Source organism: Leucopleurus acutus (genome assembly GCF_964270905.1).
Source record: "Leucopleurus acutus genome assembly, chromosome: 20".
In the NCBI taxonomy this organism is placed as follows: Eukaryota; Metazoa; Chordata; class Mammalia; order Artiodactyla; family Delphinidae; genus Leucopleurus; species Leucopleurus acutus.
Genome location: NC_139162.1, coordinates 55,906,723 through 55,961,691, shown reverse-complemented (window position 1 = coordinate 55,961,691; position 54,969 = coordinate 55,906,723). Strand labels below are relative to the sequence as shown.

Sequence of the window (54,969 nt, the reverse complement as noted above, 5' to 3'; positions counted from 1 at the left end):
AGCGGGTCCATGTCTTCCAACGGAAAGGTAAAGAACATACCAGGTGCGCTGGTGGACATGTGCGAGAAGCCTTCCCTGGAGCTGAGGGCTGGCACGGCCTCCTGGTTCAGCTCCTTCCTGTTGGTTCAGCAGGCGTTTGTGGTGGGCACTCCTGAGGGGAGGCCAGGGCCGAGGACGGCGAGGGGAGGAGGGAGTCTCCCGACCTGTCCCTGGGCTCTGGTCCCCTGCCCTTCCCCCCAGCTCATGGAGGGGAGGGCATTGAAATTCCACACCCCATTCCCTTCTGACCTGCCAGGCACAGCACAGTGGGAGGGGCGTTGGCAGCCATGGCTCCCTAGGCAAGAGACGAAGCCAGGGGCAGGGGGCTGTGGAGGAGGAGAGACCCCTGGGTCCCAGTGGGCACCTTATCAGCAGGTGCCAGGCAGGGCCATCCCCAGGGTGGGGGCAGCACCTCCCTGGGCCCTGTTATCAGTCCCAGAGTCCACAGGACGCTCCTCGGGTTAACGTGTAACCACACGCCATCCCCTCCACCCCCAAAGCCACCGGTGCCCACATGCAGGCCACTTTGGGTGGGTCACACGTTGACATGGACACCCGGGAAGAGGGGCTGCCTGGAAAACCTCGCTTTTCAGCTCAAGTGAGAGCCACGGAGTGTGGGGTGGGAGCTGGGCCTGGGCTCCTGGGAACCCACATGACCTGGAAGAATTGGGGGGCTGGGTTCTGTGGGGTTGGATGTCCTGGTCCCTGTGCAGCTGCCCCCCTACCCTGGACAGCATGGCTGGCGTCCCTGGGTGGGGGTGGGATGGAAGCCCTGACTCCCAACTCCTGGCCATGTGGGGCCTGACCCCCAAAGGCTGGGAACTGGCTGAGACCAAAACCAGGAGGGTTCTGGAGCCTGGTCCCAGGGCCTGGGGGCTGGGCTGAGTTCCAGTGGCTCAGTGGCCCCTTTGTCCCCCGAAGCAGCCGCATGTGGGCAGGTGGCTGAGCCCGTTCTTCCTCACCTGTGCCATCTACTTTCTCCTCTGGAGCCCTGAGAACCAGCCGTCCTGGGTCGGTGCCCTGATCAAGTGCCTGCCCATCCTCTACCTGGTGGTGTTCCTGTGGACCGTGTACCCCGGCGGGAGCTACAGCTTGCTCCTGCAGGGGGCCCTTCTGTGCTCAGCTGTGGGGGACTCCTGCCTCGTCTGGCCTGAGGCCTTCCTCCATGGTGAGAGGGGCTGTGTTGTGTTGTCCCTTCTGGACCCCGGGTGGGGGGGTGTCCGGGGTGCAGGGGGCGACTCCCCAACAGAGCCCCTGCCAAGTGCTTGAGCCAGTTGGCGTGTAAAGGCACTGGGAAGTGGACGGCAGTGAGGGAGACATACCCAAACCTTGGGCCCCGAGGAGCTCTCCTTCCATGAGGGCGCGGGCAGCATTACCTGAGGCTGTGGGAGTGTCCAGAGGTCACAGTCCTGAGTACGCTGGTCGAGGACAGCCTCGCCGAGAAGGTAAAGTCTTGAAGCGGGTGCAGGGTACCCGCCCGGTGCCCTTCCAGGGAAGGCCCTTCCAGGCAGAGGGGCAGCAAGTGCAGAAGCCCTGGGGTGGGTGTGCCTGCTGGGTGAAGCCGACTAGGGGCTGAGCAAGATGGGGTGTCAGTGGGCAGTTCTGAGCAGGGTGAGGATGGGATGCAGCGCGTTTTTAGGTCATTCTGGCGCCAAGAGCAGGAGGAAAGAGGACCACCAAGGAGCCAGCGTTGTAATCCTGGCAGATGGGGTGGTGTGGCCAGGGTGGGAGCTGGTGCTTGGGGAAGGCCCTTTTTCTCAGGCTCTGAGGGCAACGAGGTGATGCTGGGAAGCAGGGGTCTCAGCAGGCGCACCCACCCCTGTCTCCTCCAGGCATGGCTGCCTTCGCCGTGGCCCACCTGCTCTACCTCTGGGCCTTCGGCCTCACTCCCCTGAAGCCTGGCCTCCTGCTGCCTATTCTCCTGGCTTCCATCCCATATTGTGGCCTCCTGCTTTGGCACCTCCCGCCTGACATGGTCCTGCCCCTGACGGCTTACTCCCTGGTCCTGGCCGTTATGCTGTGGCGTGGCTTGGCCAGGGGCGGGAGTACCTGCTGGGGCGCCCTGCTCTTCACGCTTTCAGATGCCGTGCTGGCCTGGAACCTCTTCGTCCATCCCCTGCCCCATGCCCACCTGGTGGTCATGGCCACTTATTATGCTGCCCAGGTCCTCATCGCCCTGTCGGCCTTCCAGAGCCCCAGGCTCAAGTCCAACTGACCAGGGGCTGAGGCAGGCAGATGTCCACCCCCCCTCCTCCCTCAAGGACCTGGGCCCCCAAGATCAGTGAGGCCAGAGAAACACCCTTGGGGGTGAGAGCCAGTCCCCCAGACTCCCATCTGCCGGTGCCAGTCTATCTGGAGACACAGAACTGTTTCTGGCCCTGATCTGTTTTTCTGTTGCCTAAGTAAAGTGAGTGTTGCAATGGTGACATCTCCATTATTTGGGGAGGGGTGGGAAGGGAGGGGTGATCACAATAACAGCAAGTGGTTCGTTTTCCTTTTTTTTTCCTCCCACAAAATTTACCATTTTAACCACTTTTAAGTGTATGACTTAGTGACGTTAAGTACATTCACAGTGTTGTGCATTGAACACTTGCTGTGAGATCTACCCTTGGAACACGTTTTCACATGTACAACGCAATGTTTTTAACTATACCCACAGCAGACTCCTGTGGACCAGTCCTGGTGCCCAGGACTTAGGGGATATGGAATAACCAACCGCCCCCCACCCCAGGCCCTTTGATGGTGGTGGGGATTCATTATGCTCATTGTACAGATGAGGATTTTACAGATTTGAGGCCAGGAGGAGACAGCTTGGTCAATGTATTAGTTTCCTGTGGCTGGTGTCACAAATTACCATAAACTGGGTGACTTAAAACAACAGATTTAATCTCTCACAGTTCTGGAGGCCAAAAGTCCAAAAACATGGTGTTGGTAGGGGTGCCCTCCCTCCAAAGCTCTAGGGGAGGGTCCTTCCTGCCTCTTCCAGCTCCTGGTGGCCCCGGCCACATTCACATGGTGTTCTCCCTCTGTGAGTCTGTCCTCTCCTGAGGACACCCGTTGTTGGATTTAGGGCCCACCCTAAATCCAGGATGATCTCATCGCAAGATCCCTAATTACATTTCCAAAGACCCTATTCCTAACTAACATCACATCCATAGGTGCTGGGGCTTAGGACTTGGGCATATCTCTTTGGGGGCCACAGTTCAACTGACGACAGTTACATACAGTACCAGGAGAGGAGAGGGTTGAGATGAGGAAACTCAAGAAGAGACTTGGAGGAAGGGGTAGGTAGCAACACGGTGGGAATAGAGTACTAAATAAGAAAGAACCTGGGTATGGCCCTCGTCCTGGCTGTGACCTTGATAGCCCACTGCTCCTCTCTGGGCCTCAGGTTCTACATGTGAGGACAGAAAGCAGTCAGAGCTGCTCTCCAAACCCTGCTCAATTTCTACAGACATGATGTGCTTTTAGGGACTCTTACAGCAGGGAGGAGACTTCTACATTCATGATGTGATTTTTTTTTAGGGACTCTCATAGCAGAGAGGAGACTTCTACATCCATGATGTGATTTTTAGGGATTCTTAGAGCAGAGAGGAGACTTCTGCATCCATGATGTACTTTTGGGGACTCTTATAGCAGAGAGGAAACATCTACATTCATGATGTGATTTTTAGGGACTCTTACAGCAGAGAGAGGACTTCTACAAACATGATATGCTTTTAGGGACTCTTATAGCAGAGAGGGAACTTATACACCCATGATGTGGTTTTTTAGGGACTCAGAGAGGAGACTTATCCATGATGTGTTTTTAGGGACCTCCAGAGCCCACTGTTGGTTTCTAGTCCCTGCCTCACCTTCAGGCCAGGATCCCCACTCACCATAGAGGAAGGCCTCAGGCCAGAGGAGGCAGGTGTTCTGGGTGGGGGTGCCCTGCTCTTCACAATCTCAGATGCCACGTTGGCCTGGGATGCCTTCCTTCAGCCCCACACCCACTTGGTGGTCATGACCACCTCTTACACTGCCAAGGTCCTCATCACTCTGTCAGCCGTTAAGGGTGGGAGACTCATGACAGACTAACTGGTGGGTAAATGAAGTGAGCACCCTCTCCTTTCCTAAAGGGCCCCCCAGAACAACCTTCCACCCCAGGGAAACGTGCTAAAGGGGCAATATTTCCAGCCTCCATCTGTCTAAAGCCCATATTCTGTTTTGTTAAATTGAGATATAGTTGATATAAAACATTGTGTACCTTTAAGGTATACTGGTGTTGATTTGATACATTGATACGTCACAGTATGATTATTACCCTGGTAATGTTAGCTAACATCTCTATGGCATCACATAACACCTATTTTTTTTGTGGTGGGACCAATTAAGATCTGGTCTTTCAGCAACTTTGAAATTTATGATACAGCATTGTTGTCTGTAATCACTATACTGTGACCATGTTCTGTTTGAAGGCATTTATATCCAATTCCTGAAAACGATGTTATGATCGCAGCTTTATTGAGATACTCTTCATATACCACCAACTGCCCACTCAAAGTGTGCATGTGGTTTTTAGTATTTTCACAGTTTTGCAGCTATCACCACAATCAGTCTTAGAGCATTTTCATCACCCCCAGAAGAGACCCCGTGCCTTTTACAAATCACCCATCCCCTCCAGCCCAAGGAAACCACTAGCATAATTCACTTTTTTTTTTTTTTTTGCTGCGCCGCGTGGCTTGCAGGATCCCCGACCAGGGATTGAAGCCGTGCCCTCGGCAGTGAAAGTGCAGGGTCCTAACCACTGGACTGCAAGAGAATTCCCCATAATTCATCTCTAAATGTTGGTGTTTCCAATCATTTGGGTTGTTTTCAGTGTTTTTTTTTCTTTTAATTTTTTTAAAATTGAAGTATAGTTGATTTACAATGTGTTAATTTCTGCTGTACAGCAAAGTGATTCAGTTATACATATACAAACATTTTTTAAATATTCTTTTTCATTATGGTTTATCCTAGGATACTGAATATAGTTTTCCAGGGACTTCCCTGGTGGTCCAGTGGTTAAGACTCCTCACTTACAATGCAGGGGGCGTGAGTTCCATCCCTGATTGGGGAACCAAGATCCCCCATGCCCTGTGATGTGGCCAAATAACAAAAACAAACAAAAAACCCGTCAAATATAGTTCTCTGTGCTGTACAATAGGACCTTGTTGTTTATCCATCTGTGTTTCATGATGATAAACAATTACTACTCTGCACTCAATTCCAGTGTGGGCCTTGCTCCCCTCACCAACAAGCCAATCTCCAACACCAGCTGGGCGTCCTACAAGTCAACTCAGTTCTGACGCTATCCCACAGGTTAAGGACTCAGTCCTACAAGACTGCCACCTTTTACCCCCCACCCCCACTTCAGATTCCGGTCACAAGCCCAGGTGGTTAACCTGTGCTTCTGACCAACTGGCTATAAATCGGAGGTTCCCAAGACCCCCCTCCTCGGGTTGGATTAATTTGCTAGAGCAGCTCACAGAACTCAGAAAAACGTTTTGCTTACTAGAACACTGGTTTATTACAGAATGTAACTCAGGAACAGCCAGATGGAAGCACAGGCACAGGGCAAGGTGTGGGGAGAGGGCACGGAGCTTCCATGCCCTATCCAGAAAATGTTCCTCTCCCCAATCTCCACGTGTTCACCAACCCCGCAGGCTAACTATAGATTGAGACTAGGCTGGGACCAGGTGGCCTGACCCCTACTTCAAGGTCACTCCCTCCAGTCCCATTTCCACCTGGCGCTCTGGCCACACAGAAATCCCCCCAGATTATCCCCAGCCCTCTCCTCCCTCTTAGCCCTGACATGGGCTCTCCCCTCTGCCTGTGATGACTTCCCAATGCAGTTCTTCACTTGACCAAACCCTGCTCTTGTACGAAGACTCAGCCCCAATGTCACCTCCCACTAAGGGACAGATGCTTCCTCGGTGCTCTCACCATTGTAGCCCACTTCATGTCACTCTGCGGTTACCTTCCCAGTCTGCCTCCTCACCACAGTGTAAGCTTGGCCGGAGCTGGAAGAGGCTGTTTGCCCTTGGAGTCCCCGGTGTTGGTTGAGCCTGTAGTCCTGCCTGTAGGAAGCCATAGGTGTTGGGAAAACACCTGCAGGCAGGCAGGGAATTGCTTCAAGATGGTGAATGAACACGGCTTCAGTTCTTGAACCACACAAGGAGAGGAAAGCGTGGAGCAGAGAGACTGATGTCCACTGAGCAGCAAAAACAGTGAGCAACTCCTGGGAAGATTGAAGGGGATTGTGAGCTGGTGGTGGAGGGGTGGACAGGGTTGGCAGCTGGAGCGGGCTAGAAAGAGGATAGCCACGGAGTCTGTAAAAAGAGAGTTTGGCCCCTCCTGGGGGCAGGCCCCACAGAACTGAAAACATACAATGTTTTCGTACATACAACTGAAAACATACAATTCAAGCAACATTATTTTTAACAGCCAAATAGGTGGAAACCCAAATGTCCATCAGCTGGTGAATGGAGAAACAAATTGTCATCTATCCATAGAGTGGAATATTATTCAGCCACGAAAAGGAATGGAATATGGACTTTGGATGATTATCATTGTGTTCATCAATGGTAACGTGTACATTTTGGGGATGTTGACAGTGGGGGAGGTTATGCATGATGGGGGCAGAGGGTGTATGGGAAATCCCTGTACCTTCTACTCAGTTTTGCTGTGAACCTAAAAGTTGTGGTGAAAATAACTATGTCATGGGCCAGCAAACGTTTCCTGTAAAGGTCCAGGTAGTAACTTAGATCAGACCTGGGAGCAATGAAGGTGAGTGGACTCCAAATCCCATCAGGCCATGGGGTCATGACTTCATGAGCTGCAGTGACACAGAGAGTCCAAGTGCTCATGGGAGTTGTAGTTTAAGGGGGCATGTCTATTTGGGGACAACAGATAATGAGGGACGAAGAGGTATTTTGATTTAGGGGAAGGAAGGGATAAGCTATTTCTCAGAGAACTGGCCCGACTGGTGAGGAGTGGAGAGTTGGAAAGCCCCCCTGGATGGAGCCTACTGATTCCTCTTGTCCCCTCCACCCAGCCCCGGACCCCGTCACCATCACCTCCTGTATCAGCACCTCGGGGGGGGCCACGGAGTCACCCTCACCTAGTCCTGCCCCCTGGGAGGCTATGAGGCCTTTGAGTTGGAGGTGGGTGGGCAGCGGGACTCCAGGACAGCTCCTCTTGTGGGAGAGACGTGTGGGTGTCGGGACTTAGGCCGGCTCAGTCCTACTCAGCCGCCATCACGACCGTCTGGGATGGAATGAGGGCCCAGTCTGCCTCCGTGACCTGCCACACCGAGAGCACAGGTGAGCAGAGCCCCACGGGGACAGAGAGCTATTGATACAATGACATTCTCTCCAGACCCCTTCACACCCTGTTGTGAGACAGTCTCACCAACCCATGGAGTCCTTTTTGTTTGTGTTTTATTTCCTGCTTTCTTTTAAACAGCTCTGTTGAGTTGTAATTCCTATAACATACAACAGTTCACCCATTGAACGTGTACAGCTCACTGACTTCTAGTATATTTGCAGTATTTGCAACCATTATTACCATCAATTTTAGAATATTTTCATTAACCCATAGAGAAAAGTCATCTCCTTAAGCCATCACCCCCTAATTTCCCCAATCCCCCACCAACCAGCCATTGGCAATCTCTAATCTGCTTCTATCTCCATAGATGTGCCTCTTTTAGAGCTTTCCTAAAAATACAATCACACAGTATGTGGTCCTCTTTGACTGGCTTCTCTCACTTAGTATAATGTTTTTAAGGTTCATCCACTGTTCTAGTGTGTATCAGTGCTTCATTACTTTTTATTGCCAAAATAAGATTTCATTGTGTGGATAGACCACATTTTGTTTATCCATCTGTTTGATGGATCTGTTGGGCCATTTCTACTTTTTGGCTATTCTGAGTAATGCTCTGAACATTCGTGTGCAAGTTTCCATGTGGACGTATGTCTTCATTTCTCTTGGGTGTATACCCAGGAGTGGAATTGTTAGATCATATGGTAAGTCCGTGTTTAATCTTTTGAAGAACTGCCAAATTTTTTTCCAACACTGCCGCACCATTTTTCACCCACCAGTGGGGTATTTGAAGAAGTTTGAACCTCACACTCAGGAGATCTTTGATCATGTACCATTGACCGTGGTCATGGGCCTCCCTGGGCCCTGTCAACCATTTCCTAGGAATGAAAGCCTCTTATGAGATGGGGTCTCTGCTCTGGAGACACTGGAGTTCGGTGTACTGATAAATGGATGCTCTTCCAAACTGGGCTCAGTGGGTCCCACGGTCCAGGATTCTCTGGTTTAGCAAGAAGGGTCTCTGAGAAGACAGGTCCTCTTGGATCCTGGACTGGATCACTCTTTCTGATGGGGAGGGGGAGGCTGCCCTGGGCATTGTAACATGCTGTTAGCAGCATCCCCGGCCTCCAGCCACTAGATGCCAGTGGCACCACCATCGCAGGTCTAACAACCAGAAGTGTCTCCAGACATTGCCCGATGTCACCTGGAGGGCAAAATCGCCCTCTCTGAGAACGACTAGTCTAGGCCAAATTGGGGGAGAGTCACTCTCTAACAACCAGGTCACTTGAGAAAGTGATGCCTTTGGATCAGGCTCCTCGGGAAGTGAGGACCTAAGGGGAAGAGGTTGGGTGGGAGGTAGGGCTCTATCCAGAAGCTTCCTCCTTTCCCTTCTCTGCCCTCGAATCTACCCTCTAGACCCTCTGATCACAGTCTGGGTGAGGACAGAGGTAGGGGAGATGGGACAGCAGGAGAGCAGACCTAGGCTCTCACAGCCCACCACGCCTCCTTCCCCCAGGGGCCATCGTGGGAGCCATAGTCAGTCCCCTTCTGTTTCTCATCCTGGTGGGCCTGCTGGTTTTCTTCCTGAAGAGGAGGTGAGACTTGGCGCAGGGCTTATCGGGCGCCAGGAGGGAGGGGGCCTGGGGAAAGATGGGGATCCGTGGTTCTGGCCTCACTCCCCATGTCCTTTTCCCAGGCATAAGAAGAGTGAGAAGAAACCAGCACCCGGGCATCTGGTGTTCAGGTGAGTGGGTTTGGGGAGCATTCAAAAGGCTCACTGTCAGGTCAAATCCAGCTGGTCACTGTATAGGTCAGAGGGCAGGGCCAAGGAACCCACCCACACCAGCCTCAGATCCCCACTGCGACAGGGATCGCAGTGCCTTCACTGCTGCCCACTCCCTAAGCAGCCTGGGCCGGTGGCTGTGGAATCTCTTTCAGTCTCAGTTCTGGGACTTCCATTCATTTATCCAAAAAGACATTCACTGAACCCCTGTTAAGTGTCAGGCACTGTTCTAGGTGCCGAGGAAACTGGCTGAAACAAAGATTCCTGCCCTTGTGGAGCGTACATTCTAGCACAAGCAGCCATTAATAAACAAGATGATTAGGAATTCCCTGGCGGTCCACTTGTTAGGACTCCACGCTTCCACTGCAGGGGGCATGGGTTCAATCCCTGGTCGGGGAACTAAGATCCTGCAAGCCGTGCAGCGCGGCCAAAACAAACAAATACACAAAAAACAAAACCAAGATGATAAAGAACGTGATGCTTACTTGGAGACAAATAAAGCAAGAGGTGGAGGCAGGAAGGGCGGAGGAATATTTTAAATAGAGTGTCCAGGAGAGGCCTTACTAAGAAGATGACTGAGACGAAGTCATTTGAGGACAGACCTGAAGCAAGTGAGGGCAAGAGTCCTGTGCCCATCTGGGGAAAAGGCATTCCAGGCAGGGGGATCAGCAAGTGCGATGGCCCCGAGGCAGGCACAGGCTTGGCGTGTTTGGAGAACGTGGTGTGTCTCTGAGACTGAGCAGAGTGGATGAGGCGGGGTGGGGGTGGGGGTGGGGTAGGAAATGAGGTCGGAGAGCTACCAGGTGGGATCAGATCAGGTTGGGCCTTGTAGATGATAGTGGGGACTTTGGTTTTATCCTGAGTTGGGAGTTTTTGGAGGTTTTCAATAGACCTGTGATACAGTCTCACATTTTTATGAAGCAAAGGCAAAATAGGGAAGCAAAGGAAGACGTCTGTGTATAATCCAGATGTCTGTTATGTCTTGGAGCAGGAAACAGTTAGAGGGAATCAGATTCAAGATGCCGTTTGAGTGTTTGAAGAGCAGACCTCGTTAAAGAATGGATGTATGGTGTGGGATTCAGAGAGGGCTCAAGAGTGAACCCAAGGAATTCAGCCTGAGCCCCAGGGAGGCTGGAATGGCCATTACTTGAGACAGAATGACTATGCGGGGTGCAGGTTTGGGGGAAAGTATCAGGAGCTCAGTGGTGGACACACTGATTTTTGGGATGCTTGTCAGACATGTGAGTGAAAACGCTGAATGGGCTGTTGGATACAGAGTTCCGTGGTTCAGAAAAACGTTTGTGCAGATGTCTTCATCACTCTGAGTCCCCTTTAGGTTGGGTCAATCATCATCAAATCTCTATGTCAGAATGATCCCCAGGGATCAGTAGAGGAGAGATAGACCAGGGAGTTAAGGGATGTTGCGGAACCAGGTGAGACGGCCTGGGTGTAAAAGAAAGAGGCATAAACGGAGGGCGTGGCCATCAGAGGCAGGGGCTTGAGGGAGAGTAAATACGATGATGTCCAGTTTCTCCTTCGCCATAGAAGCTGTCCTGGCCAGCGTCCCGCCCCACTCACCCTGTGACCTCTCCCCTCCTTACCCTGTGTCCATTATATGGCATCTGCAACAAATCACTGCACCCATTGGATTCCAAGTCTGGCCCCATCTGTATGCTGAGCATCTTGCCCTCCTCAACCTCAACGTGCGTGTTTGGATGTCCCAGCGATGACCCTCGAGGACACAGAGGTGGAGATTCCAGGAGGCAGGTGGGAAAACAGCTCTGAAGCTCGGGAGGGGGAGAAGTAGGGACTGGCAATGGAGATTCAAAAATCACAGATGAATGGATGGAAAGCAAAGCTAAGGAAATGGACAAACCCCATAAGTGTGTGTCCAGTGAGAAAGGGGGGTTGAGGATGGGCTTCTGGGGATACCCACCTTTTAGGATGGGCAGAGGACAGGGGCCCACCAAGGAGATGGAGAAGCAGCAGTCAGAGAGACGGTGATGGTGCAAACCAGGAGAGGGTGTTCAGGAAGAGGGTGGATCCGGAAGAAAGGAAGGCGCGGTCAAAGGTGCGAAGTGCTGCTGAGCACTGAGAGGTGGCCTTTGGAATTGGTGATAAGGAGGCAAATAAGATAGGGGACTTTGAAAAAAGTCCTTGTTCCCCTGTAGTCGTGGTAGAGACACCAGTCCATGGTGAAGGGTGGGAAGGAAGCAGAGAAAACCGGTCAATGTGAGAAGTTTGAATGTGAAGGTGTGTTTTCATAGGTCGTCTTATTGTTTAGGTGTGATAAGGCCAATGGATCCAGAGACAGACACCACTGAAAGATAGTTCATTACAATCACAGATCCCAGGAGAGGGATTACACGTTACACCAAGCAAGGCCATGCAGAGAAGCACCAGGGTCAGCTGGGAGGTCGGGGAACACCTGAGGAAGAGGCTTTACTGTGGTTTCTGCAGCAAGAAGTGGGCAATCCAAGGCAAACGGGTTTAGTTTGAATCATTTCAGTGGACTCTGATGCACAGGGCCTGTCCCCTGTTCCTGGCAGGGATTCCAGCAGATGGATCCCCAAAGGGGAGGTGGTGAGGGTGTGGATTTAATCAGCTTCTCAAGAAGGAGAACTGGGGAAATGCCTGGCGGTCCAGTGGTCAAGATTCCAGGCTTTCACTGCTAGGCCCGGGTTCAATCGCTGGTCGGGTATCTCCCACAAGCCACGCAGCGTGGCCAAATAAATAAACAAAACTGTAAAAAAAAAACCAAAAAAAAAAAAATACCAGTCACGCAAAAAAGAAGAAGGTAAACCGACGAACCTCCAACCAGGGTCTCAAAACTGAGTCAAGACTGTATATATAACATTGTATATATAACACTATACTACAAGGGGAAGAGAGACAAAGAGCTGGAGCTGGAGCCACAGGAGGTCAAAGGATTCTTTTTTTAATACAGAAGTAAGATTAGCATGTTTACACACAAAAGGGAAAGAGGAGAGGGGAGAGATACAGCAGAGAGGGAAGAACCATGGCTAGAGAGGGCCACAGGGAATTGGGGCCCAGAGAAGGGCAGTGATCCTAAGTGGGAGAAGAAATACCCTTTCCTTTTTTTTGAGTCAAAACAAATTTTGATTGTGGTTAAAAAAAAAAACAAATAACCTCCAAATAACAAATTTACCACCTCAACCATGTTTAAGTGTGCAGTTCAGTGGCATGAAGTCCATTCACGTTGTTGTGCAACCATCACCACCATCCATCCATAGAACTCATTTTTTAAAAAACTTTATTTATTTATTTTGGTCACGCCACATGGCTTGTGGGACCTTAGTTCCCCGACCAGAGATTGAACCCACACCCTCAGCAGTGAAATCGCAGAGTCCTAACCACTGGACCGCCAGGGGATTCCCCGTAGAACTCTTTTCATCCTGCAAAACTGAAACTCTGTACACATCAAACACTGACTCCCCATTTCCCCCATCTCCCAGCCCCTGGAAACCACCCTTCTACTTTCTGGTTGTATGAATTTGATGACTGCCTCATATAGGTGGAATTGTATTTGTCCTTTTTGTTTGTTTGTTTGTTTGTTTTTGCGGTACGCGGGCCTCTTACTCTTGTGGCCTCTCCCGTTGCAGAGCACAGGCTCCGGACGCGCAGGCTCAGCGGCCATGGCTCACGGGCCCAGCCACTCCGCGGCATGTGGGATCCTCCCGGACCGGGGCACGAACCCGTGTCTCCTGCATCGGCAGGTGGACTCTCAACCACTGCGCCACCAGGGAAGCCCGTATTTGTCCTTTTACTTGTCCTCTTGTGACTGGCTCATTTCACTCAGCATAATGCCCTCCAGGTTCATCCATGTTGTTGTATGTGTCAGAATTTCTTTCCTTCCTTAGGAAGAATAATATTCCATTGTATGGTTAGACCAAATCTTCTTTATCCATTCATCTATCAATGGACACTTGGTTTGCTTCCTCTTTTTAGCTACTGTGAATAATGCTGCTATGAACATGGGTGTACAAATATCTGAGACCTTGCTTTCAATTCTTTTGGATAGGTACCTACAAATGGAATTGATGAATCAGAAACAACATCACTAACTTGAAAAGATATCTGCACTCCCATGTTCATAGTAGCATTACCCACAATGGCCAAGATATGGAAACAACCTAAGTGTCTATCAATGGATGACTGAATAAAGAAGGTGTAATATAGGGCTTCCCTGGTGGTGCAGTGGTTAAGAATCCACCTGCCAATGCAGGGGACACGGGTTCGAGCCCTGGTCCAGGAAGATCCTACATACCATGGAGCAACTAAGCCCGTGCGCCACAACTACTGAAGCCCGTGTGCCTAGAGCCTGTGCTCCGCAACAAGAGAAGCCATTGCAATGAGGAGCCCTCGCACCGCAATGAAGAGTAGCCTCCGCTCACTGCAGCTAGAGAAAGCCCATTCACAGCGACAAAAGACCCAACGCAGCCGAAATAAATAAATTAATTTTTAAAGGTGTAATATACATACAGAATGGAATATTATTCAGCCGTAAAAAAGAATGAAGTAATGCCATTTGTGGCAACATGGATGGACCTTGAGGGCATTATGCTAAGTGAGATAAGTCAAACAGAGAAAGACAAATACTGTATGAGATAACACTTACACAGTAAGTCCCTTACACACAAATGAGTTCCGTTCCAAGACTGTGTTCATAAGTCCAACAAAGTTAGCCTAGGTACCCAACTAACACAATTGGCTATATAGTACTGTACTGTAATAGGTTTATGATACTTTTCACACAAATAATACATAAAAACAAGCAAACACAAAAAATAAAACATTTTTAATCTTACAGAACAGTACCTTGAAAAGTACAGTAGTGCAGTGTAACAGCTGGCATACAGGGGCTGGCACTGAGTGAACGGGAGAGAAGAGTTACTGACTGGAGGAGGGAGAGGAGGTGGGAGATGGCAGAGCTGAAGGATCCTCAGCCATAGGAGACGGAGGGCAAGCTGCAATGTCACTCACGCCTTATGTGATTGGACATGCGAACGCACATTCGCGTCTTTGAAAGTTCACAACTTGAAGTTTCGTATGCAGGGGACTTCCTGTGTGTGGACTCTAAAAAAAACACTCGAGAGAATTCCCTGGGGATCCAGTGGTTAGGATTCAGTGCTTTCACTTCCAGGGTCCCGGATTCGATCCCTGGTCGGGGAACTAAGATCCCACAAACTGTGCGGCGTGGCCAAAATTTAAAAATTAAAAAAACCTCGAACTCGTAGATACACAGAACAGACTGGTGGTTACCAGAGGCAGAGGGTGAAATGGGTGAAGGTGATCAAAGGTACAAACTTCCAGTTATAAGATAAATAAGTCCTGGGGAGGTAAAAAAAAGAAAACAAAACACAAAATCCTTTTCTTTTATCCCAAGCGCACAAGGTTAAAGGAAGTTATGTGCCCCTCTTCCCCCACAGCTTCCCAGGGGACGTCCTGGCTGAAGACTTTGCCGACCACGTCAGGGAACACGAGGACAGCGGCTGTGGCTTTGCTGAGGAGTACCAGGTCGGGTGAGAACAGAGGGAGCCGAGCTGAGCCCCACGTGTCCACGGAGACCTTTCCACCCCTTTGGGATTGAACAGAAGCAGGGATACATACTTGGTTGGCTCATACAGAAATTCTCAGCCATGATTATCCACCTTCCTGACTCACTGAACTCTTACTGTAGTGTTGGTTGGATGGGTTAATCCTGAAGCAACACCTTGGTTTTCCCCTGACCCCTCCTCTCTCACCTACCTCTCCAGTCCCCATCCTCCTGCCCTTCCTCCAAAATGCCCCCCCGGGGACGGTGCACACACTCGTCCTATTGCTTTCTTTCTTTTTTTAAAAATAAATTTATTTATTTATTTATTTTTGGCTGCGTTCGGTCTTCGTTGCTGTGCGCAGGCTTTTTCTAGTTGTGGCGCACGGGCTTAGTTGCTCCACGGCACATGGGATCTTCCCAAAGCAGGGCTCGAATCCGTGTCCGCTGCCTTGGCAGGCAGATTCTTAACCACCGCGCCACCAGGGAAGTCCTACTTGTCCTATTTCTGTAGGTGCTACAGAATTCCAGGGTGTAAGGGGTGAGTGGGGTGGCACTTAGGAAGGCGGAGGGAGCAACGCGGGTATCCCTGGGGGAGGGCAGAGAAAATCCAGCATCTGTGCACCCTCCCCTCACTTCGCCCCAAGCAGCCGGCCCTGGAGGACCACAGCCAGTCCCAGACGGTGGCCTCAGCTCCGGAGAACAGCGCCAAGAACCGTTACAGAAACGTGCTGCCCTGTGAGTCACGAGCCTCTGCTGACTTTGTTCTCAGCCGTGACTTTGTCAACATCCCAGGCCTGACCCTTGCCCCTTATTACCCGTGAGGGACAAAGCTCTTGCCCCCGTGAGCTGAGAAACCCCAGGCCGGCTCCTCCCGCCCGAGGTCCCTCAGACCCTCTCCCAGCTCCCCTTGTCTGTGTGCAGCGTGACGTGTCGGCGTGACCTCTATCCCCGGGTCTCCCACCCTGCCCCCTGCATTGCTAATGCCGGCCTCTTCCCCTAGATGACTGGTCCCATGTGCCCCTGACGCCCCTCCCTGGGGAGCCGGGCTCTGAGTACATCAACGCCAGCTGCATCCCTGTAAGGCTGCGGTTGGGAGCCAGGAGGATGCTGAATGAGCCTCGGAAGACGAGGGCCAGATGAGGCGGGATGTGACCTACCTGTTTTCCTCAACCAGGGTCTCTGGAGCCTCCGGGAGTTCATTGCAGTCCAGGACCCCCTTCCCCACACTGTGGGCGACTTCTGGCGCCTGGTGTAGGGACAGCGGAGCCCCACACTGCTCATGCTGACCAACTGCGTGGAGTCTGCCCAGGTGAGAGGACACCTGGGTCCTGGGTGCTGACCCCTGAGCTCCAGCCCGTGACCCTGCCCCAGACACTGATCCCAGGGTAGACCTTGACTTAGACCTCACTGATTCCCTCCACCACAGCCCCAACCTTCCTGTCTCCCCCAGTCCACCCATTTGTCCACTTACAGGGTGAAGCTGATCTCAAGGACCTTGTGAAAGAAGAGCCCTCCCGGCTGGGATGAATCTACACCTGGCTGCCTGTGGTTCCTGCCTTGTCACCAGAGCAGGGGGGATTCCCCAGCACTGAATACAAGAGCCACCCTGCGGAGGGGCACCAGGGAAGGTGCTCTGGGGCCTCCTGTACTCTGACCCGCCCCAGTCTTCCCCCAGGTGAAGTGTGAGCATTACTGGCCTCTAGACGCCCAGCCCTGCACCCATGTGACCCTGGTGGGTGAGGAGGTGATGGAGAACTGGACAGTATGAAATCTGAAGCTCTGGGATGTAAGCTCCCATCCCACCCCTTCAGCCCCACCTTGACCCTCAGTTCCTCCCCCGTGATATTCCAGGCAGTCCCCTCCCCAGAGCTCCCCATGAAGTCTAAGCTTCCGCCACTCCCGCAAGGGACCACAATGTGCCCCAGGGATGTCCCCACCGGTCAGAAACCAGCCCCCGGGTCCTGAGCTCCCCCCAACTCCCCTCCGTCTAGATGCAAGAGCAGAAGACTTTATCTGTGCGTCAGTTCCACTATGTGACCTGGCCAGACCATGGCGTCCCCCACTCCCCAGACCCCTTGCTGGCCTTCTGGAAGATGCTCCGGCAGTGGCTGGACCAGACCGTGGGGGGAGGCCCCCCATTGTACACTGCCCGTGAGGACCAGCCAGAGCCCTCTGTGAGGAAACCGCCCCCTTGGGGCTCAGAAACCAGGGTTCTCTGGGTCCTTAGGAACTTCTAGAGGAGGTGGAGGAGATGGGGAGGGCAGAAGGTGAAGGGGCGGTGATGCAGGTCAAGAATGATGATAAAAGTGAAGAGATGGGAAAGAAAGAAAAAGAGGTAAAGGAGGAGGCATGCATGGGGAGAAGGAGGGAGGAGGGGTGAAGAGCAGGAGGGAGAGGCAGCCAAAGGTTTTAAGAAACATTTAAAACAGCTCCTTGGGGGCTTCCCTGGTGGTCCAGTGGCTAGGACACAGCACTTTCACTGTCGAGGGCCCAGATCCCACAAGCTTCACAGCGCGGCCAAAAAAAAAATTTTTTTAATGAAAAATAAAATAAAACGGTCATTTTCATGTTTAAAATTTTTTTTTTTTTTTTTTTTGCGATACGCAGGCCTCTCACTGCCGTGGCCTTTTCCGCTGCAGAGCACAGCCTTCGGCCGCGCAGGCTCAGCGGCCATGGCTCACGGGCCCAGCCGCTCCGCGGCATGTGGCATCTTCCTGGACCGGGGCACGAACCCATGTCCCCTGCATCGGTAGGCGGACTCTCAACCACTGCGTCACCAGGGAAGCCCTAAAATTTTTTTTTTAATGACAAGCTTGGGAGCTCATCTTCCCGTGTATGAACCCTAGCTCTGTCACTTACTGGCTGAGTGGCCTGGGACAATCAACTTCACCTCACTCAGCCTCCATTGCCCCGTATGTAAAATGGGCACGCTCAACTAATGGTTCCTACCTTTTAGGAGTGGGAGGAGTGAAAAAAGCACGTAAGGCACCTGGAACAGGGCCTAGCAGGTCGATAGAACACAGAGCATAGTCATTTGTTATTACTTCCTACTTAATGAAGTAACCCCCACTTAACACTGTAGCCTCCAGAATAGTCTCACTGAATACCCTGACCCCTGGGTGCTCCGAACACAGATCCCTCCAGTCAGCTGAGACTCCCCCTCCCGTGGTCTGACCCTTCTTGTCCCCGCCTAGCGCTGGCGTGGGCCGCGCGGGCACCCTCATTGCCCTGGATGTCCTGCTGCGGCAGCTGGAGAGTGAGGGTCTCATGGGGCCCTTCAGCTACATGATGGAGATGTGAGAGAGCCGGCCACATACGGTGCAGACTGAGGTGATGGGGATCCTCGGGCACCGGGTGGGTGGGGTGGGCTGGGGCCCCAGAGGAAAGCAGGCCGAGGCTCAGTAGCGCACCCTCACCTGCCCGTGCTCTGTCCCCAGGCCCAGTATGTGTTCCTGCACCAGTGCATCCTTAGGTTTCTGCAACAGTCATCCCCAGTGCCCGCTGAGAAGGGGCCCACCTATGAGAACCTGCTTTTCGAGAATGTAGCTCCTACAGAGGCCTAAGCTGCGGGAGGGCTGAGACCCCAGCCCTTCTAGACTCAAATTCTGCATCCCTACTTCACCCCAGATACCTGGACCCCTGGGACAGCAGAGGGCTGGGGTCCCACACCCCTGGGCCCTGCAGGAAGAGGGGGCTGGCAGCCTAAATTCCTGCTTTCCGGAGGGGGAGAGAGGTCAGGTGGGAGCCCAGATCCTGGATTTCCAGTTCCTTGAAGAAGGAGAGGGATGGGATCTAGGATTTCCTTGTTGCTTTTTGAGGGAGGAAGAGGCTGCAGGGTCTCAAGGAAACAAGCTGATTTCTGAGGAAGAAAGGAAGTAACGAGGGTCCAGAATTGTGGCCACCCAAGGCACGAGGGCAGGCCAGGCAGGATCCTGCCCGTATTTTACTCCAGAAGCTGAATCATCAACCTTCGAGGATCTGAGGTTTCCCTGCACCCCACTGCCTGTACATATTTTTTCTTTTATCCCATAATTTATTAAGTCACTATGCTCCCCGGAGACACTTGCCCCATTGGATTTCTGGGTCTGGAAATAATATTGGGGTGGGTTCCTGACGTTTAGGTACTGAGGCCAATGTCCTAGGGAGGAAACTAGAGGGACTCACAATTTGCACCTGAAAAATGTAGGTTTGGACAGTTGAGTCTCTCCGAGAAGGCTGTAGGTCTAGGGTCTGGGCAGTGTGGACTCGCTTCCCTGGAGCTGGGAGCACGGGGGCTTGCCTTCTGGGCACGGCCTTAGGGGAACTTAGAGGGTGGAGTGAAGTCTGTATCGGATTTGCTGGAGAATTTCACGCTTAGTCTCCTGTCTGGATATCTGAATAGCTGGGTCTCCGGAGAGGGTCTTCTGGGTCCTAGAACCCGATATCCCGGAGCCTGGTTCTATGGACAGTCCCGGGGTCTGGGGTGGGGAGAAGGGGTCTGTATGCCCGGTGGCTGGACTAGAAGGCAGAAAATCCTCGGGACCAGGATAAATATCCGTGGGCGCCCTGGTGGTTCCAGGCTGGGGCGGGACGAGGGCCGGGGCGGGGTTCTCCACCTTCCAAACACGCACGCGCACACACACATACACACTCTCAGGCTTTCTCTCACACACATATACACGCTGACACACACGCACACGGGCACATACACACCCCGGGCCGGCTCCGTTCGGCTGAGCCCCCGCCCCACAGCGCTCCGCGATCAGCACCCAGGACAGCGCCAGCCACACGCGTGCCGGGGCGGGGTCCGGGCGGGACCGGCGCCTCGGTATCTCTCGGGAGGGTCCTGTCTAGCCACCGAGCAGGTAGGGGCCACTGGAACCCCCTCCCTAAGCCCCATCCTCATTTCCATCCCTAGAGAGATGGTGTGTGTATGTGCGCGCGCGTGTGTGTGTGTGTGTGTGCGCGCGCGCGCGCGTGTGTGTGGTGGCGGGGACACTGGGAGAGACCAGCAGATGGGGTGGGAGGGCTGGAGCCTGAAATGGGGAGAATGGGATTTAGAGACAGGTGTGGAGACAAAGAGCCAGAGGGAAGGGAGGAGCAGGCAGTGGAAGAGGGTGCGAGATCCCGGTAGACTGAGATCAGACAACAGGCAGAGGCCAGACAACCCAGACGGAGGAGCGGCGAGAAGCCGACGGGGAGACGGACCTCGATGTGGGGTCGAGAGAGGAATGGAGGCCGAGGCGGTCACGAGGACAGGTGTGAAGACAGAGCTCAGGGTGCGCGGAAGAGACAAACAGGCTGAAAAGGATGTGGTGGCCCAGCCAAGGCAGCAGGGCAGCCGCCCGCCCCTCACATTCCCCGCAAGAGTGGGAGAGGGAGGGCAGCCTGAGTCTTCACTCCCAGGGCCAGATGTGGAGGGAGGAGCCAGCCTTGGGCGCGTGGACAGACGCACGGGCAAGGCCGCGTCCTCCCCATCTTCGCTTGTCAGGGGTATCCGGGTCTGAGGTCCCAGGTGGGACGGGGAACCGAACCGGCTTGCGCCTCTGGGACTCGGCTTCTGTGCGTCAGCCCCGTCCGTTGTCCTGGCAACAGGCCGTTGCCGGGGCAACCAGCGCTACCTTCACCCCGCCCTCGTGGAGCCAGCCGTTGCTCTGGGCAACCCGGTGCGCTGGTTCCCACGCCCGCCCTCGCCCACTTCCGGTTCAGGCCCCGGGGAAGGGCAAGGAAGGGACAGAAGTCAGCGGGATTGGATTCCTAGAGGCCTTGGAGGGAGGGGGCGTCCCTTGGGATGAGACTTGGCCCTGGAATCCACCCCCAGCCCTCGCCCTCCGTCGCAGGAAGGCTGAAACAACAACCCCCAGCATGCCTCGCGGCGGTTGGCAGGTTCCCATACGGGACCATACGGCCCAGGGTGCCGATGGGAGTTGGAGTTCTTTGTTGTTCGGATGGCTCGACGGATGCACGGGGTGGGTGTGGGGGGACTAGAGCATTTGGGTGCCTCCGCAGAAAGAACAGTAAGACCCCGCCGCCATGTTCCCGGAGCCCCCAACACCGGGGCCTCCAGCGACCGACACGCCTCCTGACTCGAGTCGCATCAGCCACGGCCCTGGTGAGCGAAACCCGGGGTGGAGCGGAGGGAAAGCCAGGCTAGGATTCCCAGGGGCGGGGTTCGAACGGGTGTATTCAGGCTGGCGGGCTGGAAAATACGGGTGAGATTATAGTCGGCATCCTGGATTGGAATCTAAATGAAATGAAAAAGGAACAGGTTTGTGAGAAAATCAGGAACCAAATCAAGGGGTGTGGAATGGAATGGAACCGTGGATTGGTGAATTGGAAGGTCCACCTCTCCCTTCTTTTAAAGAGGGAGACTGAGGCCCAGAGAAGGGTTAAGCCTTCTAAAACACAGCGGTTGAGCAAAAAGATTAGAATGGGAGTAGAAGAGGAGGTGGAACTAATCCTAATAGGCAAGAAAATCTAGATGGTGTCAGCCTGCCTTAGGTCTTCAAATAGTTTTATATGTGAGACCAGTTGGAAGGAAAACATGGGAATAAAATGGAATGGAAATGGCTGGAGAGAAAACAAGGCCAGGATTTCAGCTGACACGTGTCATACAGAATGAATCAGCCTGCTTGTCTCTCAGGGCCTCAATGTTTGCTGTTTCCATGTCCTCTGCAGTGCCCCCCTGGGCTCTGGCCACCATCGTGCTGGTCTCAGGCCTCCTCGTCTTCAGCTGCTGTTTCTGTCTCTACCGGAAGCGTTGTCAGAGGCGGATGGGCAAGAAGAGCCAGGCTCAAGCCCAGGTCCACCTTCAGGAAGTGAAGGAGCTGGGCCGGAGTTACATAGACAAGGTGTGGCCTGGCCCAGCCCCTCAGCCCTGCTCCTTCCTTCACCCTTACTCCTCTCAATGGCCCAGCAGCCTCAGTCCCTGCTCCTTCCCTCTTACACCCGCTGTGTTTGCTCATCTCCCTTGTGTGTCTAGCCCTAACCTGGACCTGGGGACCTGGAGATAGACCAGACATTCACAAGAACCTCCAGCCTGATGGGGAAGTCAGATGCTCATATAGACATTCAAAATACAGGGTGGTATGTGCCACATTAGAGGCAGTACAGGGTATATGGGAGCACAGAGAAACCACCTGACAGCCTAGGCGGTCTGAGAAGGCTTCCTGGAGGAGGTGACTTCTGTGTTGAGACCCAGAGGAACTCAGAATTAACTGAGAGCAGAGAGAAGGACATTCTACCTCAAAGGAGGAGCATGTGTTGAGGCCTGGAATCCTGATTCAGAGGGATATTTGGAGAACAAAGAGTCATTCTTCACAATAGCTGGGGTATAGCATACAGATATCCTGTGCTCTAGGGTGAGGTTTCTGGAGAGCTCAGCAGTACCCATGTAATGAAGGTGATTGGGAGCCACAGAAGTTTTGAGTGGGAGAGGCACAATGTCACATGGGCTTTAGGATGAATCCCCTGGAACCCTTGTGGAGGACAGGTCTGGGGCAAGGAGACAAGGGAGGAGGCTGTATGGCAGCCTTGAGAGGTTGAAGCAAACGCGAGTTGGAAGACGTCGTTGGCGTGGAAAGCTACAGGTGCAAGTATCTGAGCACTGGGCCTCTGAATGCAGAGTGGAATGAGGCTCTCCTGGGAGCCAGAGTCCTAGGTTTCCAACCCAGAGCAACTGGCTCTGTGACCTTGGGAAATTCACTGTTTGTCTCTGAGCCTCAAGTTTGTGGACCATAACTAGTATTTCCTTACCTCCCTTTTCAACAAATAGCTGTTAAAATTATTACCCTTAAGGGGTGTCCTTTAGGGCCCTGGTATCCAGTGTTCATCCCTCTCCCCTAAGCCAGTGACTCCAAAGACCATCAGCATCAGAATCAGTTCAGGTACTTGTTGAAATGCAAATTCTGGATCTTGTGCCAGACCTACTGAATCAGAATCTCTGAAGTGAAGGCATTTTGCCACACTACTCAGGGGAATTCTGATTCACATTGCATTTTGAAAATCGGTGGCTTAGGTTAAGAAGTTTTCTGACTTTGTTGTTCTAGTTTAGAATGGCAAATACATGCTAAATATTGCCATTTTTCCTCCATATTTTCTGTCCAAGATCACTGATCAATGTGGCAATTTGGACAATCATCCCAATACGTCCATTAATGTGTGAACTAAAATCTGCATCCATCCTGTAGGCAATGAGACACTGTCAGTGCTTGTTTTTCTAGTCTAGTCATGACAAGCACACCGCATGTGTGTCATCACGTCTATGCCCCACCGGTAGCAGGCATCACTAATAAAACACTGACAAACGTACCACACTGTGTTGCCATGGCTAGTCCCACCTGTGGCAGACATCACTAATCAAACACCGACTCTGCTTAGCTTGCAAGTGTTCAGGTATAGCTGGGGGGATCTGTGAGTCTCCTTTGGCTTCTGCGCCTGGGTGGATATCACTATCAGGGGAAGAGTTCACCTGCCCTTGCCCCTGGCTCTCTAAGGTGCAGCCAGAAGTGGAGGAGCTGGAGCCGACACCATCTGGGCCAGGGCAGCAGGTGGCAGAGAAGCATGAACTAGGACGACTACAGTACTCACTGGATTATGATTTCCAGAGTGGCCAGGTGGGTGTGGAGGAGGGGAGATGCTTTGGAGGGGAGGGTCCCAGGGGTTCTAGCCCCTTCTTGGAGGAAGCTCTGGAAGGGAAGCTAAGACTAGGGTCCCCTTATCACTGTACAGCTGCTGGTGGGCATCGTGCAAGCTGAGGGATTGGCAGCCTTGGACCTAGGTGGCTCCTCTGACCCCTACGTGCGGGTTTACCTGCTGCCAGACAAACGGAGGCGGCACGAGACCAGGGTGCATCGGCAGACGCTGAACCCACACTTTGGGGAGAACTTTGCCTTCAAGGTGAGCTCGTGGCCTCAGTGCTTTATGCCCGGCAGCCTGTCCCCAGTCTCTGAAACGCTTGGGACCGATATCTTCAGCTTTTACTGGTGGCAGCTACCAGCTCTGGGGATTATTCCACTGGACCCTGCGTTGTCCCTTTGGGGGGCACTACTGGCCCCTGGACTGCTTCGTTGGTCCTTGGGCTGTCCCATTTGGGGTCCATAGGCACCCCCCTAACTGTTCCTTGGGACCCTCGCTGCCCCCACTCATCGCCTTCCACCTGGATGTGCTGTGTCCCACGTCCTACTCTCACCGTGTGCTTTCTTTGCGTCCCCCTTCCCCCAGGTCCCCTACGTGGAGCTGGGGGGCAGGGTACTGGTCATGGCAGTATACGACTTCGACCGCTTCTCCCGCAACGACTCCATTGGGGAGGTGCGGGTCCCCATGAGCTCCGTGGACTTGGGGCGGCCAGTGCTGGCCTGGCGGGAGCTGCAGGCGGCTCCTCGGGAGGAGGTGAGCACGCGTGGCCACGCCCCCACATCTGGCCCCGCCCACCTCAACCCCGGGCCAATCAGATCACAGGCCTCCGCGATCCTCTGGGCTCCAGCACTTCCACCTGCTGCAGAAGAGTAGCTCCCAGGTCTATCCTGGTGGATCAACGCCTCCCCTCGGCAGTCCGCCTCGGATTGTACCACCCGGGTCTTAACTCTGGAACATACCATTTCAACACGAGGGGGAGGGAAGAAAAATCGCAGAGGAGTTGGATGCGGAGCCCCGGTTCCGGTGATGAGTCCCTCTCCATCTTTTAGCAGGAGAAACTAGGTGACATCTGCTTCTCCCTCCGCTATGTCCCCACGGCCGGGAAGCTCACCGTCATCGTCCTGGAGGCTAAAAACCTGAAGAAGATGGATGTAGCAGGGCTGTCAGGTGTGGGGGAAGCAAGCAAATGGTGATGATGGGCGGGGGAGGTCCTCTGGCTAAGGTTCTGGCAGTGTCTGGGCCCCGAGGGTCTCATAGGGGAGAGGGGGATCCCGACTGTCATGGAGGATTTAGATTCTATTTGGGCACAGAGAAAGGGAGACCTGAGGGGTCCATGGGCTGTCTCTGTGTTGTTCCAAAGAAGAGTCTCATGCACTCCCCTCAATCTGATCCCTTTGGACTCACCAGAGTGGTGGGGTTATAAGATTCCTCCTCCCTCTCCCCAGATCCGTATGTCAAGGTCCACCTGCTGCAGGGTGGCAAAAAGGTGCGGAAGAAGAAAACGACCATCAAGAAGAATACTCTGAACCCCTATTACAACGAGGCCTTCAGCTTCGAGGTGCCCTGTGACCAGGTCCAGGTGAGCTCAGACCTGCCCATAGCCCCTGCCAGAGCAGCCCTTACCCCGGAGTCCCAGGCCCTTAGAAACCCCCGTTGCTGAGGGAAGGGAGACTCCTTAGCAACCCTGAGAAGCCAGGTCTCTCAATCTCAGTTTCTCCCATGAGGACCAGGAAGCCCCACCCCCAAGCAAGACCAGGGTGCCCGTTGCCCTCAGGAGCTCTGGTTACTGAGAAAAAGAGACTTCCCCACAACCCTAAGGCCCGGCCCCTCCACCCATTTCAAAGTCTTGAAGATTTGCCCCCCTTAGGAGGCTGACCCTAAGGGGCCTCCTAACAACCCCTGAGCAACGGGGTCCTGAGAGTTTATCTCCGCCCCCTCCCCCGGTCCAAGCTCCGGATGAAGCCTTAGCCCAGGGGCCTAGGAAGACCCCTCAGAATGAGGGTTGTGAGGGAGAGGGTCTCCTTAGCAATGGAATCTGAGTCCCTCACATTACCTCCTTACCCCACTCTCTGTCTCTTCTTCCTCCCCTGCCCACCTCAGAAGGTTCAGGTGGAGCTGACTGTGCTGGACTATGACAAGCTGGGCAAGAACGAGGCCATCGGGAGGGTGGCCGTAGGGGCAGCGGCCGGGGGCGCTGGGCTGCGGCACTGGGCAGACATGCTGGCCAACCCCCGGCGGCCCATCGCCCAGTGGCACTCGCTGCGGCCCCCTGACCGAGTGAGGCCACCGCCAGCACCCTGATCCCCACCCTCAAGCCCCTGACCCCAGACTCCTGTCCAAAGCCACGTCCATGCCCACCTTTAAGCCTTCTCTGAACGCTGACACCCCCCCACTCTACCCATTCCTGCCTTCTCCCCATCCCCATCATGCCAATCATGATGACCTGCCAACTCCCCGAATATGGCACATGCCCCAAAGCCCCAGGGACCCCTGGGGGAGGAGGGGAGCAGTCTGGTCTCCCGCTATCCCAGGGTCTCGCCCTCTGCTTTGACAATCAGTGATCCCAGCCTACTATCCCCTTGGCTCCCAGTATCCCTTTTCCTGCACAGTATCACCCACTCCTGTCCCCGGTCTGATTCCTGCACCGCTCCTGGGACCAAATAAATACTCAGCAACTTTGCTGGCCTGGACCGGTGCTCCTTGATGGAGGTGGGTAGGGGTGAAGACTGGGAACCCAGGAGGGACCCTCCAGGGGTGGGACCACACAAGGGCAGGGATAGGGCTGCCTATCCTGGAAACACACACGGAAACTCACCCACCCACTCATCCATCCATCCTTTCACCCACTCACTCTCCCATTCACTCCATCACTTATTCATTCACTCACCCCTCCAAGCTTCAGCTTCCTCATCTGAAAAAAATCATAATACTAACACCTACTGTACATTTGCTGTGAGGAGTCAATGAGAATTCACTTAGTTATTCATGAATTTATCTGCTCCCTCACCCATGATTTACATAGATTTTCATACCCATATTTCCCTCCCTCCCTTTCTTTCTTCCTTGCATCATCCATCCTTTCTATATTCCCTGAGGCCCTCTGTGTGCCAGCTTCTGTTGGATGCTGGGGACCCCCAAATAGATGCAAATCCAGACTTCACTTCCAAGCAACTTATTGTCATCAAGGAAACAAAGTAGATATGCAGCGTCTAGGAATAAAATCCCCAGAGAATGAGAGAAAGGGCAAGATTTCCTCAGGGAGACACAGTAGTTCCAGCTACACCTCATTCTTTTTGCAACAAATTCTTTCTCTCAGTCTGTGTCTAGGAAAGTTGATCATGTTATTGGCTTCTCCCCCATCTCATCCCAGACAGGATTTCAGGTGACGGACAAAGGTCCATGACATTTGGCAAGAGAGCTCTCTGAGCATCAGGTAAAGTGGAAAATGAGCCAACAAGTACTGCCATGTGCTAAGGAAAGGGGCAGAACTTACCCCTGAGCTTCCTGGTAGCCAATGGGAAAAGGGAAATCTGATCAGTTACCTAGGTTGTGAGGTCCATGAAATTTAAAAAGTTCCTCCAAAGGAATGCAATAATTTCTCATGTGTGAGTGAGTGGGGGGCATCTTTATAAAGACAGTACTATGTATATATTATTACTATTACTGCTACTACTTTTGATAATAATCCTCACAGCAACCTCATTAAATAGACACGATTATTATTCCCAGTTGACAAATGAGGAAACTGTGCTTCAGGGAATTAACATGACCTGCTCGGGATCATACATCCAGGAAGTCCTTCTCTAAATCCTGGGGTTGAATCTGTTCTGAGTTAGATGATGACATTGGGATCCCTGGGTCTATGTCTCCACAAGTAAGCAGACAAATGAGAAGTATAAAACCATTACAAGTGGCGACCAAACTGGGAAGGAAACCAGTAAGGGCTCAGATCATTTAAAAAGGGTTGTCAGGGACAGCTTCTCTGAAGAAGTAGTGTTTAGGCTGTGATATGAATGACAAGAAGGCATGAGGCTTCCAAAGATGAAGGGGAAATACAATGGAATATGATCCAGTCACAAAAAGGAATGAAGTAACTGATTCATGCTATAGCATAGATGAACCTTGAAAACACGATTTTAACCAGACATAAAAGGCCACATATTGTATGATTCCAACTATATGAAGTATCTAGAAGAGGCAAATCCACAGAGAAAAAAAAAGTAGACTAGTGGTTTTCAGGGACTAGGGAGAGGGATAAATGAGGAGTGACTGATTAATGAGTGTGGGGTCTCCTTACGGCATGATGAGCAATTTCTGGAACTAGATAGTGGTGATGGTTGCACAATACTGTGAATGTACTAAACACCATTAATTGTAAGCTTCGTATTGTGTGTATTTTAACACACACAAAGATGAGGGGGAAGAGAATTCCATACAGAAGGAACCCCAAGTTCCTTGCAAAGGCCCTGGCGGCAAGAACAGGCTTGATGTATTCTCAAAAGAGCCAGGAGGCCAGTGTGGCTGGAGAGGAGCATCAGGGTGGATGTATGAGGGTTGAGGTGGGGACATGACGTAAGAGACACAGCCAAGAGCCAGATCACACAGGAACTAGGAGGTGAAGCTAAGGAACTGGGATTGTATCTACCTGCAGTGAGAAACCTCAGTAGGGTTTTAGAGGGAAGTGGCATGGCTTGGTTCACATTTCAGATTACTCTGGCTCCTCCGTGGAGGAAACGTTGTGGAGAGTGGCAGTGATGAAGATAAAAGACATTAAGCCTCACTGGAGAAAGTCAGGATCTGGGGCTCTAGTGGGCTGAAGGCTGACTCAGGAGGGGCCCAGGTTGGCTGGGCTGAAACTCAGCCTTCATTTCCTTCCCACTAACCAGAACTGTCCTCAGCAGGCAGGTGGACCTTCTTTCAACCCACCACACTCCTGCTAGTTGCATGTTACCTTTCCCATTTTACAGAACATGACACTGAGGCAGAGAGGGTGGCTGACTTGGCTAAGTTCATGTAGCAGGGTGAGGAGAGGGGACAGAGAACCGAGGCTCCTTGGGTGCTGTGCCCTGGGCTGGGTGCTGGGGATGATCTGGAGATGTGTCTCGCTGGAGTCCCTGCCCTTGTGGAACTCACAGACAGGTTAGGTCACCTGGCCGAGTTCTCTCAGCCAGCACGTGACAGGACAAGGTGTAAACCCAGCCATGGCTGGCACCAAAAGCCACATTCTCAAGCGTCCTCAACCCCAGATATAAAGTACTGGGAGTCACAGGGTAGACTACAGTGGCCATCTGCTGAAAAAGCAGGAGCAGAAATCAGGAAGATCCCTGGCTAAGGTTGGAAGGATTTGGAGTTTTCCAGGGGGAGAAGGGGAGGATGTTAGAAGGAGCAACACAAGCCGTAAAGGGACTTCCCTGGTGGTTCAGTAGCTAAGACTCTGCACTCCCAATGCTCCCAATGCAGGGTGCCCAGGTTCGATCCCTGGTCAGGGAACTAGATCTCACATGCCGCAACTAAAAGATGCCATGTGCTGCAACTAAAAAAAAAAAAAACGATCCTGCGTGCCACAACTAAGACCTGGCTCAGCCAAGTAAATAAATAAATAATAAATAAACAAAAACACAAGCCATATAGACCTGGAGACAACAGAGGACTTGGTGTGGTTCCTGAGGTGTGCTGTTACCATCTCTCTGAAGCCCTGTTGTGTAGCTTGCCCCCTTCCGTGGTGTAAATACTCTCACTGTGGCTGATTTCAAGCCACCGATGTGAAGTCTGAATATAGAGTTGAGAAGAGATGCCTACTACCACACCATCCTATAGTATTTCCCAGAGTAGAACAAGGGTCCCAAAATTTAAGGCAAAGCCAAAACAAAAACAAAGTCACCAAAACCAACACACCCAGTAATCGAGATAGAAAGTATTTTAATGCAATATTTTTTAAAAAATTTAAAGACAGGATCTGACCCTTCACTTGGACCACTCTGCCTTATCCTAATCCTGGCCCTTGTTCTAATAAAACTTTATTTACAAAAATAGAGAGCCCATGGTCCTAGTTTGCCAACTTCATTTTTTAAACTATTGCATGAAAATAGCATTTCCTTCTTACAGGTACAATAGCTGTAAATAACCTTTAGACCATCAATAATTGTAAAATATAATAAAGTAGGAAGTGATGAGTTTTGAGTATGATTACTTTTATTTTAATGTATTTAATTTAATTTCTAGTAAATTTAATTTTTAGTAAAAAGTTTAATTTTTAGTAATGATTGTGTGTAAAACCAGGTCACAAAATTCCTGAAAATGTAGCAACCGGAGCCAGTGCTAGCTGGCCTCAGTACTTCGCTGTGTTTTTCTCACCTGGAGAGAAGCCCTGTGTGATAGAGCCAGGGTGTGAGGGGAAATGGGGCCACAGAGGTCTATAGTTTATGGTCTAAGCCACCTCAGTTTAATTTGGGTTGATCAAGATTCTGTTCCGTTCTAAATTTGAATCGGCCCAGGCCTCCAGCTTCCAGAAATTTGGATCGCCCCCAGCTCCACCCCAGCCTCTTCCGGCCCCGCCCCTTCCCCTTCAGCGCCGTCGTCATGACAACCGCGTCCTCTCGCCCACCGCTCCCACAAACCCTTAGCGCTCCCATTGGCTAAAAGTTTGCAACGGGCAGGTCTCCCTCGCTCTCATTGGTCAGTTGATGGTGGTGGTGCCAGCCCGCACACTCCTATTGGCCGACTGATTGAAAAGGGCGGGGACTATGGGCAGCAGTTGTGTAGGGGCCTTCGGATCCCAGCGCCGCACCGAGAGGGGAGGGAGGGGACGTCTCGGGTTATTTAGAAGGATAAAGGTGAGGGGGGTGTGAAAGTGGCGAGAAGTCAGCGGAGGTGAGAGGGGAATGGGTGGGCAATGCAGACACGATATTTGGGGATTCCCGGGTTGTTTGTCCCGCAGGGAGATGACCACACCAGCGGGCTCGGGCACTGGCTTCGGTTCTGTGTCCTGGTGGGGCCTGTCCCCGGCTGTTGACCTGCAGGCTGAGAGTGAGTCGCCCACACAGGACCACAAATCATCCGACACAGCAGCTGCTTTCACAGCCTGGCAGACACTAACGTTCTGGCGCTAACGTTCTCTGAGGCTCCAAGGGTGGGGGGGCGCCCTCCAGTGGACAGCCTAGATACCTCTGCGAACTACGAGTCCCAGAATGCTTAGAGGCACAGCTCCTTTTAAAACCAAGGCCAGGGCTTTCCTCGTGGCGCAGTGGTTGAGAGTCCGCCTGCCGATTCAGGGCACACGGGTTCGTGCCCCGGTCCGGGAGGATCCCACATGCCGCGGAGCGGCTGGTCCCGTGAGCCATGGCCGCTGAGCCTGCGCGTCCGGAGCCTGTGTTCCGCAACGGGAGAGGCCACAACAGTGAGAAGCCCGCGTACCGCAAAAAAAAAACAAAAAAACAAGGCCAGGGGTGCAAGTTCTGCTGGGAGTTGTAGTTCATCGTGCTGGGGGTGGCTGCAGGAGGCGTTCTCCAGGCCACCAACCCCAGCCCGCTGTCGTCTTGTCAGGTCCTCCTGTGGACCCAGACTCACAGGCCGATACAGAGCACGGGACCCCCGAGCTAAATGTGCTGCTGTTGGGCTCCGTGGATGGACGACACCTGCTACGGACCCTGACCCGGGCGGCTCTCTGGCCTCGAAGGAGGTTCCGTGTAAGCTGGGATTATGGGGTCCTGGAAGGAGGAGGATGAAGATAAGAGCACAGATTCCTGAGTCCTTGAGGGAGGAGGGAGCTGGGGACCCAGACTCCTAGGTCCTGAGGAGGGAAGGGGGCTGGTGTTGGGGACTCCTGGGTTGAAGTGAGAGGAAGAGCCTAAGGATCAAGTCTCCTGAGTAGTGATGGGGAGGAGGGTTCTGAGTGCCCACACTCCTGTGTTTAAAGGAGTGGGGCTGGTGTACAGGTCTCCTGGGTCCTGTGGAAGGAGGGGGCTGAGGTTTCCCACTCCAGGGTCTCCTAGGGGCCAGGAACACACAATCATTTTTCCCTGTCCATCCTTCCAGTTTTATGTGCTGGAGAATAATATGGAAGCTGTAGCCCGACACATGCTGATTTTCAGCCTAGCCCTGGAGGATCCTGAGAAGATGGGGTTGCAAGGTCAGCAAATACCCGGCAATCTGGGCCCCAGTTCCTTCCCCCTCCCTGCAGGAATTCTGGCATTTCAAGGGTGCGGTTAAACATTTTGGACATTGTTCCCTATTTCATCACTTGCTCACTTGTTTGGTAGCCTTAGAGCCTCAGCTTTTCCCACCTTTGAAATGGGGATAAAAGATAATACTTCCTAGAATCATTTAGGGAATTCCAGGAGAAAAGCCACATAAAACTCTCAGAACTGTGCATGACACAGTGTAAGCATTCAAAACCTCTTAGCGAGGGAGAAGCCCAAAAGAGATCAAAGGGCTTCCTGAGAGGTAGTGAGTCCCCCAGATGTGAGGAGGGTTTGGCTGAGCTGAGCTCAGTCCTGCCCAAAGCCTGAGTCCTGAGTCTCCCTCAGTTAGAGGTGTGCACCCCAGGGAATCTGCGTGGAGGAAGCAGCCTTGGAAGTGAGATTATAAGGAGGAGGGGGAGAAGGAGAATTTGGGTGGGAAATGATTATTTCCCAGTAACAAAAACTTCAGTTTAGTGCCTAGAGCAGAGTGTAGACTCAGGCAGGCTGTATTCAAATTCTGACTCTGTTTGCTGTGTGACCTTAGTTGCGGCAGGCGAACTCTTAGTTGCAGCATGCATGTAGGATCTAGTTCCCTGACCAGGGATCGAACCCGGGCCACCTGCACTGGGAGCGCCGGAGTCTTATCCACTGCGCCACCAGGGAAGTCCCTTTTATAAGATTCTTAACTAAAATGAAAATATTCAACACTTTAACACACATAAATCTTCATCTCCATCTATATCTATATAAAACTTTTCCATTTTTAAGGCAAGGGAAACAAACATGAAATTCAGGATTGGGGTTACCTGCAGGGGGTGGGAAGGAATAGGCGAGGAGACCTAGGTGGGGTGTAAGTTATTCTTCGTGTTCTAGCTATTCGGGTGGGTAGGGAGTTTGCCTGGGTCCGTTGTGCTGATTACACGACTATGGAATAAGAAGATCACTATAAAGTGGGTATGCGTCATCCTCACGGATCTCATTTCTGGGCTCACTCCTCTGCCCCCTCCTCTAATTTTCTCCCCCCTCCCCGCAGAGAGGAGCGAGACCTTCCTGGAGGTGTGGGGGAACGCGCTGCTGCGCCCCTCTGTGGCCGCCTTCGTGCGCACCCAGGCCGGCCGCCTGGCTCGCCTCGTCCCGGAGCCCGATCGCCTGGCGGAGCAGCTGCCCTGGCTCAGCCTGGGCGCCCTCAAGGTGCCGCCGCCCGGCCTGCGACCGTCACCGGCGTGGATCCGGGTGGCGGTGGGAAGAATGGGGATAAGCAGTCCAAAAGGGTTTGCGTTGATGGATAGAGCTGAGGGCTCCCCGGCTCCCACAGTGGGATATGGCCCTGGGGGTGGCTTCTACTCTTGGAGCCTCAGTTTCTTCATCTGAGAAAAAAGAGAATCGTTCCCACGCCCTGGGAGGGAAGGGAGGATCAGGTAAGAGAAGCCGCGGTTCCTGCAGCCGCCTCTCTCTCGTTCTCTCTCCACGCGGGCCTGGTTGTGCAGTTCCGCGAGCGCGACGCCCTGGAGGCCGTGTTTCGTTTCTGGGCCGGAGGGGAGAAGGGGCCCGAGGCTTTCCCCATGAGCCGCCTGTGGGACTCGAGGCTGCGCCACTACCTGGGCTCCCGGTACGACGCCCGGCGCGGTGTCAGCGACTGGGACCTGCACATGAAGCTGCACGATCGCGGGGTAAGGGCTGGGAGGAGGGGCCTGGGGTCTCCAGTCCTGGGTGTGTAGGAGGAGGGGCTGCGGCTTGAGGAAGCAGCGGTTGGGGGCCCCGAATCCTGGGTCTGAAGGAAAAGGGTGCCAGAGGCCCTCAGTGCTGGGTCTTTGGGAGGAGATCCTGAGATCCATATACCAGATTCACTGAGGCCTCTTTTCTTGCATCCCCCCACTCCAGGCCCGAGTCATCCACACCAGTGAGTTCCGGCGCTGGAGGGACACAGGAGTCGCCTTTGAACTCAGAGACTCCAGCGCTTATCACGTGCCCAACCGGACCCTGGCGTCCGGTCGCCTCCTGAGCCACGTGCGAGTCCACTCCCTGCCCTGGCTGCTGCTTCTTTTCGGGGGCCCAGGAGTCGGAGTCCCCAACATCGACCTCACCCGTCTCCTCTCTCCCTGATTTCCCAGCGCGGGGAGCGTGTAGCAGCGCGCGGGTACTGGGGGGACATCGTCACAGGGCCCTTCGTGGCCTTCGGCATCGAAGCGGACGACGAGACCCTCCTGAAGACCAGCAACGGTCAGCCTATCAAGGTTTGAGGCTGGAGGTGCTGGGGCTGGAGGCGAGTTCGCGAGGCCCCGCCCCCTATGCGCCCCCTCTCTACTTCCTAGGGCCAGTATGGAAGTGTAAGCTTGCCCGCCAGACGCTAGCTCTGGGTGTGGGGGAGTGTGGGGATGGCGTACTCTAAGCCTCTCCCCTGCCATTCCGGCCCCGCGGTCCTAGCTCCGCATCCCGCCACGCCCTTTCTCCCCCAAAGACCGCGGGCGAAATCACGCAGCACAACGTGACGGAGCTGTTCCGAGAGATGGCCGCCTGGGGCCGCCCGAGAGCCACCCAGGGAGACCCCGCGCAGGTGCAAGGCGACGCGGATGGAAGCCCGGAGCCTGGTAAGCGACGGACTCAGCCTTCTTCCTCGAGATGGGAATTGGGGCTCGGGTGATCATGTCTGGGAGAGAATGGGACCCGGACCCCCGTCCCGGGCTTCAGGCTCCTGGTGTTTCAAGTCCAAGCATGAACTGGTATGGTATCTAATGCCTGGACAAGCGACCTCCCCTTCCCGACATCCGGTCTATTTTTCTCTCTTCTCTTTGAGCTTCTCTCCCTTTGCTAAATCCTGACACCATCCTTAGCATTCTGAATTCCAGTAGTAGAATTCTCATCCTACCTGCAGAAGTCCAAGAGGCTGAGAACATTTTAACAAGGTTAAGCTGGGTCCCAGCTTAACGCTGGAGAGCCCTCCCCCCCAAATCTGGTCGTGCCTCCTTCCACCCATCCCCTAACTTGGCCCTCCCGGGTGAATGGATGTCTTGTGTGGCCATGGGCCAACCACTCTCTTTTCTTCTCTTGAATCTCAGTTGCCTGGTCTGTAAAATGGGTCTCTGTGTGCCAGGCCAATCCTCCCAGAATTTTCCAGGAATCTGCCTAAGAGGAAGGATGAGAAAGGGCTTGAAGACGGACAAGGCGAGTCATCTCCAAGTTTTGTCTGTTTGCCTAACCCTGCCAGTCTTCCCTTCCCCAGCAGCCCCTGTCCCGGAATCCTTCACTGTCCACTTCCTGTCCCTCGGTTCTGCCCAGACCCTCCACCACAAGAGCTGCTACAAGGGACGGTTCCAGCTTCTCTACGTGGCTTGTGGGTAAGAGGGCCTGGGAGGTTCCCAGATTTTCCTCCCCCAACCCCTCCTCCCTCAGACCCAGGAATCCAAGTCTCCAGACCCTTCTTAATCAGTGTCTAGGTCCCCAGCCCGCCTCTTCCCTCAGGACCTAAAAGTCTGAGCCTCAGCCCTCCCCTTTTTCTCTCTGCAGGATGGTCCATCTTCTCAGCCCTGAGCTCGGTGCCTGCGTGGCCCCCGGCGGACGCCTCATTGTAGAATTAGCCCAGTGAGCCAGCGGAGAGCAGGGCGGGGAACTTCCAGGCTGGGGGCGGAAAGCCAGGTCCCCTAACACGCTGCTTCCTGGTTCCAGGTTCCTAGTGGACCTGCGGCAGGAGCAGCTGCAGGGGTTCTCCACCCGGGTCGGGGAGCTAGCACAGGCGGCTGGATTCGCCCCACAGCCGGGGGCCAGGAGCTCGCAGACCTTCGCGCGCTTCTACAAGGCCGGAGACTCTGCTCCCAGCCACAAGGACCCAGCTGTGGGATCTGGGACTCCGCCCCCTGAAGTCCTGGCCCCGCCCCTTGAGGCAACCAACCCTTCCCCCGAGGACCTGACCCAGCCCCTTGAAGGCGGGATCCCACCCTCTGAACCCCTCAAACGGCCCTCAGAGTCTCAGGCTTCACTGTTGGAGGCTTTGGTTCCACCCACAGGGAGTCAGACCCCCAAACCAGAGAGTCTGACTGTACCTCCAGAGACCAACTCCCCAATCCCTAACTTCTAAAGTCGGGCCCTAGAATCAGAACGCGCCTCTAGAATACTCAATTATACTCCCAGCATTCTCAGCGCCAGAGGTGTCGCTAGAATTTCAGATTCCATTCCTGGGATTCTATATTTTATTCCTAGAATTCTAGATTGTTCTCTTGAGTTCTACATTCCACTCCCAAGACTCTAAAACCAGCCTGGAGATCCGGCCCTGGGGCTCAGGCCCTCTGCGTGGTCCCCTCATCCCCAGGCATCCCATTCCTAACTAGGGGCTGGGGGTGTCTCCTCTCACAGGCTGGTCAACACTAGGGTGGTCCAAGTAAAGAGAGCCAGATCCTCTTCTCCGTGTGTCCGTGTGTCTTTCCTGCCCTCAGTCTGTCTCCAAGGGCTGGGAGAGGGGAGGGGCAGGAGTGTTCAAGAGAAGAGACTCGAGACCAGATTTCTGGGTTCCCAAGAGGGCTAGGGGTGAATTTCTCCGTGCTGCCTGCTGAGAGCCTGGGCACCCCACACCTGGATTCTCAAATAAATCATCAAAATTTATGGATTGGCTAACAGGTTTGGGGCACTGAAACTGACCATAACATGGTAAAAAAAAGTTCTAGCCCTCAAGGAGAATTACAATTTAGTGAGGGGGCGGGGCCTAGACTCCTGGGTCTGAGGGAGGAGGACGTTGGGGTCCGAACTCTTGTGTCAGAGGGAAGAGGGGCTGGGGGCCTGGATTCCTGTGTCAGAAGGAGGAGGGTTTTGGGGGCCTGGACACCCATCGGGGTCTGAGGATGGAGAGGTTGGGGGTCTGGACTCCTAGGTGGGAGGAGGGAGGGGCTGGATTCCCAGGCCGCCAAGATGGAGAGGTGATCCAGCTGGAGCATGGCCCGCCCCAGCCCTCACGCGCCCCGTTATCTCGAATCCTGGGCAGGGAGGGGAGGGGGCAGCAATATATTTAGTCTCTGTCCTCGCCCTTTATCTCAGTGTCCTCAGTGAGGCTTGAGCAGACCGGACGAGACAGAAGCCCCAGGGGCCTTCAAGGTCACTCCGGACGCCCCCTCACTGACCTTCCAAGAGCCCCTTGTCCCCTGCTCTGCCTTCCGCAACCCCTGGCTTGAGACTCAGCATGGCGGACCGGTGAGTAATTGGTAACCGGGACTCCTGAGAACCGAGGCAGTGGCGGATAGGGGGGTGATCCCTCGGGTTCCTGTGAGGGGTGAGAGCTGCGAGGTTGGACTCCAGGCCTGAGAAGGGAGGTAGGGACAGGACTCCTGGGCATGGGAATGAGGTAAGAGTCTGGGAATCCGACCCAGAGGAGCCGAGAAGCGGCAGCTGGCGGGCCGGACCTGCCGGTCAGAGGGGCTTCTGGGGTCCCTTAGGACACGGCGTGGACAGGACCCAGGGCTACCATTAATCCCCTTTTCCTGGTTTCTCTCCCTCCAGGAGCGGCGATGCGGTGAGAGTCGGCGTGGGCTGGACCCGCCTGGCCGGGGAGGGCGCTGCCGGGAGGGCTCTGGGGCGAGAGGCTGCAGCCCTGGAAGACTGCATGGAGAGGGACTGGGGAGGGGGGGTCCCTGTGATAACTCAGCTCCGTTCCCCAAATCCCAGGCGGAGGACCCGCCTCCCGCGCCACCCCCTGTACGACGCCGCTCCTCAGCCAACTACCGCGCCTACGCCACGGAGCCGCACGCCAAGGTGAGGGCGGGGCCAGCGCGGTGGGCGGAGCCGGGCGGGACTTCGCAGGATCTGGATTCGGATTCTTAGGTTACCCGCGGCTGGGGGAGGAGAGGCGGAGCCAGGGCCTTTACCGGACTTTGGTCGAGGGCGGAGCCCTAGCGGATGAGGCGCTTCAGGGGCGGAGTTTATCAGAGGGCTGGGCTCTGTTTGGTGAGAGCTTGCCTATGGGCGGAGTCCCGCTGCCCGTGGGAACTGAGATTGCTTAGAGATGGTGGGGGGAGGTGCGTAGCCAGAGACAGCACATTGGTGGATGGGAATGAGGGGCGTGGCTTCCCGTAGACTGAAGGCTGGAGTTGGAGGCGGGACTAAATCTGGACCCGGCTTGAGGGGGCGGGTTCTGAAGCTCCTCCCGGCGTCCTCCTTCGGATCCTCCTCGCTCATCCTTCCTTACTCTGTCTCACCCCGGCAGAAAAAGTCTAAGATCTCCGCCTCGAGAAAACTGCAGCTGAAGGTGCGATGCGCCTGGGGAGAGCGCCTAGGTGTCTTCAGGGGGCGGGGCTTGGAAGTTGGGTGGGGCTTCGGAAGAGCAGGTGGGCGGGAGGCCCTGAAAGGGAGGGGCGGGGCCTTGGAATGATGGACATTCCAATGAACCTTGGGGGGGTTCAGGTCTCTGGAAGCAGGCCTGGGATTAGAGGACGGGGCCCGGCGGGGGTGGCTATCCCGCTCTGTCCTCATCCCCATACCTGTGCTGCCATACCCGTCGTGCTCTCCCCAGACCCTGATGCTGCAGATTGCGAAACAGGAGCTGGAGCGTGAAGCAGAGGAGCGGCGAGGAGAGAAGGGGCGTGTTCTGAGCACGCGGTGCCAGCCTCTGGAGCTGGCCGGGCTGGGCTTCGCGGATCTGCAGGTACCGGCTCCAATCAGGGACTCCTGCCTAGCCCGGCATCTGAGTTTCCTACTGTCCGGTCTTGCATCCCTTAGGACTCAGGGGTACAGTTACTATGCCCCCTTTCTGCTCAGGACCTTCGGGTCCAGTCTCCCAATTCTTACCCTCAGGAGTTCAGAAATGTGGCCTGCAGCTGCCTACAATCTCAAAACCCAGAGGTCGGTTCCTCCAACCCACTCCAGTCCAGATTCTCAGAACACCTGGCTCTGGAGTTCTGCTTTGTTCACAGTCCCCCAGGGTCTGGCTTCAATCTACTCCTCCAGGACCAGATGTCCAGGTCCCCAGCTCCTCCTCCCTCAGACCCCAGGAGTCCAGAACCCCAGCCTTCCCCCCACCACGCACACTGCATTCCTCCACCAGGACTTGTGCCGACAGCTCCACGCCCGCGTGGACAAGGTGGATGAGGAGAGATACGACGTGGAGGTGAAAGTCACTAAGAACATCACAGAGGTGGGAGACACTGCGCCGTCTGGGTCGCTTCAGGATGGGAGGTGATGCCTGGGGCTCTGGTCTCAGCCTGGACCCTTGCAGCTGCTTAGACACCAGGAGACCCAGGACAACTCTGTGAGCCTGGCAGGGAGGGGGCAGAAGGATGAGTACAATACGGTCAGGGAATGCTGTTCTAGGCAGAGGGAACAGCACATGCAAAACCCAAGAGGTGGGAAAGCGGAAAATATGTTTGTGAAAATGTGTGGCTGGAGCCTCAAGTGGTGGTAAGTGAGTTCAGGTGTGGGCCAGGGAACTGTGAGATGCATGTAGCTGGACTGGGATGTGTCAGTAGTTTTCAGAGATGAGGGTGGGGCAGATCAGGTTCCAATTTCGGGATGGGGAGCTTGGATTTTGTCTCGAAGGTGGTAGGAGCCTAAGCTAGGTAGAACCTGGATCGGGATAGGAGGGAAGTGCAGGGTGGAAGAGTGAGGCAAGGAGGAAGTGGAAGGAGGGGTCTCCACCTCTCTTTATGGCTGCTACCAGATCGCAGATCTGACCCAGAAGATCTTTGACCTTCGGGGCAAGTTTAAGCGGCCCACTCTGCGTAGAGTGCGGATCTCTGCAGATGCCATGATGCAGGCACTGCTGGGGACCAGGGCTAAGGAGTCCTTAGACCTGCGGGCCCACCTCAAGCAGGTGAAGAAGGAGGACACGGAGAAGGTGAGTGTGGCTACAGGTCCAGGAAAGGGGGTGCTTAGGGGAGAAGGTGTGTGTGTGTGAGCAATTCTAGGGACTAGCCTGAGGGCAGGTGGCAGTTGGAGTTGTGGGGAGAAGTATCTGGTAAGGGTCTTCCACAGAAAGTACAGGAGGGGCACAGGAAATGCAAGAGGAAGACAGAATGTAGCAGTGGAAGACAGGAAGTGCATTAGGGAGAATGGAAATGGCAAGGAGTCAGGAAGTGCATGATGTCTGCAGGATGTTTGTGAGAGAAAAGGAGTGCAGGAGGGAGACAGGAAGTCCAAGAGGGAAATGGGAAGTGCAGGAGGAAGACAGGAAGTGCAGGAGGGACACAGGAAATGCAGAGGGGAGACAGGAAGTGCAGGAAGGACACAGGAAGTCCAAGAGGGAGACAAGAAGTGCAGCAGGGAGACAGGAAGTGGGGCAAATTGGAAAGGATGTTCTGAGGGGACAAGAAGTGTTCCAGAACCAGACTGTGTGATGGGCGTCCAGAATAGAGTGGCCCAGCAGGCGGGAGGGCAAGTGGAGGATATCTGAGAGCCTGTAGACCAGGAAGACACCCTAACCTCTGACCCATTCCTCCAGGAAAACCGGGAGGTAGGAGACTGGCGCAAGAACATCGATGCGCTCAGTGGAATGGAAGGCCGCAAGAAAAAGTTTGAGGGCTGAGCCGGCCTGTGCACAGCCCTGGCCCTGGCCCTGAGGATGGCCCCGAGGAATAAAGCTTCTCTCTGAGCTGGGAGTGGCTGTGTGTCTATTACCAGGGGCGCTTAGGTGTGAGAGAGGCGGGAGAACTGAGGGCCAGGCTCCCCCAAAGCCACAGCGCACATCAGGAGCAGAGCTGGGTCTCCACGTGGAGCTGCACAGAGGTGCCGAGACCAGGGCCCAAAGGCAGACACACAGAGACACGGACAGACTGTCAGCGACCCCGGGAGAGAGAGCCAGGCAGAGACCCAAAGGGAGAGGAAAAACAGGCGGAGATTCATGGGAAGAAGTGCACAGAAAGGGGAAACAGACAGATATACACAGAGAGACAGAGATGACCTCGCCCTGGAAGAGACAGAAATAAGGACCCACAGAGGGAGAACTGCAGATACAAAGAGACACCCCCACCACCACACACACACACAAGAACTAGAAAGGTAAAAACAGACACAGAGCTAAAGACACAGAAACCGAGTCGCAGAGAAGCACAGGGACACCTGGAGACACAGACCAATAGCCAGACATCAAGAGAGGCAGATACGCAGAGACACCTGCGGAAATGCAGAGAGAAAAACTGGCGGCACAGAGACAGGCAGAGTGAAGAACTCAGAGACAGAGATGGAGAGAGAGCCCCAAAGCCAACCCCTGAGAAATGCATAGAATGAGAAATGCAGAGAGAGACAGACACTGGCACGGAGGGGTGAGGAAGCCCCTAGAGTTCAAGGTTGTGGATTGGCTGGGAAGGGGGAGGGGCTACCAAAAAAGATCGGTGTCCGATGGAGGTGGGGAGTGTGAGGTCCTGTGGGCCTGACACACCCCCTCCCCCTCCCCTCCTCCTCCCCCTCACACACCTGTTTCCCTGCTTTAGCGCCTGTTGTCACCAGGGTGGAATCCTGGTGGCAGACAAAGGGATGGGGGTGGGGAGGGGGGGACAGAGAGATGGACAGAGACAGAGGTGGGGAGACAGAGAAGCTGAGACAGACACACACAGAGAAACACAGACGAAGAGTCACAGAGACAAAGGAGAGATAGAAACAGGGAAACGGTATGGGAAGTGGAGGCCCAGAGAGACACAGAGGAAGGGACCCCATGAAGGGGTCCCTTGTACCCTTTTCATCAATAAGCGTCCTCCAAGGGGCTTCGGAGCATAGTGTGCCGTGTGATCTGGGAGATGTGGAGCCCGAGGGTGGCCTGACCCAGCCCGGGGTTCCTGGACAATGCTTTTGGGATGGAGGAGAGGCCTTGGAACAGCCCGGAGGTGCCTCTATCCCGAAAGTGGAGCCAGAGTGGGGGCAGGGCAGCCTCTGAGTGTGAGGAAAGGAATTCTCTACCCCTCCCTCTCCCCCTGGGGCGGGGCTGAGCCTCCCACTATAAACGGGGGGTGCTTCAGCCTGCCCAGCAAGACTGCCCCACCGCTCACACCTCTGCAGACGCAGCCTCAGGTAAGGGTCCCAGAGGAACTGGGGATGGAAGGGAACGTATTAGGACTTGGGGGTTACAGAAGCTGGGAGTGCAGGGTTTGGGGGTCCCAGAATATAACACCTTAGGACCTCGGAGGTCTGAGTCTGAGGGAATCTCAGAAACTGGGAGTCCCTGGGCTTGGATGACAGACAGTCTGGGTGTCAGAACTGGGGGGCAGTGTCTCAGAATCTGACGATTTAGGAATTGAGGTCGCAGAATCTCATGTCTCATGATGGGAGGTATTAGAATTTGTAATGTCATATTTGGGGGTTTCATGAATCAGTCCCCTGAGTTTATGCATCCAGATTTTGGGGTCTCACAGTCCTGAGGTTTCAGAATTTAGGGGATGTCAAGACCTAGGGGGTCAAGATTTTAGGGCACGCGTAATCGGGAGTCTCGACAGTTGGAGTCTCAGAATCTGGAGAGATGAGGAGTTACTGTTATTCAGAATCCATAAATTGGGGTCTGTGGGTATGGGGATTTTGTGGGGTCTCTCAACCTGGGTGCCTTGGGGATCTCAGAGATTGGGGAGTCTTAGTATTTAGGGGTCAGGATGAGTTCTGGGGACAGAAGCTGCTCTTATGTGTCCTGTCCCCTCCATGGCAGTGGGTGAAGGTGAAAGGAGGCGACAGGTGGGCAGATGACCAGCCAAAGGGGAGGGGACCTGGGGGGGAGAGGGCAGCGGGTATGATGAATTCTCCTAGAACCCCCCCTCCACGAATACTTCTCAAGAGATGTCCTCGGTGTCACCCTCTACGACATGCCCCCAAAATAGACCCTGGGGGTGGGGCAGCTATTGTCTTCCGACCACTGTCCCTTCCCAAATACCTCCTCCTAATGCCTACTCAGATCAGGTTCCTACGGACTTGTCACAAGACAAAAGGCGACAGCTGTGGTCAGGGGGCGGGGGCTGCAGCCTTGGGGCTCTGCCCGGTCCGTATCTCCCAATGCGCTGTCTTCACCCTCGGTTTAGGAGTCTTTAGGAGTTGGAGGTCCCCATCCCCTCCCCCCTCAGACCCAGGGGTCCAGGCCCCCAGCCCCTCCTTCCTCAGACCCAGGATCCAGCCCCTCCTCCCTCAGACCCAGGACTTCAGGCCCCCAGCCCCTCCTCCCTCAGACCCAGGGGTCCAGGCCCCCGGCCCCTCCTCCCTCAGACCCAGGGGTCCAGACCCCCAGCCCCTCCCCCCTCAGACCCAGGATCCAGGCCCCCAGCCCCTCCTCCCTCAGACCCAGGACTTCAGGCCCTCAGCCCCTCCTCCCTCAGACCCAGGGGTCCAGGCCCCTGGCCCCTCCCCCCTCAGACCCAGGATCCAGGCCCCCGGCCCCTCCCCCCCAGACCCAGGACTCCAGGCCCCCGGCCCCTCCTCCCTCAGACCCAGGGGTCCAGACGCCCCGCCCCTCCTCCCTCAGACCCAGGATCCAGGCCCCCAGCCCCTCCTCCTCTGGACCCCACCCCACTCCGCCTGTTCTCTGCTTTTCACAGGTTGCAGCAGGACACCAGGATGTCGGACGCCGAAGAGCAGGAATATGAGGAGTGAGTGATGCTGGCAGGCGGGCTGGGGCCCTGGAGCGGTGGAGACACCTCCCACCTCCAAGGCGCCTAAATCTCCCCCTCCCTCTTTCCTTCCCTCCCGGGTCCTCAGGGAGCAGCCTGAAGGTGAGTGGAGAGTGGGATGGCCTTGGGGGGGAGGGGAGGTGGGGACACCTTGGCGCATCTTAGCCCACCCTGCCCTACGCCCACCCTCCTGGTCCGCACAGCCCGTGGGAAAAGCTCAGTGGGCCCACTTGCAGCTGAGGCCCAGAGGGGTCCCCCCGTCTAGATGGGACTCGAACCTGAACGCGGGTCTCTGCGCACTCACGCACTCTTCCCCGCATCTGAAGCCCCTGCCGTCCCCCCACCCCGGGCTCCTCACGCCTCCTCTTGTCTCCCCCACCCCTTCCAGAAGAGGAGGCTGCTGAGGAGGAGGAGGAAGGTGAGGCCCTGGACTCCGCAGGTCTGGAGCTGGACGCGGCACCGGGGGGCTGGTGCGGTGGGGACGCTAGTCCCCGGGTGCAGGCTGGGCGGGGGCGGGGATCTCGATGGTCTCGGCCTCAGCTCCTTTAACAGCCTCTCCCCTCTCTCCCCTCTCTCCCCTTCCCGCATCCGGGCATGGCTGCTCCCCTCCCCCGGCTCCCCAAATCCTAGCTTCTCCTCCCGCCCCCTCCCCAGCCCCCGAGGAGCCGGAGCCGTTAGCTGACCGAGGTAACCGCGGCTGCTTCGCTTCCTGAGGCCGATTTCGGGGGTCCTCAGGGCCCTGACCTCCAAGATGACTTCCTCCCCGCTCCCGTAACCCGTCCCCGTAACCCGTCCCAGGCCCGGTCCTTTAAGCCCCGGAGAGCTCTCGCGCTCTCCAGTGGCCAAGAAGGGAAACAGCCTCGCAATGGCTTTAACCCGTTCCCTTCCTTCTTAAAGGGACCAACACCCAAGCCTTCTTCCCCAGTCTGGAGGAATACTTACAGAAGGGTTGGATGTTTGCGGAGAGGCCCCCCTCCCGCCTCATCTTCGCCTGTCTGTTACTTGTCTCCTTCATATACATTCAAAGGTTGGGGCGTGGGTTGTAGAAGGGACTAGCAGTGGGAGTCTGTATTCCTCTGTCCCCAAGGAGGAGGGGGCTGGGGACACAACTCCCGCGTCACCGAGTGAAGAGGGGGCTTGGGGCCTCCCTGCACTGCTAGATCTTGATGGAGGGCAGGAGCTCTGGGTATGTAGAACGAGGGTCTGAGGGTTTGTTTGGGTTTTTTTGGGTTTTTTTTGTTTTTTTGTGTTTTTTTTTGGTTTGTTTGTTTTTTCTCCTTATGGTCTGGCGGTTTGGACACCTGGGTTCCCAGAGAAATGGGAGGGGGATCCCCACACCAGTTCTGAATGTATATCTGATGCATGTGACCCTCTCCCTCCTTTATGGCCACCCCGATTTCCCTTATCCTCTCCCCCCCCATACCCTTCCCCCAGAGCTGCAGGAGAAGGGAACTGGGCTTGTGGGGACCAAGGCTTGGAGGCGGGTCCCTCCTTTGGATGTGTCAAGCCCACCCCACGAACTCTTGCTAATTATCTTTTTGTATCCCTCCACCAGAAGAGGAGCGCCCCAAACCAAGGTGAGATCCTGGGGGGTGGGGCTCCCAATCATGTCCTCTTAAATATATCACCCACCTCCAGAGATAGGCTGCAAGAAAGGCAGAGAAGGAGAGTGGGGAAATGGAAACATAGAAAAGAACAGTGACTCCTCCTTTCCACAAACATTTCTGGTGAACTTCCCACTGTGTTTGGCAGACTCTTGCTGTCCTGTTGGTGTAACAGACCCAGATACAGCAATGGTAGTGCAGAAGAGGGCCCTATCTGTGCCCTAGAATATCAAGGAAGGCTTCCCAGGGGAGGTGATGCCGAGTCCTGAGGGCGGAAGAGTTTGCTAGCTGAAGGAAGTAGAGGGGAGATTGTAGATGACGCAGCGGAGTGGTATGTGCAAGGTCCAGTAGCTGGATCTTGGCCAGTGTTTCAGGGAACAGATGCAGACACAGGTCATTCTGATGGGAAAGATCCAAACTAGGCAGACCAGGGAAGACTGTGAGAGCTCACCCTGGAGGGTGTGACACTGGGGACAAAGCTTGGAGATGCAAGGAGGCAGCAACTGAGCGTGAGATGCAGAAATTCTCTGGGACACCGGGGAGCCATGGAAGGGTTCTGAGCAGAGGGGGCCGAGGATCAGATCTGGCTGAGAGCACAGGGGCACATGAAAGCACAGGTGTGCTTCAGTGTCAGGGAAAGCTTGTTGGAGGAGGGAAGGTCTCAGGGGTGGAGTATATCAGGGGAAGGGCATTGTAGGGCAGAGCAAACAGAGTGTGCAAAGGCCCGGGGGCACAAAGGCACATGACATGGCCAGGGAACTGTAGGATGTGGTGAGTTTTCAAGAGGAAAAGACCTAAGCTGGAGCAGAGGGCATAGGGTAGAAAGGGGCCACAGACTGAGAGACCCACAGGTTGATGAGCTCAGTTGGGGCAGGGTGTGTGCAAAGGCAGGAAATGTTCAGGAAGCATCTGTTTACTGGAGTCTGGGGTTTGGGAGAGAGTCTGGGCTGGAGACAGAGTTGGTGAATCCTCGGTAATTGATGATAATCAAAGTCACAGGAGTGAATGACATTAATCACAAGAGTGTCCCACGAATGAATCAAAGGGCAAAGCTCTCTTAATTTGGTTAATAGAAATTGTTGCTTTTTATTAAGCCAGGAAAGATGAAGCATAATTTGTTTAAAATTCTCTTTGATCATTGAATGACCAAAAAAGGAAATAAAGAGTCAAATATATGAGGGATTTTTTCATTCCTTAAGTTAAACTTTAAAGCTGTATTTAAGAAATCAAATCTTACAAAATCCTGGAAGGTTTTGGTAATGATGATGATAATTTCAAGGAAATTAATAAAATATCTATTGATTTTAAAGTGTATTTTATTCAATAGTTTTGGTATCTTGCCATGGAGGATACTAGCCCAGCCTAGCAGAAAAGTGCAATGTGTAGAGCGTATTTTGACATTTTAAAAGTTATATTCCATAACCATTCTGAAATGCTGGGCAAACATAAAAAAAATTCCCATACAAAGTTATTTGCATTTAATTCAATTAGGCAATTTGAAAGCTAATTGATTAAAACACTGTAATATGATTGAAATTCTGTAACATTTTAATGTTATTTTTACTCTACTGTGAAAAGTTTTTTATACGATATACACACCCTAGTTTATTTTTGTGTCTTAGTGTGGACTTATAAATTTACTACAGGTATCTTGAGCCAGGAACACAATCAGGTTTCAGGCCAGTTTGATACTGGCTCTTCTTAATTTTCATATGAGTGTAGGACTTCAAACCAAATGTTATGTCAGTGGGACTGTGCTGTCTGTGGAAGTTAATAAATTACATGATCATTTTCTTCAGACTGGAAGGAGAGTGATAAATAAGGTTTGGAGTCACAGGATACTGATGTACAATTTAAGGATTCAAGTTTCTTATAAATCAATTGTGAACAATGAATTATTAAAAAATGTTGACTTCCTAGTATAAAACTGCAAGAATAAAAATAAATTCTCCAGCTTAAAAAAGAAAGTAAGAAAGAAAGAAAGAAACCAAAGGAAGAGAAAATTCCAAGAAGTGGGAGTGCCCAGGGCAGTCCCCCAAAGGAGCACCACCCAATACAAATACAATGCAAGCCACATATGTAATAAGAAACACTTTTTTTTTTTACTAGCAGCCTTTTAAGAAGTAAACCCAAACAGGTCAAATCAATCCCAATAGCGTATTTTACTCAACCTGTCATAGCCAAAATCTCAGAATTTCAACATGAATCCATATAAAACGTTATTAGTAAAATATTTTACATTCAGCAGGGAGGTCAGACTACTCAGTGTTTCTTCTCTTCTGTCCACTCAGCCGGCCCGTGGTACCTCCGCTGATCCCCCCAAAGATCCCAGAGGGGGAACGTGTGGACTTCGATGTAAGTAACAGACATGCCATCCCAGGAGGGGCTGCTAGCCTATAGGGTGCAAATTAGGAAGAGGTGCCTCTCCCTAGCCACTGTTTTTTGTTTGTTTCCTACCCGCTTCTTTGGAATTGTGTCTTGGCAGCCCCTTAGTTTAGTGTCAGAATACGATGCTTTGCTGCCATCTGCTGGAAACACAGTGCATGGCAGACGTCTGTCCCAGCTGTCAACCCCACCAATTCTTTTTTTTTTAAATTTATTTTTGCCTGCGTTGGGTCTCCGTTGCTCCGCGCGGGCTTTCTCTCGTTGCAGAGCGAGCGGGGGCTACTCTTCGTTGCGGTGCGCAGGCTTCTCATTGCAGTGGCTTCTCTTGTTGCGGAGCACGGGCTCTAGCCGCACGGGCTTCAGGAGTTGTGGCTCGCGGGCTCCAGAGTGCAGGCTCAGTAGTTGTGGCGCACGGGCTTAGTTGCTCTGTGGCATGTGGTATCTTCCCAGACTAGGGCTCAAACATGTGTGCCCTGCATTGGCAGGCGGATTCTTAACCATTGCGCCACCAGGGAAGCCCAACCACACCAATTCTTGCTGCAAAGGGCTCCTCCTCCTGATGCTTCTCAGAAGTGCTGAGAGGTTGGCACCCTCTTGGGGCACCACCTGGGGAATGACCGTGCTCCCACCCTCTGTCCCCTAGGACATCCACCGGAAGCGCATGGAAAAAGATCTGCTGGAGCTGCAGACGCTCATTGACGTGCATTTTGAACAGCGGAAGAAAGAGGAAGAGGAGCTCGTGGCGCTAAAAGAGCGTATTGTGAGTCAAGGGAGGTGGGGTTCCCCAAATTCTTCTCCCTCCTTCCATCCTTTGGGCCTTGGGAGATACGTTCCCGTCCACTACAGACCCAAGGCTGAAACTTTTGGGAAAGTACCCAAGTTGGTGCCCATCACCACTCTTGACCTACCCTGGGAAGTGATAAAGGGGGTGCGTGGTGGTCCCTGCACCCCCTCATTCTTCTCTCTCCCCCAGGAGCGGCGCCGGGCGGAGAGAGCTGAGCAACAGCGCTTCAGAACCGAGAAGGAGCGCGAGCGTCAGGCTAAGCTGGTGGTGGGTGTTTCCCCTCCTCCCAGAGCCCAAATGTTACTTTCTCAGCTGGACACTGCAATTTTCCACTCATGACGTTCTCTGTGATCCCATAAAAGTCCTCATGCTGTATTATTCGAGGGTCTTTCTGTTGGAAGGGACAGAAACTCCAACCCAAACTGAACTTAGCAGAAAGAGAACTTTATTGGCTCATATAACTGAAAGGTCTAGGGCATGGCTTGCTTCAGGCATGGCTGGATCAAGGGACTCAAATAATATCACAAAGACCCAGCTTTTATCTTCCCATCTTGGCCAATATTTCTGTGGACAGTGTGTCCAGGAGGGTGAGCAACTCATCCTGGTTTGCCTGGCACCTTCCTGGTCTGAGCCCTGAAAATCCTGCATCCCATCAGTCCCAGGCAAACCAGATGGTTCCCAGGCAGGGGTGGCAAACGGCCACCAGCAGCTCTGGCTTAAACTCCTCTTTTCTCTGTCTCCTGCACAAATCCTGGGATGTTTTCAAATTGTTCACCTGTCCACTGTGGAGTGAATCACTGGCTAGTTGGGAGAGAGTGGCTAGAATGCTCCCATTGGTTTAACCCTTGAAAACATGACCTGACTTGGCATCAGGAGTGGCTCACTCAAACCACTTTTTTTTGTTTTTGTTGTTTTGCCATGCTGCGCGGCACGTGGGATCTTAGTTCCCCGACCAGGGATCGAACCCATGCCCCCTCACAGAGTCTTAACCACTGGACCACCAGCAAAGTCCCTCAAACCACTTTATTTATTTATTTGTTTGTTTATTTATTTATTTTTAGCTGCGTTGGGTCTTCGTTGCTGCTGGCGTGGGCTTTCTCTAGTTGCGGCGAGCGGGGGCTACTCTTCGTTGCGGTGCGCGGGCTTCTCATTGCGGTGGCTTCTCTTGTTTCAGAGCACGGGCTCTAGACATGTGGGCTTCACTAGTTGTGGCATGCAGGCTCAGTAGCTGTGGCTCACGGGCTCCAGAGCACAGGCTCAGTAGTTGTGGCGCACGGGCTTAGTTGCTCCATGACATGTGGGATCTTCCCAGACCAGGGCTCGAACCTGTGTCCCCTGCATTGGCAGGTGGATTCTTAACCACTGTGCCACCAGGGAAGCCCCCTGAAACCACTTTTAAAGAACAGGAAATGGGTGGTGTGGTACGCAAAGGACCGGTCTCCCAAAGATGTCCACATCCTAGTTCCCAGAGACTATGAATATGGGAACCTGCCTGGCAAAAGGGACTTTTAGGTATGATTAAGTTAAAGATCTTGAGATCAGGAGATTCTCCTGGATTTCCTGGGTGAGCCCAGTGTTATCACAAGGGTCCGTAAACAAGGGAGGACCTTTGAAGATGGGGGAAGTGGCCCTGAGCCAAGGGATGCAGGCGGCCCCTAGAAGCCGGAAGAGCAAAGGGAGTGAATCTCCCCTAATGCCTCCAGAAGGACCCAACCCTGTCCATACCTTGACTTAGCTCATGAGACCCATTTCAGACTTTTGACCTGCAGAACTATAAGCTGATAAACTTTCATTGTTTTAAGCCACTCTGTTTGCAAATTACAGCAGCGAGAGGAAATTAATTCAGGTGGGGAATCCTGGGCAAGTGAAATACCATCATGCCCATCTCACCTGCCTCTCCAGTGGGGATGGGGCTTTGGTCTGGACAAGCCACTAATTCTGGAACATGCAGTGCAGACTTTCTGGATGTGGTAATGCCGTAGTGAAGGCATTCTAGAACCTCTTCCTCAGGCTCAAGGCCAAGAGCCTCTTTACTGCCCCAAGCCCCCGGACTCCCATCACAAGTTACCTTCCATGACCCTCTGAGGACAGTCATTCTCCTCTCATGAGACTAAGGAAGAGTAAGTCCCAGAGAGGGTACGTGCCTGCACTGAGGTCACACAGCAAAGATCACCACTGGCCATTTCAGGCTGGAGCATGCAGAAAAAAGCAAGCACGTCCCTCCACTAGTTTAATATTTTCCTTGGGGGTGGTATATAAAGTCTCAAAGAGGAGGAAGGACTTGCAGGTGGTCACACAGCCGGGCCTGGAAAGGTGAGGAGGGGACCGTCAGCATCCTTGCCTGTTCTGATATTGACCTTGTTTTATGCTTGGGTCTGATTGATCCCTGCTTCACCCAGTGCAGAAGAGGGCCCCCTCCCACGTGCCCATCTCAGACCCCCTCCCCTCTCAGTCCAGGGTGCTGGAGGGAGGCCCAGGAATTAACCCCTTTCTTCCCACAGGAGGAGAAGATGCGGAAGGAAGAGGAAGAGGCCAAGAAGCGAGCTGAGGATGACGCCAAAAAGAAGAAGGTTCTGTCCAACATGGGGGCCCATTTTGGGGGTTACCTGGTCAAGGTGAGTTCAGCCTGCTAGGGCCTGAACAGGAAACGGGTAGTGTGGTACGCAAAGGACTGGTCTCCCAAAGATGTGGGAGGAGGGGCTGGGGGCCCGGACCCCTGGGTCGGATGGGGGAAGCACTGAGGCCTGGACCCCTGGGTCTCTGGGGAGAGGGGCTGGGGTTCTGGGCTGAGGGAGGAGGGGGCTGGGGCCTGGACCCCTGAGTCTGAAGTGGGAGGAAATAGGGGCAGGACTCCTGGGTCTGTGGGGGGAGGGGCTGGGTGCCCGGACCCCTGGGTCTGAATGGGGCGAGGCATTGGGGGCCAGTTCCCCTGGTCTGAGTGGGGAGGGGCTGGGTGTCTGGGCTGAGGTGCTGGGGGCCTGGATCCTTGGCTCTGAGGGTGGTGGGGCTGGGGGCCGGGACCCCTGGGTGTGAGGGGGGAGGGGCTGGGAGTCTGGGCTAAGGGAGGTGGGGATGTGGGCCCCGACCCCTGAGTGTGATGGGGAGGGGTTGGGGGCCTGGACCCCTGGTTCTAAGGGAGGTGGGTCTGGGGGGTCTGGGCTGAGGGAGGATGGGCTGGGAACCCGGAACCCTGGGTCTGAGGGAGGAGGGGCTGGTGGCCCGGACCCCTGGGTCTGAGCGGGGAGGCGTTGGGGGCCCGGACCCCTGGGTCTGAGGGAGGAGAGGCTGGGGGCCTGGACCCCTGCGTCTGAGGGAGGAGGGGCTGGGGGCTGGACTCCTGGGTCTGAGGGAGGAGGGGCTGGGGGCCTGGACCCCTAGGTCTGAGGGAGGAGGGGCTGGGGGCCCGGACCCCTGGGTCTGAGCGAGGAGGGCTCGGGGCCTGGACCCCTGGGTCCTGATGTGCGGAGCCATCCGGTGGACCCATCCCCTAGTTCACGATGTCCTTTTCAACCGTCAGGCAGAACAGAAGCGGGGTAAGCGCCAGACAGGGCGTGAGATGAAACTGCGCATCTTGTCGGAGCGTAAAAAGCCTCTGAACATCGACCACATGGGAGAAGAACAGCTCCGGTAGGTGGGAGGGGCCTGGGTATGAGACAGGCAGATAAGGGGACGCCTGACCCAGATCCGAGTGGGCGGAAGCCCTGGTACTGTGTGCCTTTGGGCAAGTGTCTCTCCCTCTCTGCGCCCCTGTAGACTCCCCTGTGGAATGTTTCACTGATACAGGCCCCACGTTTTGTGGGTGCCGAGACCTGTAGAGTCTGGGTGATAATACGGAAGCCAGACAACAGATCTGACCTAAATTTAGAAGATGATGGTGTTTTGATGGCCCCTGGGAGCTCTGAATGGGCCCCATCTTTTACGTGAATTAAAGCCAGATGCACTGGCAACAGTTTTCCAGCCACATCTCTTCTGGGTGGGGCTCTATCTTGCCCTTCAGAGCTCACTGTCTGCACAGCCTGCATCACGTGGTAAAGCCACCTGAGGGGAGGCCGGGGAGGGTCTTCCCTTCAGGGCCCTCGCCTGCATCTTGACATTATCTGGCCCAGGCACAGAGTTTAAAGTCAGAAACATCCACCACCTCATAGGCAGCACAGTGATGGGGTTTGGAGCTCAACATCTGAAACCACTTGCCAGGGCCTCAGTGCCGGCTTCACCACTTACAGCTGGGTGACCTGAGGCACGGGGTTTACCTTCTGTGAGCCTTGCTTACCTCACTGGTAAGATGAGGCGATGATGACAAAATGTACATCACAGAGCAGTGAAAGGTCAGTATGGCAGCAGCAGCCCCTGTGGAGGGCTTTCAACCCTATGAGGTAGACACCCTCAAGCAACTGGAACATTAAAAAACAAAAAAAGAAAGAGCAACCCTAGGCACAGAGAGGTTAAGTAAACTTTCCAGGGTTGCACACCTTGCAAGTGGGAGAGTGGGGATTTGAACCCAGGCAGTCTGGTGCGGTAGTCTGTGCTCTTCATCACTCTTTTACAAAGTGGTGTGATGGTAAATGTTTACCAAGTGGATCTCCAGGGCCTAAAAGTCCATATCTTAGCATTTGCTCATTTCCACGGTATAAATACTCCCACCATGCTGATGTCAAACTACCAGCGTGAGAACTGTGCACCCGGAGTCGGAGTCGGGAAAGGATGCGCGGATTTGGCTCCAGCTCAGCACTGGCGATGTGCCGTCCTTCCCCAGTCACGTTATCACAGGGCCTTGCACTAAGTAACATGTCGCGAAAGTTCCTTCTTCCTCCTCTTTCCTTCCCTCATCACACGTCCACTCATAATGTGGATCTACTAATATTTTTTGAGGATCTCAAGTTATTTCAGTTTTATTTATTAGATGGAGGTCATATGATGGTCTCTAAAATTTTAAAGTAAAACACACCATGGAAGAGACAGCCTTTGAAGACCATTAGCTGGCAAAAGACAACAAAGACTGCTAGTAAGAATAAAAAGAATGGTAACAACTAGCTTTGTCGAGTGTTTAGCACGTGCCAGGTATTTTATACCTATTCTCTCATTCTATAACAGTTCAAGGCAGTAGATTTTTAACAGTTCGGAATACGTTTGGCCTCTAATAACTGAGATCTGACTATAGCAGCCTAAAATATAGAGGTTTGTTTTCTCACATAGAAGACATCGGTAGTCCATAGTTGGTATTTGAACCAAGGCTTTCTGACTCCAGGGCCTAGGCCCTTAACCATGCTCATTCTCCCTTAGAGAAACATGAGCTCTCTGTTTTGGATATGGAGAAGTGGGCAGAGATCTTAAAACCCCTTGCTGCAATTCCCTTTGAATACCGTGGCCTCAAATATTAACAAAATAGCACCAATAATGTCGAACTCAGAGACTCGCTGTGTGGCTTTGAACAATTCCCTCAACCTCTCTGGGCTCATGGCCTGGCCTGGCTCCCTTCCATGACAGCCCTTCTGCCCTGCCAGGGAGAAGGCCCAGGAACTGTCGGACTGGATCCACCAGTTGGAGTCCGAGAAGTTTGACCTGATGGAGAAGATGAAGCAGCAGAAATATGAGGTGAGACCCATCTCTGCTGGAGGCCAGGCTGGGCTGGGGATGGCCGGGTGGGGGGCTGGGCTGGGGCTGGGTAGGCGGTGAGCGGGCCTGTCCCTCCGGCAGTGCCCGAATCTCCCTCCTGTCTCTGCAGATCAATGTTCTCTACAATCGCATCAGCCACGCCCAGAAGTTGTAAGTGTGAACCCGGCCCTGAGCCCCACACCCTCCATCTGACCCCTGGGGCCTCTCTTTCCTTTCCTCTGGCTGTCCCTTCCTCTGAGTTTCAGTTCTCCACCCCTTCTTGGGGGCTCTGTCTTTATCCCTCTTTCTCTGGGACGGTCTCATAATGTGTCCTTTCCTCTCCACCCTCCAGCTCTCTTCTGGGGTCTCGATCCCTGTTTCTATGTCCCTCTAAATCACTGGTTCTCGGGGCGGGGATGACCTTGCCTCCGACCCCGGGGACATCGGGGGATGTCTCGAACCTGTTTGGGGAGGGGGATGCTACTGGCACCTGGTGGGTGGAGCCCAGGGCTGCTGTTCCACGTCCTACAACGCACAGGACAGCCCTCACCGCAGAATGATCCGGCCCCCGAATGTCGCTGGTGCTGAGGTTGAGAAGCCCGGCTTTTCCTCTGTTTCTTGTTCTGTCTCCCCCGTGTCTCCTTCCCTCCCTCCCTCCCCTCTGCCTTCTGTTCATCTTCTCTCTCCATCTCACTTTCCATCTTTCTGTCTCTTTCACCCCAGCCTCCCCGACCCTCTCTCAATCACTCACCCTTTCCTTTCCCCATCCCTGTACCCATAAATATTTATCAGTGCCCATATGAACATCCTGAGCTCACCCGCTGACATCAACTCCTGCCCGCCTGTGGACCTGTGACCACTAATCACGCCACTCCAGGCAGTGAACCCAATGAGAAGGCACTTGCCGGCCTCTTCCTCTGGCGGGGAGGGCGGGGATTTGCGGGGATGGACTCCCTGAATTGAGGACAGGGACCCATCTCAGAGGTTGGTCAGGAAGGCCTTCCTTTCTGACACCCCTCCTTCTCCTACAGCCGGAAGGGGGCCGGGAAGGGCCGTGTTGGAGGCCGCTGGAAGTGAGGATCTGGGCACTGCCCCCCACCCCCCTCCAGGCACCCGGGAGCCCTTGGAGTGTGTGTCCCATCTGTGGCTTGAAATAAATGCTCCCCCTGCAGCACCTGCTGTTCTTTGATTGTTATTATTAGAATCTTCAACGATCATGACGGTGACGTGTAAGGCTGAACCCTCACACACAGCCGGCAGGAATGTAAAATGGGGCTGCCGCTTTGGAAAACATTCCAGCGGTCCCTCAAAAAGTTAAACGTAGAGTTACCATAGGACCCAGCAATTCTGCCCCAATAGAACTGAAAATCTCTGTCCTCACAAAAACTTGTACAGGAATCCTGGCAGCATTACTCATGATAGCCAAGAGGTGGAAACAACCCAAACGTCCGTCCACTGGTGAAAGGATACAAGGGAATATCCTTCAGCCATAAAAACGAATGAGGCTCTGACACAGGCTACAATGTAGATGAGTGTCCAAAT

The 54,969-nt window shown here is 53.9% G+C and overlaps 6 protein-coding genes across 10 annotated transcripts; all 6 read left to right on the top strand.

Annotated features, from left to right (window-relative positions):
* The first annotated feature begins 535 nt into the window (after positions 1 to 535).
* TMEM86B (transmembrane protein 86B) lies at positions 536 to 2,447 on the top strand. Of its 2 annotated transcripts, none has more exons than XM_082862098.1 (3): positions 536 to 637; positions 964 to 1,207; positions 1,872 to 2,447. In XM_082862098.1, the coding sequence occupies exons 1-3, from the start codon at positions 554 to 556 to the stop codon at positions 2,252 to 2,254; spliced, it is 711 nt and encodes a 236-aa protein (XP_082718224.1). In that variant the 5' UTR covers positions 536 to 553; the 3' UTR covers positions 2,255 to 2,447. The 2 variants fall into 2 exon arrangements, with proteins under 2 accessions (XP_082718224.1, XP_082718223.1); XM_082862097.1 differs by having other exon boundaries at positions 961 to 1,207.
* An 8,367-nt stretch (positions 2,448 to 10,814) lies between these two features.
* On the top strand, positions 10,815 to 18,280 carry PTPRH (protein tyrosine phosphatase receptor type H; the record flags this gene model as incomplete). Its single annotated transcript, XM_082862274.1, is given in 13 exon segments — positions 10,815 to 10,927; positions 14,611 to 14,698; positions 15,365 to 15,452; positions 15,718 to 15,794; positions 15,892 to 15,969; positions 15,973 to 16,026; positions 16,393 to 16,482; positions 16,486 to 16,503; positions 16,709 to 16,847; positions 16,850 to 16,868; positions 17,912 to 18,014; positions 18,018 to 18,047; positions 18,155 to 18,280. Coding segments are annotated over 13 exon segments (951 nt in total). The 5' UTR covers positions 10,815 to 10,886.
* A 2,449-nt stretch (positions 18,281 to 20,729) lies between these two features.
* On the top strand, positions 20,730 to 25,634 carry SYT5 (synaptotagmin 5; the record flags this gene model as incomplete). Its single annotated transcript, XM_082862146.1, has 8 exons — positions 20,730 to 20,808; positions 21,375 to 21,547; positions 23,192 to 23,311; positions 23,427 to 23,594; positions 23,919 to 24,086; positions 24,383 to 24,500; positions 24,779 to 24,912; positions 25,434 to 25,634. The coding sequence occupies 8 exons, from the start codon at positions 20,730 to 20,732 to the stop codon at positions 25,632 to 25,634; spliced, it is 1,161 nt and encodes a 386-aa protein (XP_082718272.1).
* Positions 25,635 to 30,274: 4,640 nt separating this feature from the next.
* DNAAF3 (dynein axonemal assembly factor 3) lies at positions 30,275 to 35,871 on the top strand (the record flags this gene model as incomplete). Its single annotated transcript, XM_082861945.1, has 11 exons — positions 30,275 to 30,359; positions 30,876 to 31,018; positions 31,368 to 31,461; positions 32,547 to 32,704; positions 33,001 to 33,183; positions 33,395 to 33,520; positions 33,625 to 33,747; positions 33,972 to 34,101; positions 34,734 to 34,848; positions 35,018 to 35,092; positions 35,177 to 35,871. The coding sequence occupies 11 exons, from the start codon at positions 30,275 to 30,277 to the stop codon at positions 35,583 to 35,585; spliced, it is 1,641 nt and encodes a 546-aa protein (XP_082718071.1). The 3' UTR covers positions 35,586 to 35,871.
* An 806-nt stretch (positions 35,872 to 36,677) lies between these two features.
* Positions 36,678 to 40,010, top strand: TNNI3 (troponin I3, cardiac type; the record flags this gene model as incomplete). Its single annotated transcript, XM_082861943.1, has 8 exons — positions 36,678 to 36,688; positions 36,995 to 37,007; positions 37,160 to 37,246; positions 37,698 to 37,739; positions 38,004 to 38,135; positions 38,535 to 38,624; positions 39,147 to 39,323; positions 39,927 to 40,010. The coding sequence occupies 8 exons, from the start codon at positions 36,678 to 36,680 to the stop codon at positions 40,008 to 40,010; spliced, it is 636 nt and encodes a 211-aa protein (XP_082718069.1).
* A 2,999-nt stretch (positions 40,011 to 43,009) lies between these two features.
* TNNT1 (troponin T1, slow skeletal type) lies at positions 43,010 to 54,504 on the top strand (the record flags this gene model as incomplete). 4 transcript variants are annotated; one of them, XM_082863187.1, is made up of 13 exons in its annotated part: positions 43,010 to 43,041; positions 43,151 to 43,164; positions 43,454 to 43,480; positions 43,717 to 43,749; positions 44,618 to 44,639; positions 46,958 to 47,021; positions 47,695 to 47,811; positions 48,025 to 48,102; positions 50,337 to 50,450; positions 51,353 to 51,462; positions 53,337 to 53,427; positions 53,558 to 53,598; positions 54,459 to 54,504. In XM_082863187.1, the coding sequence occupies 13 exons, from the start codon at positions 43,010 to 43,012 to the stop codon at positions 54,502 to 54,504; spliced, it is 789 nt and encodes a 262-aa protein (XP_082719313.1). The 4 variants fall into 4 exon arrangements, with proteins under 4 accessions (XP_082719313.1, XP_082719312.1, XP_082719311.1 ...); XM_082863186.1 differs by having other exon boundaries at positions 43,451 to 43,480; XM_082863185.1 differs by having other exon boundaries at positions 43,451 to 43,501.
* Positions 54,505 to 54,969: the final 465 nt, after the last annotated feature.

What these genes read in the sequence shown, in the direction of transcription:
- TMEM86B (XM_082862097.1), top strand. Translation starts at nt 554, where the DNA reads ATGCAGGCCACTTTGGGTGGGTCACACGTTGACATGGACACCCGGGAA. An exon ending in AACCTCGCTTTTCAGCTCAA is followed by an intron (nt 638 to 960) that starts GTGAGAGCCACG and finishes TGTCCCCCGAAG; the next exon opens with CAGCCGCATGTGGGCAGGTG. An exon ending in GCCTGAGGCCTTCCTCCATG is followed by an intron (nt 1,208 to 1,871) that starts GTGAGAGGGGCT and finishes TGTCTCCTCCAG; the next exon opens with GCATGGCTGCCTTCGCCGTG.